The sequence below is a fragment of the Phodopus roborovskii genome, unplaced genomic scaffold (genome assembly GCF_943737965.1).
Source record: "Phodopus roborovskii unplaced genomic scaffold, PHOROB, whole genome shotgun sequence".
In the NCBI taxonomy this organism is placed as follows: Eukaryota; Metazoa; Chordata; class Mammalia; order Rodentia; family Cricetidae; genus Phodopus; species Phodopus roborovskii.
Genome location: NW_026126636.1, coordinates 11,105,556 through 11,173,107, shown reverse-complemented (window position 1 = coordinate 11,173,107; position 67,552 = coordinate 11,105,556). Strand labels below are relative to the sequence as shown.

Here is a 67,552-nt window from a genome sequence, read left to right as displayed (position 1 = left end):
GTAGGGGTTAGGCCTTCGTCCTCTCAGCATCTTCATGGCCTCAGACAGCGGGGTAGGGCTGGGAGTCCACACTACTGAGGGAGAGAGTGAGCTCTCAAGGCTGAGACTCCGACCAGCAGGCACAGCATGCCCTCCACCCTCCACCTTGTAGCCCCTCTACAAGGGTCGTGGGGTAAAAAGGGCTGTGAGTCCAGGCCCCAGAGACAGGCCATAATGGGGACATGCCTGGCTAGTAGAAGGTACAGGTGGGCATGTGATTTTCAGGCGACACCCAAGCAGCTAGGCTGTGAGCTCCACGCGGCCCTCCCTCCCCCTCCCCCTTCCCTTTGGGCTCTTTGCTGCTTCCCCAGGTGGTAGCTTGGGTATTCACTCCAGCCTCAGACTTCCTTCCCCAGCCCCTGCCCCCCCCCCCCGGATGTGGTGACAGCCAGCACTGTACCGACCTCAGCTGCCCCAGCAGCACAGTAAGGGGGGCTCTTGTGGACAAGTGGCTGAAAAAGCTCCAGCTTCCTGATTGTGAAAACTAGCTGGCAGCCACTTGCTGCCTGATTATTAGGGTAGAAGTCAGAATTGCTCCTGACGGAGTTGGGGGTCGATTACACAGGCCTGGCCAGAAGGCTCTCAGTAGATGGCAACTTCTAGATTTCCTGGCACTGCACTATTTTATTTCGGAGAAGGGTGGAGGTCAGAGAACAACCCAGCTGGTTCTCCGACTGTGTGAGAATTGAACTCAGGTCAGGAAGCAAGTGCCTTTACCCACGGAGCCATCTCACTAGCCCAGCCAGAGGCTCCCGAGTGTGGTGCCTCCCCTTTTTTCTGCAAAATTTAAGGGCAGCCACATCAACTCGACTTTAGCTGTGTTCCAGGCACCTTATTCCATCCCCTGAATACAGCCTCATGCCAGAGAAACAAAGGTTCACTGCGGGGAAGCCCCTACCTCAAGTCACACAGCCAGAAAGATGTAGGCACCCGCTCTCATGCTCTCACGGGAGGTCAACGAAGTGGTGTCGCCCTTTGTCACACCTTGTTTGGGGGGGTTCAGGCTCCCGGCTCCGTACTCCTCTCAACTCACTGGAGTGCCACAGACCTCCTGTGCATCCTGAGGCCTCGACTTCCCACCTGTGTGCTGGGTGTGTTGTTGAGCAGAGGACGTGTGGCGGGGAAGATCGGCCTTCGGGTTTGACGCCGATTCCCGACCCTTTCCTTGGGGTGAGCGCCAGATCCGGGGGCCAGTCTGACAGCTCCCCCTTTCAACGCCGAGCGCCTGCCCCTCCCGGCCGCCGCGGTCCACTGCAGCGAAAAGTTAACTTTTCTGGCTGGAGCGTGCGGAGGAAGCGCTGACCCTTCCGCCCTTCTCCCACTCGAGCCACCAGATCCCCCCCTGTCTCGTCTCCCACCCCCACCACCACCCCCAACTCCCTGGTGCGGGGTCCCGCCTTCCCCTTCCGCCCCAGGCCCCTCGATGAAGGCTCCGCCCTGTAACGTCACGGAGCTCCGTGCTGATTGGCCGGCTGCGCCATCGTTCCCGAGACTTCCTTCTGGGCCGCTGCCGCCGACTTAAACTTTGAAGGGGGGGGAAAAAGGAGCCACCGCGCTGTGCGACCCTTCCTTGCCCCCCACCCGCCCCGCCTCCGGTAACGCTCCCCTCTCCGCCGCCCTTGACCCAACTTTCCTCCAACTTTCGCGACTTGTGAGAGTCTCTTCTTTCAGCGCTGGCCTGGGGACCCCTCTCTCCCCATCCCTGAGCCAGTCGGGTCCCTACGATCCCCTACGTCCCTGACCAAAGATTCCTGCTTTCTACCCACAAGGCATCCTCGGGCCCGCTCCGAGTTTGAGGCTGCTGCCGTCAAATCTACTGGACCCTGGGATCCCCCTGCTGCGCTCCGCTCTGCTCCGCTCCCAACCTCCTTTCTCCCAGGGGTCTTTCGATTCCAGGGACCTTGCCCTACCCGATTTTCTTTTCTGATTTCTTCTAATCTCTGGGTACCCTCCTCCAAAGCACTGCTTTTGCTTCTGACCTGTGCTCCCTTGACTCCCAGCGTTGACCCACCAGATTCCTTTTCTCTTACTGCCCAGGATCCCGCCATCCTCCAGTTCCTCAACCTGACAGATCTCTCTCTCTCTCTCTCTCTCTCTCTCTCTCTCTCTCTCTCTCTCTCTCTCTCTCTCTCTCTCTCTCTCTCTCTCTCTCTCTCTCTCTCTCTCTCTCTCTCTCAAATGCCTGCCTTCTTACCACCACCGCACGAGAGCTCTCGGATCTAGGTCCTAGGTTCCTCGGGGAGCTCCGGGCGGCAGGTCCGGGTCTGGCTCCCATGGCCGCCGCCCCCTCCCATCCCGCCGGACTCCCGGGCTCTCCCGGGCCCGGGTCTCCTCCACCCCCCGGTGGCTTGGATCTCCAGTCACCGCCACCTCTGCTGCCTCAGATCCCGACTCCGGCCTCCGGGGTCTCCTTCCACATCCAGATCGGATTGACCCGAGAGTTCGTGCTGTTGCCGGCCGCCTCCGAGTTGGCTCACGTGAAGCAACTAGCCTGTTCTATCGTGGACCAGAAGGTGAGGGCTTTAGGGGCTCTGATCATAAAGAACCGGCTTCAGAGGTGGCCTGGGGCTTGTTGGGAGGGGGGCGGGGGGCGGGTGGTTAGGTAACTGAGCCGAGGAAGGGCACTACTCCCCAGTTGTATCCTTACTCCACCACCGGTTTGAGAGAGGCCTGGGTAGGGGTGGGGTGCCCCAGAGGCCTCCCCAAATTGCGTGTCGCTGCTTGTTGTTTTCTGCAGCGGGCAGAGAGGAAGGGAGGGGCCTGCCAGGTGTGGAGTGGGGAGGAAGAAGGGGCAAACGCGAGCTGCGGATCAGGGGGACCTCTGCTTACGGTCCCACCCTGGGCCTCCGTTCTTTGGAAACAGAAGAAACTGAAGCCATGCTGGCCATGGTGATCGGGTGACATGTGTGGGTGTGGGTGTGTGAACAAGCTGCCAGGGGCAAGCAAGGTCTCTCGCTACCCTTCCCCAGGCCTAAGATGGGGTGTGAAGGAGCAAGCACTCCATGTGTGCCCTCTCCGCACCCCCAAAACTCTGCAGACTCTATCTGCTCTCCTAATCACAGTTCCCCAGAGCTACTCTCAGCCTTAGACATCAAGGTTCCTCCCCTGAGCATCATGGCAAGAGGGAACCATGTAGGACCAGTGCAATTCCTAGGAACGTTAAAAGTTACAGCCAGGCCAGGCGGTGGTGACGCACGCCTTTTACTATCCCAGCATGTCAGGAGGCAGAGGCAGGAGGATCTCTGTGAGTTCCAGGCCAGCCTGGTCTGGAGAATGAGTTCCTGTGTAGCCAGGGCTACACAGAGAAACCCTGCCTCAAAAAACAAACAGCAAACAAAAGTTATGAGCAGGCTGGTAGAGCACTTGTCTACCAAGCGAAAGCCCTGGGTTGTGTTCCTTTTCCACCCTCTCTTGGGGTGTGTGTGGGGGGTGCTGGTTTGTAGTTAAGTGCGTGATTGTGAAACCGTGAGAACTTCTGAGCCCTGAGTAGCTGGATATTGAAATCTTTTCATGCTGAGGCATTCAAATATTAGAATCTTAAGTTTATCGTGTTGCTACATCATAAGAATCCTAGATGACACTGATAATATGACAGTTACAATTGGAATCCAGAATGTTTAATTCTATAATGAGAGCACATCGGGATCCAAAAACATCCAGATTTAGGCTTTTCTCAGGCTCCTGGAAATGAATCCTTTGGGCTTTGAGGAAGCAGGAGGAACAGGGCCTCCCCCCCCCCTTTTTTTTTCCCAGCCGGTGAAACTAGTTTAGAAGAAGCCCTCCCAGGCCTGGCCCTTTCCTAATCCCAGCCCTGGGAAGGCAGAGGCAGGAGGATCAGGAGTTTTAAATCAGGCTAGGGACGGCTCCAGACCCTGTCACAAAGAGGGGGTAAAAAAAGAAAAGAAACAAACTAACTAGACCAAGCCACCATGAGGGGCAAGGTGGTACTGGTGTTCTGTAGGTCGGGGCCCTGTGTCCACCAGCTCCCCAAGTCCAGCCAGCTCTCACTTGGTTTTATAGTAAGCAGGGCTGGGGCTTCCATATATTGTTCCTGGAGTGAAATTCTTGGTGCTGGAGAGTTCCGATCCCCAGCCTCCCCTCCACAGGCCTAGCCCGGTTTGTTTTCTGCTCTTCCTGGGGTACAGGTGCGGTGATTTCGGGCCCCTGCCTGCCTGCCTGCCTGCCCTGTGTTTCACCTGGGCAGTTTCACTTTCTTTCCCCCCCCCCCCGTGTTTCATTTCCGGCCCCTTCCCAAGCCAGGACGGACACCTGGGTCCTCGGAGCATCGGATGAGGGGAGGCCTCCTTACCTCCAGCTATCTTGAGCACCCCCCAAAAAAACTCCTAAGCCCCCCTCCCCCTTCTAGTTCATTCTGCCCCGATGCTGGGCTTAGAGCCAGGTAACAGGGACAATAGATTCAGGAAGGAAACTGGGGTGGAGATGTGGCCCAAAGAGGAGGCGGTGATCACTCAGTGTCCCGCCAGCTCTGGAAAACTCAAAGTGTCCGCTATGCTACCGGAGCCTTCACAGCGGCCCCCTCCCCCGGCCCCCGTTGGCCCCCAGCCCTTCCCCTCCAGCCCCCCCCAGCACACCTGCCCCCCCTTCCTGCTGGCTGGAGCTGGGGTTGGGAGAGGTCAGACAGGAAGCGGTGGACTGTAGGGTCTCGGTTTCCGGGGGAAGCAGCCGGTTCAGCCCCTAGAGAGTTCAAGTAGGCTGTGGCCCGCTGCTGCAGGCTGCTCTGAGCTTTTCTGTCGCCACCCCGCCCCCATCCGTCAGTTCCCAGAGTGTGGCTTCTACGGCCTGTACGACAAGATCCTGCTCTTCAAACATGACCCCACATCTGCCAACCTCCTGCAGCTGGTGCGATCGGCTACGGATATCCAGGAGGGCGACCTGGTGGAGGTGGTTCTCTCGGGTGAGGAGCGGAGGTCGCCCCGGGGGGCGGGGTCTCGGGCACAGGGGCCAAGGCCTCTGGGAGAGGTGGCAGAGGGTGGGCATGGTGGGGCTCACCCGCGATCCCAACATTCCCGAGGCGCAGATAGGAGGAGACGCGCCACAGGTTTAAGACCAGCTTGGGCTTTAGTGAGACATTGAGGCTGGACAGTTGGCTGAGTGGCTAAGGACTCTTGTTCTCTTACAAATATCGTCAGTAACTCCAGTCCCAAGGGATCTGACGCCCTCTTTTGAGCTCCACAGGCACAGGCATATATGCTGGCAAACAACAACAACAAAACAATTGTGCATATAGAAACATCAAGTCAACAAATCGTACAAAGGGGGAGGGGCTCATCAAGGCACGTGCCCCCTAGAAGTGTTGGTGAAACCAATTCGCTAATTTGTGATTGTTGTTTGTTTGAGATAAGGCCTTACTATGTATGTAACTCTGAATGGCCTGGAACTCACAGAGCTCCAGAGTCAGAGGACTCTGGAATACTGAGACTAAAGATGTGTACCATCAGCCCAGCAGCGGTGGTGGCGCACACCTTTAATCCCAGTGCTCGGGGAGGCAGAGACAGGTGGATCTCTGTGAGTTCGAGGCCAGCCTGGTTTGCAGAGTGAGTTAGAGAACAGGTTCCAAAGCCATAGAGAAACCATGGGGGTGGGGGGGAGATGGTAAGGAAAGAAAATGAAAGAAAAAAGAAGAAAAGAAAAAAGAAACCTACCATCGGACCCAGACTGTCCACCCCTTCCTTTGTGGTAGTGGGGATTAAATCTAGAATCTTGCACATTTGAGGCAAGCATACCCCTCAGCCCACCAGAACTGTTTTACATTTAGTCTGTATTCATGGGTGTGTATATGTGTGTGTAGGACAACTTCTGGGAATTGATGCACCAAATAGGGCCCATGTATTGGGACTCAGATCACCAGGATTGGCAGCAAGCACCTTTTAATTGCTGGACTGTCTCGCTGGCTCCAGGATTATTTTAATTCTACTTATTTATTTTGGCTTGCTTTTCAAGACAGGGTCTCATTATGTAGCCCCGGCTGTCCTGGAACTCACTCTGTAGACCAGGCTAGTCTCCAGCTCACAGAGATCCACCTACCTGTCTCTGCGTCCGAGTGAGGGGGTGACAGGCGTGCGCCGCCACCCCCTCACTCGGGACTGTTTTAATATTGCAAAAAATATTAAGTTCTCTGCCCACTAAACTCATTAACTCCCTCCTGTCAGGAGGAATGAGGTGTTTTGCCTAGTAGGGAGCTGGAATTTTTTGTTTTTGTTATTTTGGGTTTTTTTTTTTTTTTTTTTTTTTTTTTTTTTTTGAGATCAAGGTTCTCTGTATAACCCTGGCTGTCCTAGAACTCGCTGTGTAGACTAGGCATCTACCTTCTTGGCTCAAGTGTGTGACCCTCCTACAGCCTCGGCCACCTTCGAGGACTTCCAGATCCGTCCACATGCTCTCACTGTACACTCGTACCGCGCTCCCGCCTTCTGCGACCACTGTGGGGAGATGCTCTTTGGTCTTGTACGCCAGGGCCTCAAGTGTGATGGTGAGGGGCAAAGGGATTGGATCCTGGGGATTGGGAAGGCTGGGGCTGGGGCTGGGCTGTGGTCAAGGGGTGGAGCTTAGAAGGTGGGAGAGGTAAAAGCTCCCTAAGGGAAAATTTGGGAGAGGAATGGGATTAAAAGTCCATGGGTGGAGCCCAGGGTGTGGGGCTGGTAGGCTAGGTTAGGGCTTCAGGGCTAAATTTGGGGAACAGGGAGGGGCCTGGGCCCTGGGTTCTGGAATGCGTGCAGAGCGTAGGAGGTGATCCTTGGTAACTGAAGTTAAGGGTTCCTGGACAAAGCAGGGGAGGAGTCTGAGTTCAAGTCTGGGGATAGGGCATAGGAAAATGGGGCTCCCAGAGTAAGCACTTGGAGATTTAAAAAAAAAAAAAAAAAAAAAAAACTTATTTATTTTTATATCATGTGCATGGGTTTGGGAACTGAACCCGGCCCTCTTCCACAAGAGTAACAAGTGCTCTAACCACTGAGCCATCTCTGAGGAGATGTCGAGATGTGGTGATGGAAAAGCCAGCTCCTGTCAATCAGGGGCCAAGCAAAGAAACAGAACACAAAAGAGAGAAACAGTAACGGTTTATCTGGAGGAATTGGCCTGTAGGACCTCAGGGCCGTCCAGGCAGCTCCACAGTCCTCAGGACGGCCCTGTCTGGGATCGCAGGTGCCACAGGCGGAATTCTATGGGCTGGGAATCTCAACTCCTCATAGCTTTGGGTCTAGTGAGAATCAGGTGCATTCATCAACCAGGCTAGATTGAACAGGATGTGGACTTGAGCACTGAGTCTTGGGGTGCCCCATCCATGTTTGCTGTGGAGGACAGGGCTGTATGTTTAGATGGGAAAGGGTGGGGGCATGCCTAGTCCTGAATACAAGTTTTGGCTCTGACGGTCTTGCGCCCTCTACAGGCTGCGGGCTGAATTACCACAAGCGCTGTGCCTTCAGCATCCCTAACAACTGCAGTGGTGCTCGCAAGCGACGCCTGTCATCCACGTCTCTGGCCAGTGGCCATTCTGTGCGCCTAGGAAGCTCCGAATCCCTACCCTGCACCGCTGAGGAGCTGGTGAGGGGCTGGAGAATGGGGGAGGGTTGGGGGCCGGGTGCTGAAGGGGCCAGGCAGGTGCTAATAAACTCATCCGTTCCTTCCACCCTTGCTGCTGGGTAGAGCCGGAGCACCGCCGACCTCCTTCCTCGCCGACCGCCCTCGTCGTCGTCCTCCTCCTCCTCTTCCTTCTACACAGGCCGTCCCATTGAGCTGGACAAGATACTGATGTCCAAAGTCAAGGTGCCACATACCTTCCTTATACACAGCTACACACGGCCCACCGTTTGCCAGGCCTGCAAGAAGCTGCTCAAGGGTCTATTCCGCCAGGGCCTGCAGTGCAAAGGTCAGTAGGGCCAGCTGGGAAGCCTGTGGGTCTGAAACACACACATACTTACCCTCACCCCCCCATCCAGAGGAGCACAGCATCTCAGATGCCATGTCCTGAATCCAGGCCATCCTGGAGGTCTCTGAAGTCCTAGAACCCTAAACCCTTGGACATCTAGATTCTTAGAACAGGATAGAATTCTAACTATAAAACCCAAGAATCTGAGAGTCAAGGAACCTTAGGAGCAGAGGATTCAAGACTTCTGGAGCCGGGCAGTGGTGGCACATGCCTTTAATCCCAGCACTTTGGAGGCAGAGGCCAGCCAGGGCTGTTACACAAATATATATACAGGTATATATTCAAGACTTCTGGAATCATCTAGAATTATACACCTGCAATCCCATCTAGCACTTGAGATGTTGAGGCAGGAGGGTCAGGACTTCAAGACTACCCCCAGGTACATAGTTTGAGGCCAACCTGAACTACATGAAATGTTGTGAGAAGGCTGGAGATGTAGCTCAGAGTGCCCTCCTAGTATACCAGAAGCCCCCAGTTCCATCCTCGGTAACCCTCCCACACACACCTTTGAGCTAGATGGTGGCGCACAAGCCTGCAATCTGCCTGGAAGTTAAATCACCTCCTGCCTTAGCCAGTTCCTGGCCAAACTGGGCTTCGGGAAATCTTCAAAACAATAATAAAAATATCTAGAAGAATGAGGAGAGATTAAAAAAGCCTGGGTCATTGGGATGGCTCAACAAGTTAAAGGTGCTTGCTGCCAAACATCATGGCCTGAGTTCAATCCCTAGGTTCCGCATAGTAGGAGAGAGCCAACTCCACTAGTTGCCCTCTGTCATCTACGGGAACACTGTGGCATATGCATGCATGGGCTTGTGTGAACACACACACACACACACACACAAATAACTAAATAAATACATCTAATAGAAAAGTTTGACCTGGCCCAGTGGTGGTGCACACCTTTAATCCCAGCACTCGGGAGGCACAGGCAGGTGGATCTCTGTGAGTTTGAGGCCAGCCTGGTCTACAGAGCTAGTTCCAGGATAGCCTAGGCTACACAAGGAAACCCTGTCTTGAGCCCCCCAATAAAAAGTTTGATCTGATGGCCCATGCCTGTAAACCCAGCACTTGGAAGTTGGAGACAAGAGAATCATGCTTGGCTATGTAGCAGGTTGAGGCTAGCCTGAGCTATCTAGAGACCTGTCTCAAAAAAGAAAAAGTCTATGCTGTAGCTCTTACCTGTGGATCCATCTCCTCAGTCTTTAAAGTATAAACCTTGATGCTAGCACTGTTGAGGCTGAGGCAGGAGAATTGCCAGGAACTAAATGCTGGCCAGCCTAGGTTACATAGTGAGACTCTCTCTCTCTCTCTCTCTCTCTCTCTCTCTCTCTCTCTCTCTCTCTCACACACACACACACACACACACACACACACACACTAACTCTGTGCTTTCCTGCCCATCCCTTTATCCTCACCCCCCCCCCCCATTCCCGTCCCCTCAGACTGCAAGTTTAACTGTCACAAGCGATGTGCTGCCCGTGTCCCTAACGACTGTCTGGGGGAGGCGCTCATCAATGGAGGTAAGACCCTTAACATCTGAAAGGGACGGGGTGGGACTGGATGGGTGGGGGCCCTTCTGATGCCCCTGTCCCCACAGATGTGCCCATGGAGGAGGCCGCTGACTATAGTGAGGCGGACAAGAACTCCCTCTCAGATGACTTGGACGACTCTGGTGTCATCCCAGGCTCCCACTCAGAGAATGCTCTCCACGCCAGCGAGGAAGAGGAAGGCGAGGGAGGCAAGGCCCAGAGGTAGCCAGGGCCCCTTCAGGAGGCCCTTCCCCACTACAAGCCTCTGCTTCCCCCGCTCTAAGATGGGCTGATGTTGGTGGGTGCCTGTAAATGTTCTCAATTCTTGAGCCCCGGCTTTTTATCTTTGGGTTCTCTTTCGCCTTTTCTTTGTAGACAGGCGGTGGTGGCGCATACCTTTACTCCCAGCACTCGGGAGGCAGAGGCAGACAGAGTTCTGTGAGTTCGAGGCCAACTTGGTCTATAGAGAGAGTTTCAGGACATCAAAAAGGCATTGAATTTTGGGAGGAAAGGGTTGGGTTTTGGGCGGGAATTTCAAGACAGGGTTTCTCTATGTAGCCCTGGCTGTCCCGGAACTCACTCTGTAGTCCAGGCTGGCCTCGAACTCAGAGGTTCACCTTCAGAGTACTGGGGTTAAAAGCATGTACTGCTATGCCCAACTAAAATAAGTAAGTCATGCCGGGTATTGGTGGCACTCACCTTTAATCCCAGCACTCGGGAGGCAGAGGCAGGAAGATCTCTAGATTTGAGGCCAGCCCGGTCTACAGAGCGAGTTCCAGAACAGGCTCCAAAGCTACAGAGAAACCTGCCTTGGGGGGAAAAATGTATAAATAAATAAAATAAATAAGTCTAAAATTTAATTAAATTAAGAATCAGGTTAGCAAGCCGGTGCAGTGGGTAAAGGTGTTTAATCCCTGCAAGCCACAGTAAGGCAGGAGGAGAAAATTGACTTTACAGAGTTGTCCTTCACCTCTTCCACTTTCCAGCTGTGGAATAGGACCCCCCCCACACACAAACATACAAAATAATGAATAAAAAGAATCCTTGGCTGGGTGCGGGGTGGGGGCGCTGGAGAGTGGCTCGGTGGTTAAGAGTGTTTGTTGCCCTTCCACAGGACTTCGGTTGCGTTCCCAGCACCCACACCAGGAGGCTTACAGTGGCTGTAACTGTAGCTCCTGAAACCCTGACATCCTCCTCTGCCCTCAGGCACACCCACACAGCCTACATTCACACAAACGCTGGAAATAATTGCTTCCTAAATTGAAAAGCGAGAGTCCCCTTGCTATGAAAATCTAAAATCTCAGTAGGGAAAGAAACAGTATTTTCGTATGACTGCTCAGTGATGTCCCTGTGGCTCCAGGCAGGACATGCATGTGACATTTAACATCTGGCCCATTCCCCCCCTCCTCCCCCCCCGCAGCTCACTGGGATATATCCCCCTGATGCGGGTGGTACAGTCTGTGCGCCACACGACCAGGAAATCGAGCACTACCCTGCGGGAGGGCTGGGTGGTCCATTACAGCAACAAGGACACCCTGGTGAGTTGGGGGCTGGTATGGGTGGGGTGGGCACGAGTGGGTGTGGTTAAACTTCTGGGTGGGCTAAAAGAACTTGAGTTGGCAGGTTCCTTGAAGCCTGTATGGGCAGAGACTCTGTGGGCGTGGCCAGAATTGTGGGTGTGTGTGTTGGTGGGCGTGGTCAGAAGTATGAGTCAGCCAGGAGAGTGGGTAGGTGAGGCCCTTGAGTGTGACTAGATTTAAAGGTGTGTTGAAGAAGCTTGAGCAGACAGACCCAGCCAGTACACAGCGGCCTGATGGGTGGGGCCTAGGTGGGCGGGGTTAGAGAGGGGCGGGCTGGGGAAGTTGGGTCTAGGAACTGGGGTTCTGCAAGCAGTGCTGGAATCGTGGGTATGTTAGGGGAAGGGAACCGGGCAGGATGTACAGAGCAAGGGTGGGTGAGGCCAAGTCGAGCCACGGTCCCAACTAGGGGAGGAGCTAGGCGGGGTGCGTGCAAACCACCTGGCTGCCAACCTCACCCTCTCTTGTGTCTTTCTACCAGAGGAAACGCCACTACTGGCGCCTAGACTGCAAATGCATCACCCTCTTCCAGAACAACACGACCAACAGATACTACAAGGTGGGCCTGTGTCCTACCTCTCTCCGCCTCCTTCAGGGGCCACCCCAAGTCCTCACAGCTCCCACCGCCTCCCACCGTCTCCCTGCTTCTGGCTGTGATTCCAGCCTCGGTGCTCTCCAGCTGGGGGAGCAGAGCGGGCTCATTAGCCTCTTGGACCTCCTGTATCTCACCTGTAGAGTTTCAATTACTAGTTCCGCCCCCTCCCCCCCCCGCCCCCCCTGGGCCAGTGTGAGAATTCAAAAATAATGTAAGGAAGACAATGAGATTTGCGCCCCGGCGTGGAAGAGAGACTCCTGAAGGTGGAACTTAGAGATCTGCTTGCATCTGTCTCTCGAGGTCTGGGGTTAAAGGCGGGTGGGTGGGTTGCACCATGCCCAACAAGCCTGCTATTTAAAATTAACTGATGACCCGTAGTTTATCTTCCCCGCAGCCCCCATGTGAGGCGCTGTGTTGCTGTCGCTGCCTACGTGGCTCTTCTCAGTAGTCTCTGTAGTGTGACTTTACCTCTCTGTAGCCAGGGTTGTTTACTAAACCCTCCAGAGGCAGCCGGGCGTGGTGATGGGTCTGTGATCACAGCGTTCTGGGAGGTAGAGTTCAAGGCTAGCCTGGGCTACGTGAGAAGCTGTGGCAAAAGTAAAACACACACATACATAACGTCATCGGTGTCCCAGTGACGCCACTGAGCTTGGATAAAGATTAAGTTCCAGGGCTGCAGAGGTGGCTCGATGGTTAAGAGCACTGGCTGCGCCTCCAGAGGTCCTGAGTTCAATTCCCAGCACCCACATGGTGACTCACAACCATCTATAGTGAACTCTGTCGCCCTCTTCTGGCATAAAGGTGCACATGCAGATAGAGCACTCACATAAAATAAACATCAGGTCCCACATGCCAGGCCTGTTTCTTTCTTACCTTTTCCCAGCTCTGTCTCACCGTTGTTTCATAAGTCTTTTTTTCTTTTTGGTTTTTCTGGACAGGATTTTTCTGTGTAGTCTTGGGTGTCCTGGAGGTCCCTCTATAGCCCAAGCTGACCTCAAACTCACAGAGATCCCCCTGCCCCTGCCTCCCAAGTGCTGGGATTAAAGGTGTGCACCACCACGGATGGCATAAAACACTTTTTCAAACCCAGGATCCTATTTAGGCCTGGTAAGCACTTGACCACTGAGCCACACTCCAGCCCCTCACTGGGGGATTCTAGGCAGGGGCTCCACCACTGAGCCACGCCCCAGCCCCTCACTGGGGGATTCTAGGCAGGGGCTCCACCACTGAGCCACACCCCAGCCCCTCACTGAGGGATTCTAGGCAGGGCCTCTACCACTGAGCCACGCCCCAGCCCCTCACTGGGGGATTCTAGGCAGGGGCTCCACCACTGAGCCATGTCCCATCCCTCTTTCTACTTTTTGTTTTTGAAGCAGGGCCTTAGCCAAGTTGCTTAGGTTAGCCTTGAACTTGTCTTCTCCTGCTTCTGCAGCCTTCCTTCCTTGTGACTGGGATTATAGGCTTGTAGCACTGAGCCTGGCTGTCGCACGGCTTTTTCCTCTCCTCCTCTTTTCTTCCCTTCCTTCCTTTCTCAGTGCTTTCCCTTCCGATGCCTCCTCCTCGTCTACTGTTTTGATTTCATTTTGTCTCATGGACTTTCTGTTCATAGCCATAAACTGCACTTCCTTCTTCCTGACCTTTTTGTGGCTCCCTAGGGCCCTTAGACAAAATCCAGGCTTCTCTGTATGGCCCCTGATGTCACTGTGGGGCCTTATTGTCGTTCATTTATACATCGAACACTTACCAAGTGCCTGCAGTGTACCAGGTACTGTCCCATGTGACAAGCGACATAGCAAGCTTTCTTCAGGACCTTCACACATGCTGTTCTCTGTCTCCCGCTAGCTGAGTGTTCTTAAAGTTAACATGGGTACTGCTGGAAGGCCTGTCCCAGCCTGTCCTTATTGCGTATGGCTTTTATGTGGCTTTCTGAGAGCAAGGGAGCTACAGGGATGGCCCGGTAGGCTTGCCTGTACTGACAGTTCCATTTTTTTTTTTTTTTTTTTTTTTTTTTTTTTGCCAGGAAATCCCACTGTCGGAAATTCTTGCAGTGGAGTCAGCTCAGAACTTCAGCCTGGTACCTCCGGGCACCAACCCACACTGCTTTGAGATCATCACGGCCAATGTCACCTACTTTGTGGGCGAGACGCCTGGCGGGGCCCCAGGAGGGCCGAGTGGGCAGGGGACAGAGGCCGTTCGGGGTTGGGAGACGGCCATCCGCCAGGCATTGATGCCCGTTATCCTCCAAGACGCGCCCACTGCCCTAGGCCACACACCGCACAGTAAGTACCTACCCAGGATGCTGAGAGGTGGCTCTAGAAAGGCCCGTCGGTATCGGGGGAAAGGGACGAGCCTGGAGGACAGCTTCGTGGGCTTGGGCCTGGGTTAGCGGCTCTGTGAAGCCCTTCCCTTCCCCAACCTTGGGCATGTCATCTCTGAGCTAGCCTCGGGAGTTCCCCGGGTACCTCTTTTGTACCAGTCTGTAGGGCAGGACTGAGATGAAGCTGGGAAGCCAGGGGCACATTTCCTGGAGAAAGCAAATCTCTGGCGCAGTGTGGACCAAAGGAAGGAGGCGGGGAGAGCCTTCTGCGCATGAGCCCAGAGGGAAGCCAGTATGTCAGGAACCCTGGAGTGGTCTGTGCCACAGATAGATGATGCCTACATCGGCCTATGTCTGTCGCAGAGAGGCCTGAGCTTCCCACCGCCCCCTCCCCCAGGGTACGGGAGACCTGTGGCAGCGTCCAGTGTAGATGAGTGACAGGGCTGGGTTTATATTTAACGAGGACCCTCTGTGTTTGTGTGGGGAGTAATATAGAAAAGGACAGGACTGAGTCAGGCATACATAGCATAGATACTTTTTTAATTTTTATTTTTGGTTTTCCGAGACAGAGTTTCTCTGTGTAGCTTTGGAGCCTGTCCTGGAACTCCCTCTGTAGACCAGGCTGGCCTCGAACTCACAGAGATCCGCCTGCCTCTGCCTCCCAAGAGCTGGGATTAAAGGTTTGTACTACCATTGACATACCACATGCTCATTCCAGCACTTTCCAGCTGGAGGCAGAAGGATTGCTATGAGTTTGAGATGGGCCTGGGCTGAGCACTGATTTCAAAGCCACACCGGGGTGGGTGTACAGCGAGACTCTGACAGAGGAGAAAGTAGGAGAGGAAGGGACCAGAGAGGTGGCCCAGTGGTTAAGAGAACTCGCTGCTTGGGCAGAGGATGAGTTCAGTTCCCGCCGCCCACGCTGGGTGGCTCACAAACACCTGTAACTCCCAGGGTCCTATGCCCTCCCTTGGCCTCTGCGAACAGTTGTACTACTCACATGTGTGAACACACGAACACACACCCAAAGAGGGGAGGACCAGGTGGTGGTGGCGCACGTCTTTAATCCCAGCACTCGGGAGGCAGAGGCAGGTGGATCTGAGTTCGAGGCCAGCCTGGTCTACAGAGTGAGTTCCAGGACAGCCAGGCTATGCAGAGAAACCCTGTCTCAAATACTTATAAAAAAAAAGGGGGGGGGGTTAGGAATGGGGCAAGATTGACGCGAAGGAGAACGAGGAAGAGATGGGTAGGTTGTAGGTGGCGTAGGTGAACTGCTCTAGGCGGGGCTGTTGGGGGTGGGGAGGGGTGTCGTAAAGAGAAGCATGTGAGTAGCAGAAGTAACAGCTGTGTAGACGCCCCAGTTGGGCTTGTAATGTGATGGGGTAGATTCCATGGGAGTTACTGAAATCCATCTCGACCGTCCTTCCCAGCCTCCGTGTCCTGCTGTTAAGTGGGACCAGCACGCCTCCCTTCCTTGGCGCTGAGGACCCTGGGTAAAATGCTAGGCACAGGTTTGCCAGGCCCCGCTTGGAGTCTGTTGGGACATGTGGTTCGCGGCCCCCACCTCCCCTACCTCCCCCCCCCCAGGACACTTGTATCCCCTTGTATAGATGAGGGCATTAAGGTTCAGAGGTGCCTTGGGAGGTGACAACTGAGGCAGAGCCCCGAGTCCTCTCACTTGTCTGTCCCCTCCCCCTAGGACGAGCTTCTCTGAGTATCTCTGTGTCCAACAGTCAGATCCAAGAGAACGTGGTAAGTCTCCTGACACCTTGGGGCACCTTCCTTCTGCCTTAATTTCACATTAGGTCATTATGGCAAAATACCCTGCTCAAAGCAGCTTGGGGGGCTGGAGAGAGGGCTCAGTAGTTATGCTTGCCCTGAAGAGGGCTTGGGTTTGACACCCGGCACTCACATTGGGTAGTCTGAAACTGCCATCCCAGAAGACCCCGTACCCTTTCCTGGCCTGCTCAGTGACCTGCACTCGTGTACATACATGTTTTGTTTTGCTTTTTTAATTAATTTTATTTTATGGGCATTGGTGTTTTGCCTTCATGTGTGTCTATGTGCGAGTGTTAGACAGTTGTGAGCTGCCATGTGGGTGCTGGGAATTGAACCTGGGTCCTCTGGAAGAGCAGCCAGTGCTCTCAACCTCTGAGCCGTCTCTCCAGCCCACACATATGCATATTTAAAGTAAATTAAAAGTAAAATAAATTTGGGCTGGAGATGGCTCAGAGGTTAAGAGCACTGACTGCTCTTTCAAGGGTCCTGAGTCCAACTCCCAGCAACCACATGGTGGCTCACAACCATCGGAAACGAGATCTGGCGCCCTCTGCTGGTGTGCAGGCATACATGCAGACAGAACACTGTATACATGATAAATCTTTTTAAAAAAATTTGTTTTTCTAAAATTAAAAACTAAGATGTTGATATTGTTCAAATTTAAAATAAAACAAACCTAAATAAAAAATTTCATAGAAAGGGTTTATTTGGGCTCGGAATACAGTCAATCACTGCAGGCAGGTCAGGTGGCCGGGCCGGAGGCAGCTGGCCACATTTGTAGTTAGGGGCAGAGTGGAATGCACGTGTGGCTGCTTGCTGCTCAGCTCACTTCCTCCTCCATTATAGTGTGTTGGACCTAGAGCCGGGGAATGGTAGCACTCACTGCTTGCCTGGGTCTTTCCACATCCATTATAAGACAACCCCCTGCCCCGGCCAGCCACGCCTGGACCATCCTCCAGCTGAAAACTATCAGATCTTTCGGCTCTCATCCGACCTCTAATCTCCCAGTCTCTTGTCTCCTTGACCGTCTTCCATCTCCAATCTGCACCCCTGACCTTGTCTCCACCTCACAGGACATCGCCACCGTCTACCAGATCTTCCCAGATGAAGTGCTGGGCTCTGGGCAGTTTGGAGTGGTCTATGGAGGTAAGGATGCCACAGGCCTGGCCCAGGGGCAGGTGGCACCAGGCCCTCCTTGCTGCCTGTCTCCTGTTTTGTTTGGGTTGGGAAGCTGGACCCCAGGTACAGGGATTTCCGTTTCTCATCAGGGAAACCAGCGGGCTTCTTGACTGTCGTTATAGGAGAGTTGTCTTTGTTGGGGTTTCTGTTGCTGTGAGGAGGAAAGGGCTTATTTGGCTTACACTTCAGCATTGCTGTTCATCACTGAAGGAAGTCAGGACAGGAACTCAAACAGGGCAGGATCCCAGAAGCGGGAGCTGATGCAGAGGCCATGGAGGGGAGATGCTTACTGGCTTGCTTTCCATGGCTTGTTCAACCCACCGTCTTTCAGAAACCCAGGACCAGCAGCCCAGGGACGGCCCCACCCACCATGGGCTGGGCCCTCCTGCACTGATCGCTGAGAAAATGCCTTACAGCTGGGTCTCATGGAGGCATTTCCTCAGCTGAGGCTCCTTCCTCTGATGACTCTGGCTTGTGTAGAACTGACACACAAAACCACCCAGTACAGGAGATGTACATTCTGGCTTCTGATTGGTTATGAGTGTAGTTGCCCGTGTTACACACTGCCCCCAACCCGGGTTTCTCTGTGTAGCCCTGGCTGTCTTGGAACTCGCTTTATAGACCAGGCTGGACTCAAACTCAGAGATCCATCTGCCTCTGCCTCCTGAGTGCTGGGATTAAAGGCGTGTGTCACCACAGCTGGCTTTACAGTGCCATTTTAAAATTACAATTCCAGTTTCCCCCTCCCTCCTCTCCTCCCATCTCCTCAGAAAGGATAAGGTTTCCCCTAAGAAGTCTACTAAGTCTGTCCCATCTGGTTGAGGCAGGACCAAGGCATGTGTGCGCGCGCGCACGCGCACACACACACACACACACACACACACACACACACACACACACACAGAGTGTCTAGGCAAGGTGTCTCTCTTTGTAGAATATACATCGCCTTTCTTGAAGTTTTCTCTGTGGCTACAATTTGCAGCTCAGGGTTGTCTCAAGCTTCTGATACTTTTACCTCAATCTTCCAAATGCTAAGATAACAGGACTGTGCCACCATGCCTAGCTCATTTATCTTTCTTCTTGTTTTTCTTTTTCTAGGGGTGAAACACAGAGCAGCCTGAATGCTAGGCAGGGGCTCTACCACTGAGCCACGCCCCCAGCCCCTCACTGGGGGATTCTAGGCAGGGGCTCTACCACTGAGCCACGCCCCAGCCCCTCACTGGGGGATTCTAGGCAGGGGCTCTACCACTGAGCCACACCCCCAGCCCCTCACTGGGGGATTCTAGGCAGGGGCTCTACCACTGAGCCACACCCCCAGCCCCTCACTGGGGGATTCTAGGCAGGGGCTCCACCACTGAGCCACACCCCAGCCCCTCACTGGGGGACTCTAGGCAGGGGCTCTATCTACCACTGAACCCTGTAGCCCACTTTTACTCACTAGCCCTGCCCTCCCATTCCTCATATTGAGAACTCCTCAGAGAAAGTTGAAGGCTACCACAGAGGGGTGGAAGGGATTGGGAGGTCTCCACCTCTGATCCTTTACCTTTCCCATGCTCCGCCCGCAGGAAAACACAGGAAGACTGGCAGAGACGTTGCAGTAAAGGTCATTGACAAACTGCGCTTCCCCACCAAGCAGGAGAGCCAGCTCAGGAATGAAGTGGCCATTCTACAGGTGACTCACGGGAACTATGACCCAGCCGTGCCCTTGAATGTGAAGAGTCTGTTTTTCCTGCTTGCCTTCCCCACCCTCCGCCTTTGGTTTTTTTTCGAGACAGGGTTTCTCTGTATAGCCCTGGCTGTCCTGGAACTCGCTCTTGTAGACCAGGCTGGCCTCGAGCTCACAGAGATCCTCCTGCCTCTGCCTCCAGAGTGCTGGGATTAAAGGCGAGCGCCGGCAATGCCCGGCTCCTGCTTGCTCTTTTGAAGTACAACCTGAGCCACATTCTAGGGGTGATCAAGTTGGGCTTCCTGTAATATGTGGGAACTGAGGGGTGTCCCGAGCAGATCTGAGGCTCAGCCTGTGCCGGAGACAGGGAACCCTAGAGCCATGGAGAAAATGAGGCCGAGGGGGAGGGTGGAAAGACACTGGCTCTCTTCTAAAGGCACCTAGGGAGACATGACGATCTTTCGGCTAGGGGATTGGCGGTAGAGTGCCTGCAATAGCATGCACGGGAATCAGAAGAAGGAAATCAATCAAACAGAAGCCAAAGCAGCACAGCTTGCTTCACCACGCTTCCTGCTATACCTTCCTGCTGCCCAGGCCTTCCCCCTAAGTTCTCATTCCCCTCAGTCCTGACTCTTCGCTCCCTGTTCCCGGACAGAGTCTGCGGCACCCCGGGATCGTGAACCTCGAATGCATGTTCGAGACCCCTGAAAAGGTTTTCGTGGTGATGGAGAAACTGCACGGGGACATGTTGGAGATGATCCTCTCCAGTGAGAAGGGCCGGCTTCCTGAGCGCCTCACCAAATTCCTCATCACACAGGTAGCGCCATGGCCTCGGGCGCCCCCCGGCAGAAGCCTGCAGAACAGGCTGGTGCCCTGGGAAGTCAAGAGGGTGTTAGAGAAATAGATGGAAATTGTATTAATAACTATAAGAGATAAATTATGGAGGGGCAGAATCTAAGCATGGTGGCGCACGCCTTTAATCACAGCACTTGGGAGGCAGAAACAGGCAGATTTCTGTGAGTTCAAGGCCAGCCTGGTCTACAGAGTGAATGCCAGGACAGTCAGAGCTAAGTTGTGAGACACCATCTAAAAAAAAAAAAAAAAAAAAAAAAAAAAAAAAAAGAGAGAGAGAGAGAGAGAAAGGACAGTAAACCCCATGACATTATTGATCATAGCTAGTCTCCTGTGACAGCCCTGCCCGATGACGGTGACAACACCTACCTTCCAGGGCTGTCTTGGTTATAACTATATCTCCAGTAGTCCTCTGCCTAGCATAAGCATGGAGCAGAATCTAGGGGAGCGTTTGTGGAGGAGCCTAATGGAGGAGCGAAAGATGGTGAGGAAGAGGAGGGGAAGCCAATTTCCCCTTTCATAACAAGACCTGCTATTGACACTGCTTTGATAGGGCTCCTGAGTGCTAGGGTTAAAGGTGTGTGCCACCCCTGCTGGCTTCATTTTAGTTTTTGAGAAAGGATCTTGTGTTGCCCGGGCTAGCCTGGGACTTACTGTGTGGATGAGGATGATGTTAAACTTGGGATCCTGTTCCCTGAGTGGCGGGATAATGGACACACATGTACCAGCATACCCAGTTTGTTTAGGCTCTGTGGGTACCACAGAGAGAATGGAGCCGCATCCCTTGATACTTGCATACATGTATATACATACATATATATACACACACACACATATATACACACATACACACTCATATACACACATGTATATACACATATATACTCACATACATATATACACACACATACACATATATACACATACATACACACATATACACACAAATGTATACACACACACACGCAAATTGTCCAGGCTGGCCCTTGACCTGCTATGCATCCAGACTTTACTGTTTTCTGTGTGAATGAGTGTTTACCTTATTGTATGTATATGCACCTTGTGTGGTGTGTGCAGTGCCCTGAGGAGGCCAGAAGGAGGGCATCAGATCTCCCTTGGACCCTGAGTTATGAGCCACCGAGGATATGCTGGAGATCTAACCCCGATCCTCTGGAAGAACAGACGTAGTGGTCCTAACCATGAACCTTCCCCCAGCCCTTTTGTTTGTGTTCGTTTTTGGCTGGTTTAGAGCCCTCTACTTGCACAAGGCTGGCCTCAGACTTGCAGTAGGGCTTCTGCCAATGCCTCCAAACGACTGGGGTTATGAACGTGGGTCGCTAAGCATGCTTATTGTGTTATAAGTGCTCTCTTTGTATATGATAAGCGTGAAGTCATTGTGCTTTATGCTGTTCAACATTTTATTACATTTACTGGGTAAGCTTGTACATGTGTGTAGGCATGCATGTGCCACAGCTTGAGTGCCATAGCACATATATGGAGATCAGAGTTCAGCTTGCAGGGGCTGATTCTCTCTCTCCACCATGTGGATCCCAGGGATTGAACTCAGGTTATCAGGGCTTGGTGGCCAGTGCCTTTACCACTGAGCCATCTCTCCAAGTCTATTCAGTCCTCTATATCCCAATATTTATTTATAGCTTCTTCCTTCCTCTTTCTTTTTTGTTTTTCTAGACAGGGTTTCTCTGTGTAGCCCTGGCTGCCCTGAAACTCCCTCTGTAGACCAGGCTGGCCTCCAACTCACCTGCCTCTGCTCTCTCTCTCTCTCTTGCTCTCTCTCTCTCTCTCTCTCTTTTGAGACAGCGTTTCTCTAGGACAGCCAAGGCCAAAGCCAGTGGCTTTGGAGCCTGTTCTGGAACTCACTCTGTAGACCAGGCTGGCCTCGAACTCAATAGGGATCCTCATGCCTCTGCCTCCCTAGTGCAGTGGTGATGCACCCCTTTAAGCCCAGCACTCGGGAGGCAGAGACGAGTGGATCTCTCTGAGTTTGAAGCCAGCCTGGTCTACAGAGACACAAACAACCAAGAATGTAAAAATTAAATTTAGAGTATTCACGTGTTCATGTGTGTGAGGGCGGGGAGGGCATACGCCACAGACATGGAGTGAGAGGCAACTTTAGGGGTTGCTTCTTTCCTTCCACCACGAAGGTTCCAGGGATTGAATTCACGTCATCCAGGTTAGTGGCAAGCTCCTTTACCTGCTGAGCCATCTTGCCAACCAAAACAAGGTCTGCTGCTGTTTGTTCTTTTGTTTTTGAGACAGGGTTTTACAGTGCAGCCTTGGCTGTCCTAGAACTCCCTCTGCAGACCAGGCAGGCCTCGAACTCACAGAGATCCGCCTGCCTCTGCCTCCCGAGTGCTGTGATCAAAGGTGTGCGTGCACCCCTCCACATCAGGCCTCAAAATGTGTTTTAAATGTACCACACGAAGGAGGTGTCTTGGGAGTCCCTGATGTTTAAATGGCTGGTTAGAATTCTAAGCTGAGTCTTTCTAGAATTCTATGTCAGACTCTTAACTGTTGGGGATAAATGGTTCTATAATTTCTAGGATTCCTGCCCTAATGACTCCCTCACCCAGAAGCATCCTTAGCGGTGCAGGGGAAGACGTGTGTGTGGCTCAGGCATGTGAACATCAGGGTTGATTCTCTCCCTCCTTCCTCCCTGCCTCTGGCTCCTCCCCCCTCAGATCCTGGTGGCCTTGAGACACCTGCACTTCAAGAATATTGTCCACTGTGACTTGAAACCAGAGAACGTGCTGCTGGCATCAGCCGATCCATTTCCTCAGGTCTGTTATGTCCCCTCCTAGACGGGCCGAGCCCTACCAGCAAAGGGGTGGGTGGTGACTCAGATCACCTAGGTGATGCGGCTTCTTAAGACAGGGGCTTGATCCTACCCTGATGGCATCTGGCCTGGGCATTCTGGGGCTGCAAAGGCATTGGGCATGCTTTTCCTTGCTGTTGTGTTTAAGGCAGCATGGTGGTCCATGGTTTAACTAGAAAAAAGATAAGAGGTACAAGAAATACACGCATCCCCTTTCGTCACTGACATTGGAGGGTCAGTGGCCAATCTCTTCCCATTTGCCTCGCTCACCTTCTACAGGCGGAACCTAGGACCATGCTTATGTGAGGCCTGTGCGTCTACCACTGAGCCACACCCCCAGCCCCTCACTGGGGGATTCTAGGCAGGGGCTCCACCAATGAGCCACGCCCCAGCTCCTCACTGGGGGATTCTAGGCAGGGGCTCTACCACTGAGCAACACCCCAGCCCCTCACTGGGGGATTCTAGGCAGGGGCTCTGCCACTGAGCCACGCCCCAGCCCCTCACTGGGGGATTCTAGGCAGGGGCTCTACCCCTGAGCCATGGTTTCTCTGTGTAGCTCTGACTGTCCTGGAACTAGCTCTGTAAACCAGGCTGAGCTAGAACACACAGAGATTGGCCTGCCTCTGCTTCTGCCCCCTCCCCAAGCGCTGGGATTAAAGACATGTGCCACCACCACCTGGTCATGATAGCCCTTTGGGATGGGTGCTGTTAGGCTCTTCCTTGTGTTAGAGATGCAGAAACTGAGGCACAGACAGGGGCTGTCACTTACCTGAGATCACTCAGCTAGTGAGTGGCAAATCCTGGATCTGGGCTTGGAAGACGGAGGCGGCAGTGGTGTGGACACACGGAGGGGGAGGTGACCTAATCACCCCTCACAACCTTACCCCATCTGTCACCTTCGCAGGTGAAGCTGTGTGACTTCGGCTTTGCCCGCATCATTGGTGAGAAATCCTTCCGGCGCTCAGTGGTGGGCACCCCCGCCTACCTGGCGCCCGAGGTGCTGCTCAACCAGGGTTACAACCGCTCGCTGGACATGTGGTCCGTGGGCGTGATCATGTACGTCAGCCTCAGCGGCACGTTCCCCTTCAATGAGGATGAAGACATCAATGACCAGATCCAGAACGCAGCCTTTATGTACCCAGCCAGTCCCTGGAGCCACATCTCATCTGGAGGTGAGCCTCCCGTAGACAGACTAGGGAGCAGGGAGTGAGGTGGGGAAGGAGCCAGGCCTCAGACTTCATGGGCTGGAAGCGTGGAGTGCAGGAGTGCAGGACCATAAGGCCTCGAGTCCCCAAGAGAGTTGGGGCAAAGCTGGGCCTGGGTGGGCGGGACTAGAAAGCGCTGGGGGTGGACCCAGAGTTGGTGATGCATAGAGCTATGAGCGTGAACCCTGGAGGGGCAGGTGCCTTGTGGGTAGTGTTGTTCTTTTGCTGCGCAGCTAATGCCTAAGAAACACAAACAGGAGACTCAGCGCCCAAGTGCAGTTTATTGAGAGAGGAGAGAGGAAGAGGGGGTAGCTGGTGGCCAACCGAAAGCAGGAGAGAGAGAGAGAGAGAGGGGAAACAGAGAGGGACCAGAGAGAGAAACCAGAGAGGCAGAGAGAGAGAAGCACTTGGCGCGCTTGCTTTAAAAGAGGCTTGCACATGCGTAACTGAGTCCTCTGGCCGCCAGGTAAAGCTGACGTAGGGATGACAAGGCCATGAGCGTCCCGCCCATCGTGGGGGGGGAGCGGGGGTCAGCTGGCTGCTAGTTCCTAACAGGTAGACCCTGGTACCCAGGGGCGTCATGGTGACTTGAGACTCTATGAGAAGTGCAGAGCCAGGGTATGGGGAGCGGGGAGGGGGGGGACTCAGGTTTCTTCTCTTTTGTTATTTTATCTCATGTGTGTGGATATCTCGTGTGTGTGGATATGTCTCATGTATGTATATGCATCATGGGCAAGTCCGGTGCTCCTGAGGGCCGGGTGATGGCTGTCAGATCCCCCGGAACTAGAGTTACAGGTAGTTGTGAGCCTCCATGTGGGTGCTGGGAACCTAACCCGGATCATCTGGAAGAGCAGCCCAGTGCTCTCACCGAGTCATCCCTCCAGCCCCAGCTTGGTCTTCATGTCTTTCTGTTGTTTTTTTTTTGTTTGTTTGTTTGTTTGTTTTTGTTTTTTTTTTGTTTTGTTTTGGAGACAGGCTTTCTCTCACAGACATCCGCCTGCCTCTGCCTCCAGAGTGCTGGGATCGAAGGCGTGCGCCACCAACGCCCAGCTTCTTTTATTTATTTTATGTGTGTGAGTCTTTTCCCTGGGTGTATGCATGTGTGCCTGGTGATGGAGGAGGTCGGAAGAGGGCATCAGATCCCTCTTCCGACTATGTGACTACGGTTGGTGGTTGTGAGCTACCATCTGGGTGCTGGGAACCAAACCCAGGTCCTCTGCGAGAACAGAACGTGCTCTTAGCCATCTCTCCAGCCCAATCAGATGTATGATTTTTCTTTTGCAGCAGTAGGAATTGAACCCAAAGCCTCATGCATGATAGATGTGTGCTCTACGACTACGCCATATCCCCAGCCCCTTTGTTGCATCTTAGTTTTTGATGCAGGGGTCTCACTAAATTGCCCAGGCTGGCCTTGAACTCATTGTGTAGCTCAGGCAGGTAGTGAGCAGTAGCTGGAATGACAGACCTGAGAGCCACGGGGCCTGGGTGGGACTTAGGCTTTGGCCATCATATGTGGTTTGGGACTCCTGAGAGAGACACCTGGAGCCTTGTGGCTGGGATGTAGCTTACCCGTGTAGGATTCTGACAGGAATGGGACCAGAGGAAGCCGGAGTGACCTGCACATAGGTAGATCCTCTCTAGACAGTGGCTGGAGCTGGACTCTGTCTACTGACAAGGCAGCTCAGTCTCGGGGCGTGGCTATGGGACTGCCCAGCAAAGAGGCACTTTCTGAGGGAGCACGGAGAGCCAGGGCCCAGCAATCATTTTGATATTGTTATCAGATGTCCAACAGTGGCTCTGGGTCTCAAGACAAGTCTGTCACCTGGCCACTGGGTCTGGGAGATGAACCCTGAGGTGTGGAGATTTGGAGCCAGGTGTGGCACGGGACATTGACAGGAAAGTCATGGGTGGGCTTGTTTGGTGTGGCTGGCTTTGGACTATGTAGCTGAAGAGGACTTCATTCCCAATCCTCCTGCCTTTACTTCCCAAATACTGGGATTACAGGCTGGTGCTAGAAGAGCCCAGTAAGGCTTTGTTCCCATTGTTCCTGAACAACACAAAACAACAGCTATTTACATAACAATCCAGTGTATTAGTAAAAGAAATCTATGTGAATGCATAGGGCAGTGGTAGAGCCCCTGCCTAGAATCCCCCAGTGAGGGGCTGGGGCATGGCTCAGGGGTAGAGCCCCTGCCTAGAATCCCCCAGTGATGGGCTGGGAGTGTATTGGAGTACAAGTCTAGAAACCATCCTGAGAAGCTGGGGGTGTGGTCAGGTCAGTGGAAGTTCTCTTGCCCACTCCCTGTGAAGTGCTAGGTTCCCTCCAGAGCAACAACAACACCATTGTAAGTTATCTAGAGACGGTTCAGAGCGAGCAAGGAGAGTATGCTGAGGCTGTACTCAAACACTCTGCTGCTTTATATAAAGGACTTGAGCGTCTATGGAGTCTGGTATCCATGGAACCCCTGCAAATATTGCCCCTAGGCTTACATGGGCCCACACAGAGCAGCCTTGTCCTTCAAGATGCACTGCCAATGGCAAAGCTTCAGCGGGGCCTGGCCTTGAACACCTGACCCTCACAAAGTCAGGATGGACCTCTGTCACTGGGCCTTCTGCAGGTGACAGTGGCTTTGGCATGTGGCAGGACTTTCATTTTGTCACCGTGGCATGTTATTGCTAGCTCCCAGTGAGCCCAGTGATGGCAGGACTCCATTGCAAATCAATATATTTCCCCTCAGAAAGTACTCTTTCGGATCTCTGTGAGTTCGAGCTCAGCCTGGTCTACAGAGCGAGTTCCAGGACAGGCTCCAAAGCCACACAGAGAAAACCTGTCTCGAAAAACCAAAACAAAACTTTTAAATACTGTAGCTTTTGGGCTGGAGAGATGGCTCAGCTGTTAAGACCACTGACTCCTCTCCAGAGGTCCTGAGTTCAATTCCAGTACCCACATGGTACCCAACTCACAACCATCTGTAATGAGATCTGGTGCCCTCTTCTGGCCTGCAGGGACACATGCAGGCAGAACACTGTACATTAAAAATAAATAATTTTTATGAAGATGTATTTAAAAAATTGAGAAATACAAAACAAAGCTGGAGCTAGACACATGCCTCAGCAGCTAAGACTGAGTGCAGCCCGTGCAGAGGGCCGGACTTCAGTTCCCAGCATGCATGTCAGATGGCTGACAAACTACCTGTGTAACTCCAGCTCCAGGGGACGCTGATTCTCGCATCTAGCCTAAGAGGGCATTTTCATTCACATGCACAAACAACATACATGTGTATAAATAAGAATTTGGTTTGGTTTGGTTTTGGTTATTCGAGACAAGGTTTCCTTGTGTCGCTTTGGAGCCTGCCCTGGGATTTGCTCTGTAGACCAGGCTGGCCACGAACTCACAGAGATCCACCTGCCTCTGCCTCCTGAGTACTGGGATTAAAGGCGTGAACCACCACAACCAATCCAAAAACAAAATAATGTTAAAACTTTGAGCTGGACATGCTGGCACATACTTACAATCCGAGCAACTGCCGTGTGTAGCTCAGACTCTGGCCTCGAATTCTCGATCTTCCTCCCAAGTGTCCGAATTACCCGTGTGGGCCCGCATGCGTGGCGAGATTTCTAATTTAATGAGAAAAGCAGGGGTGGGTGTCTGGCCGCCTGGGTCAGCTCTGGAGAGATGCCTTTAAGGCAGGCAGGCAGGGTGAGGTGCCCTGCTGGAAAGGGCCACCTGTCACTCCAGCGGATCTTCATCTGTCTTTACCAACCCCCCTCCCCACAGCCATCGACCTCATCAACAACCTGTTGCAGGTGAAGATGCGTAAGCGCTACAGCGTGGACAAGTCTCTCAGCCACCCCTGGTTACAGGTGACGTATGGAGGGGGGCGGCTAGAGTCTTTAATTGGCTGGATAAGCGGGACGTGATTGACCAACCTATTGCTAGGCTGTGGTTGGGGATGGGGCTTTGTCGCTATTGGCTGGGCAGGTTGTGGGACGTGATGCTATAACTGTCATTGGTCCCAGCGGAATCGGGGCTGTTGCTAAGATTACGGTACTCTGTCCAGCGTGAGCGTGTGGTGCCCAACCTAACCCAGTTCTTCCCTGCCCAGGAGTACCAGACGTGGCTTGACCTCCGAGAGCTAGAGGGAAAGATGGGCGAGCGATATATCACACATGAGAGTGATGATGCGCGCTGGGATCAGTTTGTGACAGAGCGCCAGGAGATGCCGGCAGTAGGGGACCTGGGTAGCGCCCTTCTGCCGCAGGACCATGAAATGCAGGGGCTTGCTGAACGGATCAGCATCCTCTGAGGCCAGAGCTCCCCCTCAGAGCTGCTTCCTTTGGAGTCCTGCGCACCACCCCTGAAGCGAACTGTTCTAGGGGAAGCAGCGTCCACCACAGACTGGATGGGGGAATGTGCAGGGACACTGGGGAATGGGGTATCCTTCCAGACACTGAAATTGACTCTTCCTGGGGCCAGGTCCTCGAGTCATTAGGCTGTTGCCCACAAGGGCTGTATGAAAAGGCGACTCCAAGGCTGGAGGGATGACTCTGTGGGTAAAGGCGCTTGCCACCAAGCCTGACAACTTGAGTTTGATTCCTGGGACACACCTGTTTGAAGGATAGAATCAACAACTCCTGCCAGTTGTCCTCTGACCTACACAAATGCGCCACACACACACACACACACACACACACACACACACACACTAAATAAATAAATGTGCTTTTTTAAAAAAAATGAGGCTCGGGCCATGGTGATGTGTGTCTATAATCCCAGCACTTGGAGAGCTGAGGGAGGAGGGCTACAGAGTGCAACTTAGTCTCAGAAAAGTCACTCTTGGTGCAGTGGCCTGTGATTCTGTGCTTGGTAGGTGGAATTAGAAGTCCAGGCCAGTCTGGGCTGTTAAGATCCTGTCTCAGGGACTAGAGCGATGGCTCACTAGTTAAAGAGTATTGGCTGCCCTTCCAGAGGACCTGGGTTCAGTTCCCAGCACCCACATGGCGGCTCACAGCTGTCTGTAACTCCAGTTCCAGGGACTCTAGCATCCTCACACAGACACACAGGCAAACCATAAATGCAAATAAAATAAAAGTTTAAACACACACACAAACACACACAAGAGGGACATCACATGTGCCAGAAAAGGGGGGAAGTGTGTCTCTTAGAGAAGGAAGAGTTCAGGTACAAAGCTAAAAATGGCAGCTCACAACCAACCGGGTCAGGCATGGTGGTGCACACCCTTAATCCCAGCAGTCTCTGTGAGTGCAAGGCCAGCCTGGGCTACATAATGAGACCCTGCCTCAAGAAGAGGAGGAGGAGGCACATGACAGGTGAGTGGACGCAATCCTCAGTAATGAGACACCTTCTTAAGTCATAAGCGCATCTAAGGGTCAGCTGACAGCTCTGGCTAGAACGCACCAGTGAGAAACTGGGGGCCTGCCTTAGCTGCAAAAACGTTTGACCAGGATGTGGCAAGGCCAGTGTCCCACAATCTAGCATCCAGAGAAGGAAAGCAAACCAGGTGTTGTGGTACACCTGCAATCCTAACACTGCAGGTGTAGAAGCAGAGGGATTAGAGCATCGAGATTCACGGGCGAATGAGAGCCCAGGGAGTAAATGTCCTCAAAGTGTTGAGACTGCTCAGTGAGTAAATGTGCTTGCAGAGTGTTGAGTCCAAGCCTCACCCAGCCACCTAAAGGTAGGATGAGAACTGACTCTGAGAAGTTGTCCTCTGGCACCTTCAGTGTAGCACATAGCAGCCACCCCTTTAACATCCCCCATACACGTGTGTGTGCGCGTAGGTGCACACACACACAGGCGCCAATGCACACGGAATGGCAAAAATTAAGTTCAGTATCATCTTTGCCCATATATGTATTTGGGACCTGGGATACATGAGCCCTTCTCTCAATACAAAAGAAAGGTGACATGACTCAAAGTGGGAGCCACCAAGCCTGACAACATAGATTCTATCCTCAGAACCCACGCTGCAAGGGGGAAATGGCTCCCAAAGCAGACCTCCACATGTGCTCATGGCCCGTTCTTTCATCGCTGAGCCATCTCTCCAGCCCCTTTAGGTAGGATGTCTTTTGAGTCCAAGGCTCCCTGTTAGGCTACTATATCTAGCCAGCTGACTCCAGGGGTCCTCCGTGTGCCGGAGTTACGTGCAGGCTGCCATTTGCATTTAGCGTTTGCATGGGTTCTGGGAATCCCAACACCAGTCCTGCGTTTATGCAGCAAGATCTCTAACCACTGGACAACCCCTCCAGGCAACTTTTGCAGTATTTGCATCGTGATGATGTCAAGACCTCCCTCTTTCCTTTCCTTCCCTTTGAGGACCTGGAGGTAGAGCCCTAGCCTTTACAAACACCAGGCAAGCATTGCACCGCCAAGTGGCAGCTAGTGCAGTCTGTGCGCATGTGCGGTGTGTAGCATGCGCGTGTGGAGACAGACTCTGTATCACGTGTGTTCTTCTATCACCCTCTACCTTTTTTTTATGATATGGTAATTTGGGCGGGGGCGTGCCCTAGTGTGCCTGCAGAGATCAGTTCCCTCCTTCTACCATGTGGGGACCAGGAACAGAGCTCAGGCTCCCCAGGAACTTCTCCCCACTAAGAGCCAGCCATCTCGCCAGCAAGTTGCTTAGCGTTTTGAGACAGGTCTCTTGCTGAATGAACCTCAGGCTCACTAACTGGCTGGCCGTCAAGCTTCGGCAATCCTCCTGTGTCCACTCCCCAGCACTGGAGCAAGTGTGGAACCATTGCTCTTGGCCCTTTGCATGGGTCCTGGGAATCTGAACCCAGCTCTGTGTGTTTTCATGGCATTTGCCCACTGAACCGCCTTTCTATTTTCTATCACAATGACTTCTTGACACACTACAAGTAGTCCTTCACTCTTGTGCGTTTTTTTTGTCACTGCGAGCCACGCCCCCAGCCCCTCACTGGTGGATTCTAGACACACCCCTCTGCCACTGAGCCTCATGCAGTGTCTTTGTCTTGTTTGGTCTTGCTATGTAGCCCAGGCTAGACTGGACCTGCAGATCTTCCTGCCTCATCCTTTAGAACACTGGCATTAAAGGCTTAAGCCACCACACTTGGAACCACGAAAAATTTTTTGGTTTGTTTTTAAAGATTTATTATGTACATGATGTTCTGCCTGCAAATATGCCTGTATGTCAGAAGGGGGCACCAGATCTCATTACAGATGGTTGTGAGCCATCTTGTGGATGCTGGGAATCAAACTCAGAACTTCTGGAGGAGCAGACAGTGCTCTTAACCTCTGAGCCATCTCTCCAGCCATTTATTTATTTATTTATTTATTGTGTTTTGAGATAGGGTTTCTCTGTGTAGCTCTGGCTGTTCTGGAACTTACTATGTAGACTAGGCTGGCTTTGAACCCATAGAGATTGAAGGCTTGTATCACTCCTACCTGGTGATTTTTTTTAAGATCAATTTTTTAAATGTATGGTATCTTATATAAGATCTAATTAAATATGTGTATGCATGTGTGTCTGTGTGCTAGAGTGCAGTTTTCTGAGGTGACCAGAAGAGGGCACTAGATCCACTGGTGCTTGAGTTACAGTGGGTTGTGACCCTTTTTTTCCACGTATGTGCCAGGAACTGAACCTGGTCTTCTGGAAGACCAGCAAATATTCTTAAGCCAGTCCCAGTGCTGGGATTACAGGCACGAACCACTATGCCCAATTCTTTATGAGTGGTAGAAGCCAATGCTCCAAAAACTATTAATAAACGGGCCCATACCTTTAATGTAAGCACTGGGGGGGGGGGGGCTGAGGTAGGCTGATCTTTGTAAGTTCAAGGCCAGCCTGGTCTACATAGTGAGTTCCAGGCCGGCAGGGCTACTTAGTGAGACTCTCGCAACGCAAAACAACAACAACAAACCTAACAATGTCATTTAGCACTCAGAATAACTCTCCTGGGATATAGATGAAGAAAGGGAGACTTGGTGAAACTGTGTACGTTTCCTGGCACTATTCAGTTTTAAAGCGGTAATGCCGAGACTCACATTTCACACTACGTTTTTCTTTTCCTGACTGACTCGCATAGATAGCCCAGACTCACAGTTAGATAGCTTCTAACTTGCAGTGGTTCTCCTGCCCAAGCCTTCCTCACAGATCTCCTGAGTTTTGTTTCAGTTTGTTTGGGGGTTTGGAGTTTTGGTTGTTCAAGACAGGGTTGCTCCGTGTAGCCTTGGCTGTCCTGGAACTCACTCTGTAGACCAGGCTGGCTTCGAACTCAAGAGATCCACCTGCCTCTGCCTCCCGAGTGCTGAGATTAAAGGCGTGCACCGCCACTGCCTGTCTTTCCAGCTTTTAAAGAGCAAGGTCCGTCTGAAAAATGGGTTTTTGACGAAAGTTGTAGACACACTGGGTGTAGTGACACAGGCTGGCCGCGTGAGGGGGCGATGGCGCCGCTTGTCCAGCGAAGGGAGGCGGGAGGCAGCCTTGGAAAGGAAAGCAGAGCGGCGCAGCCTCAGGACCACAGAACGTTGAGAACAGAGCATCTCAGAAGACTGAGAACAAAGCCTTTCAGAACCGGGAACAAAAGCCCCTGCCATCTCAGACTGTGGAACTCACAGCCCCACAGCACCTGGGAGACAAAGGGCCTCGGATCCTTTCCTGGTTAAATCACAGACTATTTCATCCCGGGTCTTGTAATTCCAGAAGAGTGTTGTTTTAATGAGCTAGAAAACCCGCTGTGTAATGCGGGCTAGTTTCTCGCAGTGTAATCAGGCTAGCTTGAAATTCACCATGTAGCTCAGGCTGGCCTCGAACTCTCGGTCCTCCTTCTGCCTTAGCCTCCCCCGTGATGGAGCCACGGAGCCGGTTTGAGCCGGTCTGGCTTAAAAGCATAATCGTATCGTAAGATTACTTCTTCTGAGTGTCTGGGAAAGCTTCTTGGGAGAAGAGGCGTTAAGCCGGATTCCATCTCCGCTGATGTTTCTCCTCCTCCTGCGCAGACTCAGAAGCTGAGCGTGCGGGAGGGGCGGCAGGAGCAGCTGCGGGGCTGTCACGTGGATGCAGTCTCTATTTATAGACACCCTTCCCCTCCGCGGGGACAGTCCAATAGTAGCGAGAGCTCTCCCGCAGGAGGGCGGGGCCAACTCCTGAATCCGAGCGGCTGGCACCAATGGACTCGGAGCAAGGGCGGGCTTGTTTCATTGTGACGTGCGAAGGGCGTGGGCACAGAGCCCTTGTCAGCTCGCGAAGGGGCGTGGCAAGTCCGAGCCCGTAGATAGTCGCGAGCATGCGTTGTGGGGGCGGGGCGGGGCGGGGCGGGGCGGCCGCGTCACGGGAGGCACCAGCCAATGGACGGGCGTTGTTGTGACTCTTTGGGCGTGGTCCATGCAGATGAGGCGCGGGTGGGCGGCCCAATGGGCGGGCGCCTATGCAGATGAGACGGTGACAGCCCGGCCAGCGGGCGGGCGGGCTGCAGGGGCGGGGAGGTGGGACCGGCGAGAGGGGCGGCCGTGGGGCCCGGCCGGGCTGGGGCGGGGGGCCGCAGCCATGATCCGGGCCTTCTCGTTCCCGGTAAGCCCGGAGCGGGGCCGGCTGCGGGGATGGTTGGAAGGCAGCCTGGCCGGGCTCTGCGAGTTGCATTGGCTCCGAGAGAGGCAGGAGTACCGCGTGCAGCAGGCGCTGCGGCTGGCCCAGCCCGGGATGGGGGGCGCCGAGGCCGAGGACGAGGAGGACGCCGAGGAGGACGAGGATGCGGCAGCGGCGCGCAGGGCCGCAGCGGCCCTGGAGGAGCAGCTGGTGAGGGGTCGCCTGTCCGTCCGTGCGTCCGTCCGTGCATCCCTCCCTCCCCCATCCGTTCCCACACCTCCCTGTCCGTGTGTCGGTCTGTCCGCCTCGGTAGTGTTACGCTCGGGACACCGGTGTCCTAGGGTGGGGGAGCAGGCGAGGGGAAAAGAACGAGAGATAGGACTGGAGACCTGGCCTCCCCCACCCCCAGATGGAGCTGATGGGGAGGATGCACGGCCTCCACTGGACCCTCCGCATGGAGCCTGTTAACCATCCTGGACGCCTAGTGTGTGTCAACCCGAACGCTTGGCTTCTTAAGAGTCTTCCCATCTCATGAGGGGTTGAGAGTCCCCATTTCTCAGAGAAAGAAACTGAGGCTTAGAGACAGGAAGAGACTCACCCAAGGTCACACAGCCGGCATTCAAACATAACCTCCCTCTGGGCCCGGCTACCCGGGCTCCATCTTTCCTTAAGTCCCCGGGGTGCGTGGAGATCCCTGGAGGGGGCGGGGTGGGGGAAGGGGAATCTTCGGGCCTCTGGGGGGGGGGCCCACTGCTCACAGTCCCTGAGAGCCCCGGGGGCGCTGACCAATTCGATGACACCTCTCTTCTATGTGGTCCATGCCTCAGTAACATCAGAAGAGTGAAAGTGGCCGGCCGGGCGGGGGGCGGGGGGCTGTGCCTGACTCCCGGCGGCTTTGCCTCCCTCCCGGCACCACTGCTGGAGCCTGCAGACCCTTTCCGGTGTCCCTCCCACCTTCCCACGCCACAGCATCTCCGTTTCCTTTCCTTAACTCTGCCCCTGTCTCTATGGTCTTCCCAGACCTGCTTAGCTTCCAAAATCAGCAGACATCAGACCGGGGTGGATGGGGCCGTGGTCTGGCCCTGGGCTCTTCAGTACTTTCCCTCCCCACTGACTCCATCTCTCTTCCCCCCCCCCAGCCCACTCCCCTGGCCCATCCCCGTCTTAGTCCTAAGCCTCTGTGTGTGTGTGTGTACATGTGTGTGGTCAGAGTTTCCCGTTTAGGGAAACCTGAGCCGAGGCTGTGGGGGTGGGGAGGGGGTTCTGGCTGTTGCTGACCTCGGCTGCCCCCTCCCCAGATGGGAAGTGGGGGAAGGGGGCCGAGGCCAGACGCCCAGCCCCACCCCCACCGGCCAGACCGTGCAGGAGTGGGACCTGACATTCTTCTCGAAGCAGAAACAGCTGTGGGAGGCCCCGCCCCCTCCCAAAGTTACAGACGTGGGGGGGCTTCAGCCCCTCCCGCCCCAAGCTGCCTGGGCTTTGCCAGACCCCACCATCCCACTAGGAGAGGGAGGGAGAAGGAGGCACCCCGGGCACAGCAGTAGTGGCCTGGCCTCTCTCCCTCCTCACTCTGCCCCTCACCTTCTGGGTCGGTTTGCCTTTCTGCCCGGCTTCTTACTGCTCACTCCTCCCTGCTGGCGTGAGGTGGTGATGGAAGAGAGGATTGTCCCCTCACACGCCACCCCTCTACCCTTTTCCCACTGTGAGCAGTCAAGGCTCGACCCAGCCTCAAAGAGGAGGCGGTGGCGGAGCGGGACAGGAGCCTGGCTGATGGAGGGAGTAGAAAAGCGCTAAATATAAACACCTCTGGTGCTGAGGGTCCCTGGGTCCTTCTGAAGAGGGAACAGGGCCACCTCTGATCCCAGAACCCCTGTCTTGTGAGACAACCTACATCTCCATCCACCTCTCAGAAACACAGTCCCTTTGAAGCAAGAAAAACTGAAGTTAGACTGGGTGACTCTGCTACACATGATCTGCTCATGTCAAATGAGAGTAGAGGCATTTCAGCAAAAAGAGGCATGGCTAGTGTGTGTAGACGGGTCCTGTTTGCTCCTAGGAAGGAAAAGGATCCCTTCCAGCAAGGAGGACTTAAGTTAGACTTGCAGAAGAACTTCTTAACATAGACGAAAGGGCATTGGAAGGTAAGGAGAGGAGAAAAGGATATGGGGAAGTTTGGGTGAAGGAGTCTCCCAAGACATCAGGCCACTTAAAGATGAAGGAACTCGGGCTGTCTGTTTCCCCAACTCTTGACACTTCCTTCCCTCTACTGGGAAAAAACAGTAAAGGTAGTTGTGGAATTTACCCCCTCCCCAAGAAATCAATCATTTTACATGTATGTTTAGTTATGCAAGTGGTATTTGGAATTATTCCCGGTGAGATATTCGCTCTTTTAATCCATGTTAGCCCTTCCATCGAGGTTAAGGAAGGCCCAAGTTTCAGATGAGATAAGTGAAGCCCAGAGAGGCCAAGACACGTACTTAGGGTCTTACTGCTGGGCCGGGGGAAGAGATGCGTTTGACTCTTGGCCATTGGGTACCGCCTCACACCTTACATATTTCATTGGCTGGTACAGTGCCGCCCCCCCACCCCCGTTTGATTCCCTATGTTAAGGCCACTATCATTCAACCTTGGCTTTGAGTTCATTCTGACAGTTTCTATACCAGGAAAGAAATGGAGAGCACTGGGCAGAGCTTTACTTTTTCATTTACCAGCACAGGGGCTGGGGCTAAGGGTTAGGAGCAAGCTAGGCAGGGGCTCTACCACTGAGCCACGCCCCAGCCCCTCACTAGGGGATTCTAGGCAAGGGCTCCACCACTGAGCCACACCCCAGCCCCTCACTGGGGGATTCTAGGCAGGGGCTCCACCACTGAGCCACACCCCAGCCCCTCACTGGGTGATTCTAGGCAGGGGCTCTACCACTGAGCCACGCCCCCAGCCCTTTTGTTTGTTTGCTTTAGTTTAGTTTTGGTTTGGTTCAGATTTTGAGAAAAGGTCTCACTATGTGGCCCTGGTTGACCCAGAACTCAGAGATCCACCTGCTTCTGCTACCACATCTACTCCTAAGCCCTCTTCCTGAGACTGGATTTCTCTGTGATTCTCAGACAGGCTTCAAACCCCACCCCTGGCCTGCCTCAAAGGTTTTGCTGTTTTATAAAATTCCAGTTTCTTGGGTGAGGTACCAAGGAAAGGCTGGTGGGCCTTCAAAATGTGGCCAATCGGAGTAGACGTAAGGTGTGGAAGTTGTTAGACATGCAAATTTGGGGGTTCCAATCCAGGTATATTCAGAAGCTCTCAAGCTGGGACTCGGTACCTGGTTTTTGCAGACCCTCCAGATCTGCTCTGGCTCAATACCCTTACCAACTCCCACCAGCAGAGACATGCCTATAGGATGGTGGCCCCGGAAAGGCTGTGTCGCCACTGGGTGTGGTGGTACACGCCTCTCATCTGAGCATTTGAGAGCACTTGGCAGGTGATAGCAGGAAGACTGGGAGTTCAAAGTCACCCTTGGCTACAAAGGGAGTCCAAGGTCAGCCTGGGCTACCTGACATGGTCTCCAAGCCCACAAAGGACGCTGCCTGGTGGCACCGTGTGCCACGATGAAGTCACGAGACGGTGCATTTCTCAGAATGTGTCCCTGTGATTTCTGACCTCCTCCTCCCCCTGCACGATCCTGTCCTGTTCAGCACCGTGCCTTAGAAAACTCTGCCTCCACCCATCTTAACAGCCGTGTAGCATTCCATCACAAACATAGGTGTTCATTCCTTCATCAGGAATGTCCTACGCGCTAAGCCCAAGGGGGAAGAAAAGCTGCTGTCAACAAAACAGTCAGAGATCTCTCTCCTAGTGAGAAAGACAATAGATAAACAACTGACAGGCTGGAATTTGTTTTAAAGTCAGGAGGAGCCAGAGTGACAGAGTGCAGGATCACATCAGAAAATACCGGCCATTAGGATGAGGCCGAAGCACAGAGCTTATGTTCCCAGTGGTAACCAGGGCCAGGCAGCCGACTGGTCTGGTCCGCTCGGGACATACACAGGCCATTGATGATGGCAGCAGCCTTTGGCTCCCCCCCCCATACCCCTCCCACACACTTACAAATACTGTGTTATGTGTTTCTTTTTTAGTTTTTGCTTAAAGTTGACTGATTGAGCCATGGGCATCTGCACATATCCAGAGTAGGAGCCTCTAACTAGAGGCGTTTGTTGACACAGAGCCACTTGGGGGCTTCTGTTCAGGGAGGAGAAGAGGGCAGGCCTGGAGGAGTCAAGGGCGGAGGAGGGGCTGTGGGGGGCTGTGGCTGCTGCCCAGAGCCAGGCCAGTCTTTCTGCCCTAAATAGGCAGGGCTGGGTGCTGGTCCCGCCCTTCCATCGGCGGCCAGACAAGCCGCTTTTGTCTGAGGGTCAACCGTCTGCCCCTGGCAGCAGCTACCTCTGGTCTCACTCAGTCTCCTGTGAGACATTCCCTGGCCCTGCCGAGTTGCCTTCCAAAATAAGATAAAATCCTGGATTTTTAATTTTTAAACTGTAGAGACAGGGTCTTGTTGCCCAGGCTGCCCTCAGACTCACTAAGCAGCCAAAGTTGGCTGTAAACTCCTTATCCTCCAACTTCTAATCAATACAGGAACTAAGGTCTGTGCCACCACCCCGATTTAATGCAAGACTAGGGACTAGTTTCCTGCTAGGCAATCACTCTTCCAACTCAGCTTCATCCCCCACCCCAGTCCTGGGGCTTTTGGTTTCTGATCACTGCTATAGTCACCAGTAAGCAGTAAGGCTAGACTTGTGGAAGGACTTCCAGGAGGCGCAAAGGGAGGGGGAGGAGCAATGAAGTTATGAATTGTGCTGTATACTTTTTGTTTCGTGTAGCCTTAGCTGTCCTAGGACTAGCTCTGCAGATCAGGCTGGCCCTAGTGCAGGGATTAAGGGCATATGCCACCACTGCCTAGCCACGTTGTATGTCTTTTCTGCTAAGTAGCCAGTCTGCAGCAAGAAGCACTAAGAGGAGACTCCCATAAGAACTTCCCTTTGGTGATAAAAGACCATTCGAGGGAGAGGCAAGGACCTAAGAAAGGAGGGTCAACCCTGAGGAGGAGGCACCCCATGGCCACCCTAGGATCTGCAACCCCCTTTTAGCATTGAACTTTCTCACAACAAGAAGACCTATCCTAAAAATTTACAGCCCAAGTTGCCACCAGCAACGCCCTACTCAGAAGATGCAGGTGGGAAAGTCATGAGTTCAAGTTCATGCTTTTCTGCATGGCAAGCTTGAGGTCAGCCTGACATGTGAGAATGAGGAGGGGTAAGGCCAGCCTGGGCTATGTGAGAGTGAGGGGCAGCTGGGAAGATATCTGTTAGGTTCCTGACACTTGGGCATGAAGACCTGAGTTTGACTCCCCCCAGGTACCCGCATAAGAAGCCAGGTGAAAGGCTTGGGGAAGCTAAGATTTGTGGCAATGGGAAGGAAGAGTCAGGAAGATTGTGGACTCATGAGAGCCAGCTTGGCCTAAGCAGGTGATCAACCTTGCCTCGAAAAATAAGCTGGAGAAGTCAGGTTATCCCAGCGCTCGAAAGGCAGAGGCAGGAGGATCTCTGTGAGTTTGAGCCTGGTCTAGAGGGAGTGCCGTGACAGCCAGGGCCACACAGAGAAACCTTGTCTTGAAAAACCAGATAGGAAGATAGGTAGGTAGGTATGTAGGAAGGTAGATAGTTGATAGATGGATAGAAGGAAAGATAGATAGATAGGTAGATAGATAGATAGATAGATAGATGTGGAGGGGCTAGAGAGATGGTTCTGTGGAGAAGAGCCCTTGCTGAACAATCCTGATGACTAGAGTTCGAATCCCACTGCCACATTGTGAGCATAGTGTCTCATACATGCCTCTAATCGTAGCTCTGAAGAGAGCAGAGATAGGAAAGTCACTGGGGATTGAACCTCGGGTTCAGGGGAGATACCGCTGCAAAGGAACAGGCAAAGGGTGGTAGAGTACTGTTGATGCCCCTCCTCTGCCCTCCACTCTCAAGTACGGGCACAGACACTCAAGCACCTACATACGTAGATACGTAAATAAGGTGGGAATGGACAGTGGTGGCATACATATATACATATATTTTTTTTATTCGTTTTTCGAGACAGGGTCTCTGTATAACTTTGGAGGCTGTCTTGGAACTCGCTTTGTAGACCAGGCTATCCTCAGACTCACAGAGATCCACCTGCCTCTGCCTCCCCAGTGCTGGGATTAAAGGTGTGTGGCATCACCAGCTGGCTGGTGACGTACAAATTTAATACCCCAGCACTCTGAGTTTGAGGTCTGCCTGATCTACATAGTGAGTTCCAGGACAGCCTGTGCTACACACATAAAGAGACCCTATCTCAAAACACCAAAGTAATAATAACATTAATAAAGACACCCACACAGGGACGCCTTTAATCCCAGCACTGGGGTGGAGGGGAGGCAGAGGCAGGGAGATCTCTGTGAGTTCAAGGCCAGGCAAGTCTACACAGTGAATTCCAGGACAGCTAGGACTGCATAGGAAGATTCTGTCTCAAAACACAGAAAGGTAAAAACGAGGATGTGAATGGAAGAGGAACGCATGGGTGTTTGACCCATTTGTCTGAGTGGGGTAATCAGATCCACTAGAACTGGAGTTGGAGGCAGCATGAGCTGCCGGAAATTAAACCCAGGTCCCCCGAATGAGCAGTCAGTGCTCTTGACCACTGAGCCATCTCTCCAGCCCCAGAAGAGGAATCTTCTAATAGGGGTTAGGGAGCTGTGGTCCCAGATGGGGACATAGCTAGCAAAGAATGGAGAAGAGGTGGGTCTTGAGTTTCAACACACATCGATGGATGGAGCTACAGCATGAAGGCTGAAAAGTTAGACAGAAGGACTTCCTCACAGGGACGAGGGACAGAGAGCTGACATTTCCAAGTGGACCTCTGCCAGGAACTCGTGAGCAGCAGGCTGGTGGGCTCTGGAGCCTTCTGACCACTCTGTTCTTGTGCTGCAGGAGGCCCTACCTGGGCTCATCTGGGACCTGGGCCAGCAGCTGGGAGACCTGAGTCTGGAGTCTGGGGGTCTGGACCAGGAGAGTGGGCGCAGCTCGGGTGAGTGTGGGGGCAGGGTGGAGTCTCTCCGGGACACCCCAGTCTTTTTCCCCAAGTGTCCCCAAGCATCCCTGTGTCCCCCAGACCCACCTCTCCCCTTCCCCACCCCAGCTCCCTAACTAATTCATCCTCTCCCTGGAATCCAGGCTTCTATGAAGACCCCAGCTCTACCGGAGGCCCGGATTCACCACCCTCCACCTTTTGTGGGGACAGTGGCTTCTCCGGATCTGGCTCCTATGGACGCCTGGGTCCCTCGGACCCCCGGGGTATCTATGCCAGCGAGAGACCCAAGTCCCTAGGTAAGGTGGCTGGGCTGGGGCCCTGTGACAATCGGAAAATGGCTTTGAGCATAAAATTGATTCCACTTTAGATTCCCAGTTCTGGCTGGGACCAGTCTTGGTGTAGTTTTAGCATCTCTCTCCCTTCAGGCTTCTGTTTAGCTAATATGGGCCTAAGACTGTCTACACCAGCCATGCATTTTGGAACATGCCTTTAATCCTAGCACTTGGGAGGCAGAGGCAGATGATGGATCTCTGACTCTGAGGCCAGCCTGGTCTACATATTGAGTTTCAGGCCAGTGAGTGTCCCTTAAATTTATTCCTTCCTTCCTTCCTTTCTCTTTTCTCTTCTCCTCTCTCTCTCTCTCTCTCTCTCTCTCTCTCTCTCTCTCTCTCTGTCTCTGAGACAGGGTTTCTCTGTGTAGCTCTGGCTGTGCTGGGAACTCACTCTGTAGACCAGGCTGGCCTCAAACTCACAGAGATCCACCTGCCTCTGCCTCCCCAGTGCTGGGATTAATGGCGTTCGCTAACCACCAAGCCTGGCCTCAAGAGGCAGTCGGTTTTAGAAAATGTGGATGGAAAAGAGGACCCTAAGAGAGACATACTAGGATCTGCCTAGGGGGAAAAAGGCAAGATCTCCTGAGCAAATTGGGAGTGTGGGGGTATAGAGGAGGGTGGAAGGGGGGAGGGGAATCGGAAAAATATATAGCTCAATAAAAACAAGTTCAAAAACAAAAGAAAGCAAAGAAAGAGAATACGGACAGCAAAAGCCTTACTGAGACCCTGACATTTGAGAGAATGAGAGCAACAGGCCAAGCTGATATCCTAGAGAACAGGCCAGGGAGCAGAAGTCACAAGCGCAGAGGCCCCCGAGGCCACATGGTGGCGGTTCCCAGCATCTAGGAGGTCAGTGTGTCTGCAGGTGTAAGAATATGAATGTGGCTGGTGGTGTTGGTGTTGATGCACGCCTGCCTTTAATCCCAGCACTCGGGAGGTGGAGGCAGGAGGATCGCTGTGAGTTCCAGGACAGCCAGGGCTGCACCCCATTTCGAAACCCCATTTCGAAAAAGGAAACATGCATGCAGATGGTTAGCAGTGGCTGGAGGGGGTTCAGAGTAAGATGAGTGGTGGAGTCTTGAGGGAATTTTGTCATGAACCATGTAGGAGGGGATGCGCGAGGCAGAGGAGGAGAGAGATAGCTTGCCTTATCCAGGCTGGGTGAGAAAAGCGTTGATTTTATTCGGATTTGATGGCACAGGGTCTTCTTGCTGTGTAGCCCTGGCTGGCCTCAAACTTAAACAATTCTCCTGCCTCGGTCTCCCCGGCGTTGGAATTACAGATGTGGGCCACCGTACCCAATTTAATTATTATTGTTGTTTGAGGCAGTCTCTCAGGTAGCCCAGGCTGAGAGCAACTTTAAACTCTTGATCCTTCTACTTGCATCTGTCCAGGACTGAGGAATACAAACTTGCAACCTCTGAACACCTTGGGGTTGATTTTCTTTGGGGCGGGGGTGGTGGTGGTGGCGGCGGCGGCGGGGGTGGTTGAGGTAGGGTCTCATGCAGCTCAGGCTGGCCTCCAAGTGTCAAGTAGCTGAGAGCGACCTCCTCCTCCGTTGGATGGATCCCAGAGGTGTACCACCAAGCCCATTATTTATTTATCTATTTATTTTACACTGTTACTTTTCCACACAGCTCAGGCTGGCTGGGAACTGCAGGCGATCCTCCCGCCTGGGCCGCTTCAGTTCTAGTCTAAGGCAGGCCTTAGAGTGCCCCCCCCCCTCTCCCTTCCTCTGCCTCTTTCCCCGCAGGTGACGCCAGTCCCAGTGCGCCAGAGTCGGTGGGCACCCGGGCTGCGGTGCCTCGCTCCTTCTCGGCTCCCTACCCGACGGCAGCGGGCCCCGAGGCCTGTTCGTCGGCGGAGCGGCGTGCGCGCACGGGGCCCTTCCTGACGCCCAGCCCGCTGCACGCGGTGGCACTGCGCAGCCCACGGCCGAGCGGACGGGCGCCCTGCGGCTCCCCGGACGCCGGGGCGGCCGGCCGGCCCCTGGACGGCTACATCTCGGCGCTCCTGCGCAGGCGCCGCCGCCGAGGGGCGGGCCAACCGCGTACGAGTCCCGGGGGCGCGGACGGGGGCGCGCGGCGCCAAAACGGCGCGCGCCCGCGGCCGCCCGAAGCGTCCCCGCCCCCCGGGGGCGCGCGACCCGCGCGGGAGCCGTCGACGGAGCGCGCCTGGGCCACGGCGTGGGAGGCGGAGGCTGCACCCGAACCTGCGCCTCCGGCCGCCGCATCGCCGCCCTCCAGCCCGGCTGAGGGTCGCCTCGTGAAGGCGCAGTACATCCCGGGCGCGCCTGCAGCCTCCAGGGGCCTTCCTGGCCGCGCCGCGCGCCGCCGGGCTCCGCCGCTCACGCGAGGCCGCAGCGTGGAGCAGTCCCCGCCCAGGGAGCGGCCACGCGCTGCGGGCCGTCGGGGCCGCCTGGCCGAGCCGTCGGGGCGTCGGGGCTCCCCGAGGGCGCGGAAAGCGGCGCGCTCGCAGTCCGAGACCAGCCTGCTGGGCCGCGCGCACGCCGCCCCGCCGCCCAAGTACCCCACGGCCGAGCGCGACGAGCCCCGGCCGCAGCGGCCCCGGCGCGGTCCCGCCGCGCCCGCGCCCGCCGTCCAGGCCTGCCGTCGCTGGCGCTCCACCGCGGAGATCGATGCGCCCGACAGCCGCCGCGCCCGGGCCCCGCGCGTGCCCGCGCCGCGCGGCCCCGCGCCCTCGCCGTCCGCGCCCTCGCGCCGGCTCCTGTACGGCTGCGCCGGCAGCGACTCCGAGTGCTCGGCCGCCGGGCGGCCGGTGCCGCTGGGCCGTCGGGTGCCGTCGGGGTGCGGCCCCGGGGGTTATGGCGAGAGCGAGTCGAGCGCCAGCGAGGGCGAGTCGCCCGCCTTCAGCTCCGCCTCCAGCGACTCGGATGGCAGCGGAGGCCTCGTGTGGCCTCAGCAGCTGGTGGCGGCGGCCGGGGCCTCGCCGTCGGGGCCCGGGGGTGCGGCAGGCGTTGCGACCCCCGCGGGCCCCGCCAAGGTCTTCGTGAAGATCAAGGCATCGCATGCGCTGAAGAAAAAGATCCTGCGTTTCAGGTCCGGCTCTCTGAAGGTCATGACAACTGTGTGAGTTGGGGGGGGCACGGGCTTGGGAATCCACCCCCACGGCCTCTGCGCCCCCACACTGCTCATCCTCGCCCCCCTCCACGCCCACCTTCCAAAGACCACCGGTTTTCTCTGCTTCCAAAGACCCTCCTCACTCGCTGCCCCGCCCCGCCCCACCGTCCATAGCCGATGCCCCTCTCCCCCCCCCCCACTGAGAGGCGCCCAGATTGTCCCAGTACCAGAAAGTGCCCCTCCGCGGGCCTCGCTCTCCCCATCTGTACAATGGATGTCCATGTTTGCAAAAGCAGTGATTCCGTTCAGGTCCCCCATCCTGCTCCCTTTGGGTATAGAAGCTTAGTCTGCTCCCTCTCCATTTCTCTCATAATAGCTTTCTCACTCCTCCTTTCCTGGCCCAGATAGGGCTCCCTTCTCATTCACAAAGTGCCCCCTCCATGTCCCTGGACCCTTAGGATATCCCCTGGGGCCTCTGGGTCAGAGACTCTGTCTGACTCAGGTTATGCTCGCAGACTGCCCTGGGAAAAGTGGCACCGTCTTAGGGGCTTTGAGGGTCAAGTAGGAGTTGCCAACACCTGGAAAGGACTCTTTCTGCTCCATCCCTGGACAATTATGGAGGACTGGGAGGTTAGAGAGAGGAAGGAAGATGGTTTCAATCTGGTGCCTCTCCCCGCGGGGAGTGCGGGAAGCTGAATGACCCTCAGCTGTTCCAATCCAGTGGGTTTTTTTTTTTTTTTTATTTGTTTGTTTTTTTTTTTTTTTTGATTTAAAAAGAAATTACTGTATTTATTATGACAATGGTGACTCCCTGGTGCGTGGGGGCCAGATTCTGTGTGTTTCTCTAACCTCTTTGTAAATAAATGCACAATGTTACATATTCCCTGGATTCTGGTTCTCTGTTAAAATGAGAAGCGTTCTCTCTGCTGTGGAACCGGCGATTCGCAAAGCCAGGTGGCAGGTCCCAGGGGGAATTTGAGCATCACTTCATGACCGCTTGTGCCTTTAGTGACTGACTTTGAGTTATGTGTGGACACCCTTACGTTTTTGTAAAAGTAACAGGTCATCATCAAGAGCAGGGCTTGGGCTATGGCCCAGTGGATAAAGTGCTTGCTGTGTAGGCGCGAGGGACCTGAGTTCGAATCCTCAGAAACCTTGGAAAGCCCCACCCTATAGAGTGGATATGTGACCCCCAGTGGTCTTACTGAGCAGTGAGAAGCTGAGACAGGAGACTCCCTGGGAACCCAAAGGCCAGCCACACCAGTGTGTGCAGCGGCAAACAACAGATCAGCAAGGCCTGGCATGCTCAGTTGTCTTCCGGTCTCCTACGTGTAGCATGGCTGGTGCATACTTCACACACTAAAATAATTATAAAGATGTCATCAAGAGTGTGCCTTTAATCTCAGCAGTCGGGAGGCAGAGGCAGGCGGATCTCTGTGAGTTCTAGGCCAGCCTGGTCTAAAGAGAGTTCCAGGGCAATCCCCAAAGCAATACAGAGAAACCCTGTCTCGAAAAACAAACAAACAAACAAACAAACAAACAAACAAAAAAGACCCAGGACTGGGGAGTTGGCTGCTGTGGGAGCATGAGGTCCTGAATTTGGATCACTAACACTCATGCAAAAGCCAGGTATGTGGGGAAGCTATAGGGAGGTAGAGGTGGGCAGAGCTTTGTGAGCTGCAGGCCAGCCTGGGCTACATTGGCCTGTCTCAAAATAACATTTAATAATAATAAAACAACTGCTGTTTTATTGAGACAGGGTCGTCCCTGGGCAGCCCAAGCTGGCTATGAATTTGTTATATACTCCACATTGGCCTGAAGCTGGAAATCCTCCTGCCTCAGCCTCTGGAATTTGGAACCACACCACATTGCGCAGTCATCTTCATTTTCAAAATCTCATGGGGGTAGGAGTAGGGGTGTTGTGTTAATTAGCATGTCTGACAATCCGCTTTTAATTTTCTACTTTTGTTGTTGTTGTGAGACAGGGTTTCTCCGTGTAGCCCTGACTGTCCTGGAATTCCCTCTGCAGACCAGGCTGGCCTCGAACTCAGAAATGTGCCTGCCTCTGCCTCCCTAAGGTGAAGTGACACCACCACCCTGCTATTTTTACATTTTATTCTTACGTATATTTGTGTTTTGCCTGCATGTATGCCTGGTGCCCGCAGAGGCCAGAAGTCATCAGATCCCTTGGAATTTGAACGCAGGTCCTCTGGAAGAGCAGCCAGTGCTCTTAACCTCTGAGCCTTCTCTTTTGCTCCTATTTCTCTTCTTTGGCACAGCTTTCTGTGCAGAATTTGAGCTTCGTGTTTCCTGCTCATAGCCTTTACACATTTTTCTACTGGATAAGCCCATTTTATGGACGCCCATTTTATGAATGGGTAAATAGATACCTGGAAAGGCCATTACTAGCCCTGGTCACAAGGCTTAGGACAATTGGGGTTCAGAACCAGTCCCCACCTGCTTCCAGGATATGTATGTCTGTCTGGGTGGGCCTCTTGGTCCCTTATAGCACTGAGAGAAAAGATCGCAGAGTCTCTGCCCCACTGTAGAGGGGACAGAGGAGACAAGTAGTAGGAAATGATGGTCTGGGGTTGGGCTCAGTGGGTTGGCTCTTGGGCTCCAGCTGAACACCCAGAAACCGGGCAAGGCTGAGCACATCTGTAATCGCAGCACTTAGGAGGTTGGAGGCAAGATGATCTGAAGTGTAAGGTCATCCTCAGTTTCCTAGTGAGTTTGAAGCTAGCCTGGGCTACGTGAGACTCATAGATAGGTAAGCAGATGGCTGGGTGGATGTGTAGGGGCTGGGAGCTGGAGGTAGGGCTCGGAGATAGATAGACACAGGCCATGAGTTTGATCCTCGGCACTGGGGACCAGGAATGCTGTTATTTTCAAGATGTTGCTTATAAGGCCCCAGGGGATATTTTTTCCGCCCAACAGGCACCTGCGGTCAGACGGGGGAAGGGACTTGGCCAGGGTTTCACAGGTCCTTAGTGATGTCCAAATAAATAGAAATAGTTATCCCACTCCCAGCCCCACTGAACATCTTTTTGGTGGTGTTTTTGCTTTTTCAAGACAAGGTTTCTCAGTGTAGCTCTGGCTGTCCTGGAACTCCCTCTGTAGACCAGGCTGGCCTCAAACTCATATCGACATGCCTCTGCCTCCGGAGTGCCCACTGACCTTTCTCTGTACTGGAGATGGCCTTGAACTCCTTGATCTTTGTGTCTCCCTCTCTGGGGTGGTGGGATCTGGGATTGAAGGTGTCTACCACTAAGTGTATGTTCTCCATCTCTCTCTCTGTATTTATGTGTTTGAATTGGGGTCTCACTCACTCTGAAGACAGGCTGGCCTCAGACAGGCAATGCCCCTGCTTCAGCCTTCCGAGGCATTACAGCTGGGTGCCCATTCCATGCCTGGCTGATGGCCATGTTCTTGATTCAGCCTTCCTCAACAACATGTCTGCTATACTCACCTCTTCCTTGGCCACAGGAAGTGGTCTTTGGGCAGAGGTGGGGGTGACTTAAAAGTTGATAAGGGACAGGGGAAGGGGGAGGGGACAGCAGGTCATGGTGGCGTGTGCCTGTTACTGCAGCACTCAGAAGCAGAGGCGGAATCATTTTGGATTTGAGACCGGGTCGGACTATGTGGTGAGTTGGGGCCAGCCTGGGCTACACAGGGAGACCCTGTCTCCATATTCCATCCCCTCAAAAGGAGCAGCTGTCTAGGGGAGTCAGGCTCTGGATACGGCCGGACAGGAAGAGCCTGTGTAGAGGCCTGAGGCGAGACTGCACCTGGCAGATTAAACAGCACTAAGGTTGGAACATGAGAGGTAAAGGCGTGGAGAGTAAAAGAGACGCTGGCCGTGTGGGGCCATAGATGCGCTTTAAGTATGGAAGGCACTGGAGGAACCTGTCAGATTTTGTTTTGTTTTGTTTTGTTTCATGGGGGAGTTGAAATGTAATTTGCACACCATAGAATCCCATATGAAGTACACACTTGAGGCCAAGTGTGATAGTGCCCATTCCAGTGCACGGGCGGGAGGGACAGGAGGCTCTCTCAGTTTGTGGCCAGCCTGGTCTACATAGTTCCAGGGTAGCCCCTTCACCAGCTCCCTACCCCCCCCCACACACACCTTTTCTTGTTCTGATCCTCTTAAGCTTGCTATGGGAGCTGGAGAGATGGCTCTGTGGTTAAGAGCTTTTGTTCTTGCAGGGGACTCGGGTTCAGTTCCCAGCCCCCACATGGCAGCTCACAACTGTCCACAACTTCAGTTCCAGGGGTTCTGACACCGTCTTGTGACCTCCATGGTCATCTTTGGGGGCAGGAGAGATGGCTCAGCAGTTATGAGCACTTTCTGTTCTTGCACAGGACCTGGGTTCAGTTCCCAGCTTCCACATGGTGGTTCACAACTACTCATGGGCACCAGCATGGTGCACATCCATGCATATAAAAGAAATCTTTAAGAAAACGAGAAGAGGGGCTGAAGAGATGGCTCACAGGTTAAGAGCACTGACTGCTCTTCCAGATGTCCTGAGTTCAAGTCCCAGCAACCACATGGTGGCTCATAACCATCTATAATGAGATCTAGTGACCTCTTGTGGTGGGCAGGGATACATGCCAGCAGAACACTGCATAATAAATAAACATTTAAAAAAGAAAAGAATTAAAAATTGCTATGTAGCTCAGGCTAGCCCCACGCTGAATGCTGGTATTGCAGGTATGTGTCATACATGGTTCCCTGCATGCCAGGAAGCATTCTACCAGCTAACACAATCCCCTCTCCCACCCCTTTCTAGGCAGAGTCTCACTGTCTAACACCAGCTAAGATGGAACTCACTTTGTAGTCCAGGCTGTCCTGGAATTTCCGGTCTTCTGGGCTCATCTTCCTCAATGCTGGGATTATTGGTACCCTGAGACTTGTGTTTAAGACAATGGCCTTGTGACTTCTCTACAAGGAGCAGGCTGACGGGGTCAGAGGCAAAAGGCCTGATGTGGAAGCCAAGAAGGGAGTGAAGCTGGAGGGAGTTGGTGGGAGGAAGCTGGATTTTGGACGTGTTTTAAGATGCTTAATACCTAAGGACTTAGAAATGGCTCAGCCAGTTGAAGGTGTTTGCCACCAGCCTGAGGACCTGAGTTCCACCCTGGGACCCACACGATGGGAGGGAGAGAACCGAGGTTCACAAGGTGTCCTCTGACTTCCATACCAAGCCTGTGTGTGGCACAGGAACACATCTCCCCGTACACACAATAAATAAAATGTAAATATATATTTAATGTAAGTATATATCATTTAAATATGTATTTAAATAACGGAGAGGCTGCTGGGGTCTGTAGATTAGGAGGGAGCTGGAGGTTATCCATTCCGTGTCCATCTGTCCTCCCTCCTCCTCCCTCTAGCCTTTGGTCAGGAGACAGGGTCATCACCCTGTCTTTCCAGCATTAAATAAGCTGGGTTTCCTCCTCAGGGGCACCCTAGGCCAGATCTGGGGATGAAAACCAGCTGCGGGAGGCGCCGGGCTCGGCGCAAGCCCAGGCCCCTCCTCGGCGCCGGCAGACACCACTCGGCTTGTGGGGCGAGCTCCTTGGCTCCCCTCCTCCCCCTCCTCCTGCAGCCCCGGCCCGGGGCCCTGGCACGTCCGGCGCGCCTGATGCTTTCCAGATGTGGGCCATTTTCTCCTTCCAACCTGGCCCTATGAACCCACGAGAGAGGGGGCAGGGAGCCAGAGTCCCATACTCCCAGTTCCAAAAAGTTATCAGCGTGGCTCAGGCCTGTCATCCCCAGCTCCCTAGGGATGGCCGAGGCAGGAGAGTCGCCAAGTTCAAAGCCTGGGCCACAGAATGAGTTCAAGATCAGTCTAGCTCAGCTGAAGGAGACTGTCTCAAGATCAAAAAGTCAAAAGAGGGCGGTGGATGTAGAGCTCTTGCTTAGCACGTATGAGACTTTTGGTTCAAGTCCCAGGACTGGGGAGGGGGTGGCGGAAGCTATCAGAAGCTGTTATCTTTCCCTGTCCAGTCTGGCTTCCCCGTGCAGGCGGTGAAAACCGAACTGGGGTTGAGCTGTCTGCGACTGAGACGCCTCTCCCGACTCCGCCTCTTCCCGGTGTTGCAGTAACCCTGCGAGCCAGAATGGGAAGGAGCGTCAGGCCCCGCCTTCACCCTCTAAGGCCCCGCCCCCAACACCCCAAAGCCCCGCCTTGACCACACCCACACCACTCCCCCTCTACAGCTCCGCCCCGCCGTGTGGTCAGGCCGGGAAAGGCGTTCTCTGAATCTCTTGTCACTTGGCCGGCCTGGCTCGGACTCTGAGTGTCTGTCTTCAAGGCTCAGTCTGTGTGTCTGTCTCCTGTGACCTCTCCCTGTACCTCCCGTCTGTCCTGCTTCTGTCTCTTTCCGTGCTTAGTTTCCTGTCTCTTTCTGCCCCTCTCACCTCTCTCTGAAGTTCTGTGTCCTCTCCCTCTGATCCCTCATCTTTTTCACCTTCGTAGGAACCCACTTCCCCTGTCATCCTTCTCGGGGAGGCCCCCAGATCTCCGGTTTCTACCTTCTGCAAGGCCGGCCTCGTCTTCGCGGCTTCTGCGCGCGCTCCTCCAGTGACTTTGGCTCAAGGGCGCCCCCGTGTGGCCATCAGTGCGGCCTTGAGGGCGGCGTGGGTGATGCTGTGGTGTCCCACCCCGACATCCCGAGGTGGTGCGACCCACGCCAGTGTGACCCACGCCTCCGAGGTGGTGTGGGACACCAGGAGACGAGGTGTGATTCTGTGACCCAGTGAGATTAGGAATGACCAGGGGGACTGAGTGTGGGGCTGTCGGAGAGTATCAGTGGGCCACCGTGTGTGGCATTGGCTCTGAGAGAGAAACTTCCTGGAGACTCCATGATGCCAGCTGTATGTAAGGGAGTTCACGTGTGTTACAGGAGCAGAGTGAGTCAAGCAAGTGATGGTATGAGGCAAAAGGGAGGCACATAGACATAGGGGGCCTGGTGTATGTAGCCAACCGTGGGAATGTGCCTGCCACAACTCTGCTGAGTCAAGAGAAGCTGGGTGATGACATGTGACGCTGAGAGGTTGGCCCGTGTCTGTGGTTGCCTGTGCAAAGGCGTGTGATTGTTTGGGGACTAAAGGTAAGCCTGGGAGAGTGCTGAATGAGGAAGAGAGACAGTGCTGGCATGGCAAGCATTTGTAACACGACTGTGAGGCCCAGCAAAAGAGTATGTACGTGACAGCGTGTGTGTGTGTGTGTGTGTGTGTGTGTGTGTGTGTATGATTGCATGTCAACAATGTACGCCACCAAAAGACAGTGTGTGTGTGTGTGTGTGTGTGTGTGTGTGTGTGTGTGAGACCGGGATTACATGTGATTCTGTGGGGGGAGTGGGGGACAACTACGTGCCATGTGTATCGGGAAACTGACCGAGAGTAAATGTGGCCACACACAGGCACCCCTGGAAAGGAAACCATGTGGTCCCGTGCCACGCTAAGCAATGGAGCAGAGAGACTAAACCAGAATCTCACATCACCACACCATGTGAGATTCGGAGAAAAGTGTGAACGAGGACTTTAAGGGAGGCTAACTGAAACAGCGCTTGTGGATGACAGTGTGTGCATTTGACACTCTAAGACGGGTACCTGGCTGTCCAGTGGTACAAGCTGCCGCTGTCGATGGCATGCTGTGCTGAGTGACAGCGGTGGGCTTTGGCATTGACTGTTGTGTTGAGCACTGTGGCCGAGCAAGGCAGTCGGCACCCTGTGTCAGTGACTTGCGTCTGTGTGCTGCTGAGGGTGTCGCAGTGACCGGGTGATGCGGAGGTGACTGGTCTGTGTGTGTAGGAGTGAGAGGCCGCGTGGGACACACGGGAGGGACCTCCGTGCATAAATATACGCACCTAGAGGGTCCATCCTTTCCCGCCAGCGTGAAAGAGGGACTCCAGAGAAAGACACGCTGGAAACAGGAGTAAATAAAAGAGAGAGAGGGAGAAGATACTCAGCAAGGAGAGGACCCACAGAGACACACCTGGGCGTGGACACAGGTGGTGCCTAGGAGGAGGCGGTCCTGAAGGGCTGCACCCCAGGGGAGGGGGCGGGGCTGGGAAGGGGACCGGACGCTGCCTCTCTCAGCCTGCCCCCTCGCCAGTCATCTCAGCCCTGAGCTGCAACAGGTAGGAGGCTCCTCTCCCGGCACTAGTAGCTGGTTGGTGGCCACCATCTGTCTGTCTGGGATTGAATGAGTGAATGGGTGAATGAAGGAATAAATGGCTATAGTTCCACGTGTCCCCATCATCCTCTCTGTCCTTCTGTCCGTCTGTTTATCCCTCACCCTCTCCTCCTCCCTTTTCCCTTTCTCTTCTAACTCTGCCATGTCCCTCTTTGTCTGGGTCCCTCCTCTCCTGTCTCCCCAGCTCCTCCGTTCCCTTTCCCTTCCCTATACCCTCCCCTTTCCTCCCTCTCCCTATCGTCTTCCTCTCCCCCAATATCTGTCTCCGTCTTCAGTCTATTTCCCTTCTCCACGCCCGCCTCTCCTTCCCCTCTGTTCCCCCCTCCGCATGGCTTTTTCTCTCGTCCCCCTCTCTATCCCCCTTGCCCCTCTGCAGGGCTGGCTGGGTTGCCTTGCCCCAACCCTCTCTCTCCCCTGCCTGCTAATGAGCAGAGCCTTTGAGGTCGCCAAGGCTGGGGCGGGAGTGGGTCCCTGAGGGGCGCAGAGGGGGCAGCTGCTGCTGAGGCCCTAATGAGACCCCCTCTGCGCCCCTCCCGCCGAGATCTTAATTCTCAGTTCTCCCTGGAGTCGCTGCTAATTGGCCTGAGGAGGGGCCCCCCTTCCTGGCTCAAGCTCTGTCCCCAGGGGGTGAGGGCACCTGGATCAGTAGATCCTGATCAAACACCTGTGGCCCTGTCCTTCTGGCCCTGCCTTCTCCACCTGCCTCTCAGCCTCCCCTCCGTGTCTCCCTCCCTCCTTCCTGCCTTCCCTGGCCCCTCTGCTCTTCCTCCAGCGGCCTCTTGGTAGGTAGGTACTCCCATCCAGCATCCCTCCATCCTCCTCCTTCCTCTACCTGTCTCTGGGACCCCATTCGCTCGTAGTCCCAACCTCTTCTCCTGTTCCTGGGTCGCATCACTGCTTCTCACTACTCCCCGGGAGATCCAGACGTGTTCCAGCCCCCCAGCCCCCACTCCTCCTGCCAGGCGCTTAACTCCTTTCCTGCTGCAGCCATGTCCAACAACATGGCCAAGATCGCCGAGGCCCGCAAGACTGTGGAACAGCTGAAGCTGGAAGTGAACATCGATCGCATGAAGGTACACAGACCCGCGGGGAAACCGTTTAGGGGGTGGGGGTCTACGCCAGGCTCTGTTGGGGGAGGAGCCTGGAGCTCAGGCGGGGTGAGAGGGTGGGGCTCCGCGTGGGGGCGTGGCCGGTCGAGGCGTGGTCAGGACACGGGGCGGGGATTTGGGCGCTCGCCCAGGGACCAAACCATTAGGGAGGGTCAACTGCGTTTCTACACCTCGCCTGCAGGTGTCGCAGGCGGCAGCCGAGCTTTTGGCTTTCTGCGAGACGCACGCTAAGGATGACCCACTGGTGACTCCCGTCCCCGCCGCCGAGAATCCCTTCCGCGACAAGAGACTCTTTTGCACCCTGCTCTGAGCCCTCAAGACAGCCTTATCCTCCCCCCGCTTAAGTATGAATCCAATAAACTTGGTGACTTGGTGGTGCCTGCAATTTAGGGGAAGCCGAGCAAGAACAGAAGAGCGTGGGGGCCGCCTTTGAGGGACCCTGCGTCCGCCCCTTCTCTTTCTTTCTGAGTGTGTGCCGAGTGAGTGTCAGCTGTGTGGATGGCGAAACACTGCAACCCCGCAGGAAGTGAGTCCTTAGCCCTGCTCCTTTTCGTTTTCCCATCAGCTTGAGAATAGGCGGCTTATCTGCAGCATTTCACAGCTGAAGGAACGGAGTCAGGAGTCACACAGCTGCGAAGTCTGAGGCACCAACTTCAGGTTCCCTGTAGCCTAGCTGCCTCATCTCCTGCACTCCCTCCTGGCGGGGACTTAGGGGGTCTCTGCTCATCCCCTGAATAATCCATCCAGGGTTCACATCTCGTTGATCCTACCACTGGCTTACTTAAAAAAATACAATTATATATATATATATATATATATATATATATATATATATATATATATATATATATAATTATGTTCTGCCTGCACACCTGAAGAGGGACCAGATCTCATTATAGATGGCTGTGAGCCACCATGTGGTTGCTGGGAATTCAGAACCTTTGGAAGAGGAAGAGCAGCCAGTGCTCTTAACCCCTGAGCCATCTCTGTGTGTGGGTGTGTGCCCATGAAGGCTGGTGTCAGGGAAGCCAGAAAAGAGGGTGTCAGATCCTCTGGAACTGCAGTTAGGGGGATTGGAAGCTGTTCTATGTGGGTGCTGGGAATCGAACTCTGATCCTCTGGAAGAGCAGTATTTGCTCTTAAGCATTGAGAAAATTCTCCAGACCCCCCCCCCGTTTTTTTTAAATATTATTTCATAGCCCTGGCTGGCCTGGAACTCTCTCTGTAGACCAGGAAGACCTCGAACTTACAGAGATCTGCCTACCTCTGCCTCTTGAGTGCTGGGATTAAAGGAGTGCACCAATATGCCCAGCCTCCCCCACTTTTTAAGTACTGGGGATTTGAACCCTCAGCAAACACACCATTTACCACTGAGCCACGCCCAACCCTTGGTTGGGGGATTTTAGGCAAATGTTTTCTGTTAAGCAATTTCACCAGGCCTCATTATATTCTTTCTTTTCAAAATTTTCATTTTGTTTTGTTTTGAGACAGGGTCTCTCTGTGTAGCCCTGGAGGCCCCGGAACAGGTAGACCAGGTGGGCTTCAGACTCAGAGTAGCAGGGGTTGCAGGCCTGTATCCTCTAATTTACCCCTGACCTTGTCCTTAATCCATCCACTCACCCACCCATTCACTCTTCCAAACCATCCCTGGATTCCTGCTCTGTGAACAGTCCTGTCACAGGCAAAGCTGGGGATGTATGTGACTGGCAGAGAGAGCCCTGGCTCTGGGGAATCCAGATGCTGGTCTCCACTGGGCAGAGCTGAGGTGAGAGACTTCAGAGAGAGAGAGAGAGAGAGAGAGAGAGAGAGAGTGCGCTCCTGGCTCAGGTAAGGGGAGGGTCATAGAAGACTTCGTTGTGGACAGGAATATCTTGGCTGGGGTGCAGAATGGATAGAATTTGGGGAACCTGGATAAGCAAGAAGGAAAAAATGAAGACTGTTAGTCACGCATGAGTCCCCCTCTGCCCCCTCCTGCAGGGGGTCCTGTGGGCCCTAACTCAGCTATTTTTTCCTTAACTGTGAGGACAGAGGACCCCTGATCTGTTCAACAGTGCATGCTTGGAAGCAGTGTGTATGTGGCCTGCACTTGTGGTTTTGAGGCTATTCTTAGCCTAGATGATGCTTAAATATGTTTTTGATTTGGTTGTGACACAAATGATTTCTCATGAAAGTCCTTACTTCCGGCTTCCCTGAGGATAATTTGCCCCCAGGACCGGGTTTCTCTGAGTAGTCCTGGCTGTCCTGGAACTCGCTCTGTAGACCAGGCCGGCCTGGAACTCAGGGATCTACCTGCCTCTGCCTCCCAAGTGCTGGGATTAAAGGCATGCATCACCACCACTGCTGGGCTCCCCCCCCCCCCTCCTCCTCCGGTTCTATCTTAGGGTTTTGCTATGCAGCCCAAACTGGCTTCAGACTCACTATCCTCTTGCCTCGGCCTCTGAATGTTAGGATTACTGCTGTGTGTTTACGTGCCTGGCCTTCCCTGGGATTGTATAAGGCTTCTGGGCTTTGAGGCTGGACAAAGTCCCCACCATGCCCCATTGTGTCCCAGCTGTGTGACTCTTCCCTGGGTGGCACCCGTGGACAAATATCTGTTTTATTAGTAACAGACAAAAGAAATGATTCCACCTGACTCTAGCATGGGGAACCAATGATTTTATTGAGGTCGCTTACGGGAACATTGGTGACTCAAAGGCAGCCATGCCACTAAAAACCCACCGTGCGGGGCATGGGTGATGAGTCAGGAAAGCTGCACCCCTACAGCTCCCATTCCGTGTGTGGGCAGCTCCACCCAAGGAGGGTCTGCTTCCCCCAGCAACTGTTTACTGCTTATGTGGCTGTAGAGGGGCCTTGTGGATTTAGTGACTTTGAGTTTCCTGCACTCGGAAGTTTCCTTTTCTCAAGAGCCTCTCTCCCTCTCAGGAGGAGAATGGCTTTGGCTGGAGGAATAGCTATAAAACAGTAGGCTAAGGAATCTGAGTTGCCACTCCCCGTGGGGGCTGCTTAAGGACTGATAGTGGAAAGAAAAAGGAAATGTTTCCATCGGAACTATCAAGGGGCCAGGAGGTGGTAGTGCATGTCTTTAATTCTAGCACTCAAAAGGCAGAGGCAGGCGGATCTCTGTGAGTTTGAGGCCAGCCTGGTCTACAGAGTGAGTTCCAGGATAGTTAGGGCTACACAGAGAAACCCTGTCTCAAAAAAAAAAAAAAAAAAAAAAAAAAAAGAAAGAAAGAAAGAAAGGAAAGAAAAAAAATCTAATGAGGGGTCTAGGGTGATGGCTCAGAAATTAAGGGCTCTGGCTGCTCTTCCAGAGGACCTGGGTTCAATTCCCAGCAACCACATGGTGGCTCACAACTGTCTATAAATGAGATCTTAGTGCCCTCTGCTGGTATTCAGGCAGAACACAGAACACTGTATACATAATCAATAAGTAAATCTTAGGAGGAAGAAAAGGCAGGGAATGGTACAACACAGTTGTGATCCCAGGCAGAGACAGAGAGGTTGCTGAGAATCACTGGCCAGGCAGGCACTCTAGCTAAACTGGCAAGTAAGTCCTGGGTTCCAGGGAGAGACCCTGCCTCAAAAAAAGGGGGGCGTGGCGTGGCGATGTACACCTTTGATCGAGACTAATGAGTCTCTGAGTTCAAAGCCAGCCTGCTCTACAGAGGGAGTTCCAGGATAGCCAGGGCTGCACAGAGAAACCCTGTCTCAAAACAAACAAACAGAAAGCAAAACCGAAAAGGAAACAATATCTGAGGTTGCCCTCTGACCCCCATATGCACATATAATATGTACATGTACACCTGCACCCAAACATTTGCTGAGCACACAAGGACATGCTTGCACACCTTTGCACACACGCGAGCAAACATGTACCCATGCACACATAAACATGCACACACACAACTTTGCATGCATGTGTGTGTGGGGGGGCACACACTCAGACACACACACACACAACCAGAGGAGAAGCAGACTTTACTTATCTAGTTGGCCATATTCCCTCCTCAGACTCCCTAAGACCCCACCCCATCCCGGGGTCCGTCCTTCCGGTTGATGGAGACCGGACTCTCTCGGTCTCCTGGAGTGGCTCACTAGGCTTTCCTCCCCAGAAGGTCTTGTGTGAGCCTGGCAAGTGCTATCGGATTAGGGTCCCCTGGGCCCCCACTCCGAGCTTCCTGTAGAAAGGAGGCAGAAGCAGCTGTAATTACATCTCGCTCTTGCTCCCACCTCTCGGCCCGCTCCAGCCTGCTTACATCATGTCTGTGGGAGCCACAAGGGAAAAGGGGGACAGAGAGAGCCAAGGATGAGCTGGGGGTGGGGAAGGGTGCCTAGCCGGCAGGGCCCAGGCTGCAAGGCTTCTGGGTCACCATAAACCCGGCCCTTCACAGCTTAGAACCTGAAGGGATCTGGGTTCCCAGGACCGCCGAGCCCCAAATTTATTTCAGTTTCTTTCTTTTTGCATTTTAATTTGTGACCTGTGTGTGTGTGTGTGTTGTATATAGGTCAGAGGACAACTTGTGAGAACCATGTGGGTCCTGGGGATTGAAACTCAAGTAATTAATTAGGGTTGGTGACAAGGCGTCTTCCCCTACTAGCCCTCCTCTCTCTCTCTCTCTCTCTCTCCCCCTTCCTTCTTTCCTGCTTTCTTTCTTTCTTGCAGTTCCATGTCATTAGCCTTCTCCCTCCCTCCCTCCCTCCCTTCCTTCTTTCCTCCCTTGCTTCTTTTGACAAGGTCTTACTTTACAACATGGCCCTTGCTGGTCTGAGCTTGCTCTGTTCCAAGCTGACATGACAAACCATATGGATCCTTTTGCGTCTGCCCCCAGAGTGCTGGGATTACAGATGGGAGGAAGAACTTTTCCCCTGAGGAAGGATCTGGCTTGTTGGCTTGCCTCCTGGACTTCTCTGATGCTGAGATTGCATATAAACACCATTATACCTTGTCTTTTCTTTTTCTTTTTTATTTTGGTTTTCCAAGACCAGATGGATCTCTCTGGGTGTCCTGGAACTCCCTTTGTAGACCAGGCTGTCCTTGAACTCAGAGATCTGCCTGCCTCTGCCTCCTGAGTGCTGGGATTAAAGGTGGGCGCCACTGCTGCTCAGTTATTATTATTATTATTATTTTAACAGTTCCTCATGGTGTAGCCCAAGTTGGCCTTGAACTCAGAGCAATCCTTCTGCCTCCTCAGCCTCACAAAAGCTGGGATTAGAGTTGTAAAGGCCACCAGGCCCTCACATTCCAGAGTCAGTTTTCCAGCCCTGTGAGGAAGGAAGCCTAGATCAGTGGTTCTTAACCTGTGGGGGCCATTGGAAAATACAGCTATTTAGGTTACAATTAATAATGGTAGCAACAAGTAGAAACACAAGTAATTGTATGTTTGGGGGGTCCACCACAACATGAACTGTATTGAAGGGTGCAGCATTGGGAAGGTTGAGGACCACTGCTCTAGACTATTGGGATATAGGGCCCTTCCCGACCGGAACAAATGTGTGTGGTCTGAACCTTCCCCCCACATGTTGCTGTTGAGAAAGCTCTGGGGGCTGGTCAGCAGGAGGGAAGCCAGGAGACTGCAGGGCGTGTGTGTGTGTGTGTGTGTGTGTGTGTGTGTGTGTGTGTGTGATGACGGACACTGGGAGGAGCCAGAAACCTGAGTGGGGGCAGGGAGACAAGGCTGGTCCCAGAGTCACCAGACACCAGAAGCACAGGATTAATTAATCTCATTAGCTTTACATCTCCTAAGGGTACTGTCTCTGGTCACCCCTGCCCTTTCCTGCCACGCTCAGCTGTGAGGTCAGCTTTGGGGCTCAAGATCTAGCAGGGGTCAGAAACGGGGTAAGAGGTGTGTGGGGGTGGGGTGGGGTGGGGTGGGGTGGGTGGGGTGGGGTGGGTGGGGTGGGGTGGGGGGGTGGGGTGGGGGGGACGCCTGAGGAAGTGCTGGCTTCCTATCTGTCCCTCCCAGTTGCCCATCCTTGGGCTCTCCTTGTCCTTTCTCATTAGACCTTGGCACTCCCCACGCGTGTTCTGAGCAGTGCTGGGTTGGCTCAGGAGACCGGAGTGTGAGCGAGAAAAGAGGCCTAAAGCCAGGCTGAGCCAGGCAGGACAGCCTGGAAGAGTCCAGCAGCTTCTTGAAGCAAGGCAAAGGCAGGGTTGAACAAGACAGACCTAACAGCAGGCATAGGCAGCTGGCGGTGCATACACATATATGGAATGCATAGGTCGAGTCGAGCACAAATACGCTCCCAGGGCCTGGACCAGGAAGAGAGGGACCAAGGAGTTAGGACAGGTGGGCCCAGGATAAACGGGGTCTGCAGCAGGAACTGATAACTCAGCCAACGGGACCTGCCTACCCAGGCCCTACACACCACATGGCCGTGCACACCCTTATTGTGTGGCGTCTCCTGAGCTCTCTATGTCCCCTCCGGCCTTTGGTACACAGTGATTGTTAGGTCTGTTGAGTGAATAATAGCTCCAGCAGCTATCTGTAAAGCAGGCAGGATTAAGGTTCATATTTTACACGATTCCCCATGGCTGGGATGTTTGTTGAACAGGGGAAGCCTTTTCCTAAGATCACACAATGAGTGGTGAGTGATAGGGCCTGGTGAGATGGCTCACTTTGGAAAGGTACCTGCCGCCAAGCCTGAGGACCTGAGTTCAGTTCCAAGGACTCACACGATGGAATGAAAGAACCAGCCTACAAACTGTCGCCGGACTTCAGTATGCCTTGGTACGCGAGCAAGAATATACATACACTCAGTAAATAAGATATAGAAATTAACCTGTAATCCCAGCACTCCGGAGACAGAGGCAGGTGGATCTCTGTGAGTTCGAGGCCAGTCTGGTCTACGGGGTGAATTCCAGGGAAGCAGGCATACACAGAGAAACCCTGTCTCAAAAAACCAAACAAACCAAAAACAACAACAGACACTGTGATCTCAGACGTGTTGATACATGGCTGCAGATATACCTATGAACTGGCGGTACCCACATCCTCACACATTGCAGAAACACTTGCCTATCCATGCACGGTACACAGAAGCAAAAATATATCCATGGAGCTTGAGAGAGAGCTCCTTGAATAAGAGCACTCTACGAGAACCTGGGGGTTTAATTCCCAGCACCCACATGGTGGCTCAAACTGTCCATAACTCTATTTCCAAGAGATCCAACATTTGCTTCTGACCTCACTGGGCGCTGGGTGCATAGACATACGTGTGAGCAAATAGTCATTCACATAAAATGAATACACTTATTTCTAGGGGGCAAATTATATCTCTGTACACCTGGCCATTCCTATGTACACCCGTCTGTCCATATCTATGCACACCCCCACCTGTGAGCCCTATGGGCCTGCTCTACACCCACCTCACAGAAAGTAGGCAGCTAAGGACCTGGCCACTGAGGAGCTAGAGAAGACACCCATGAAAGCTGTACAGTGTTACACACATCACACACACACACCTTAATCTGCAATGTCACATGCCAAGCTCCCAGCTCCCATCCTCCTCTCTCTGACCCCCATTTCCCTCACCTCTGGGAACCGTCTCTGAGTCAGTCCCCATCCTCTGTGGTGTCTGGCCTGTCCTTCCTCTTCTGAAGAGCCTTGGGGTCCCTTGGGGAGGTTGAGTCCTCCTGCCTGTGGTGGGTTGAAAGCAATCTGCTGAGTCACTCTCTCTCCCAGGGCAGCTCCCACCACCGACTGTGCTCAGGAACCGTGTGAGGGTACAGATGGCCCACCCCTCACACTAGGCGGTGAGGTACACAGAACCATGGGTAACCTTGCATAGATCCCAGGGTCCCCTGGTCAGGAGAGAGCGGTGGTCACTGCTAAGCCCTACCTGCTTCTTTTTGTTCTCTGACCTTTTGAGACAGGGTCTTGTGTAGCCCAGGCTGCCTTGGGATGCTCTGTATTTGCTGGTAGAGATGACCTTGAACTTTTCTGATCCTTGTTCCCATACTTAGGATCTCCGGGGCACAAGCACCACGCCCCGAGCAGGGCAGCAACACCTAGAGCAGTGGTTGGCATCCACAGGGGTTTGGCTCCTAGAAGTGTATGATGGCCTAGGAGGGTGCAGGGGATTGTCCCAGGTCCCTGAGCGTAGCAGCCAGGGGACTTCCCAAACGCTAAGTGGTGGTGATGGGGACAGGAAATCAGCAGATGATCAGAGCTCCAGGAAATGGAGGTCCCACCTCCTCCTAGAAACACCCCTGATGCCAAGACAGGGCGCCAAGCCTGCCAGGCACCATCCCTCATTAATAAGATATGACTTCCTGACTTCCCTCTGGTCTTCCTGGGAACCAGAGGCTGTGACAGGGACCACATGGCCTCAGGCTTGCCTGTCCCCCTCAGGCTCTCCACTCCGCCTTCCCCCTCCACAAGAGCAGAGCTGGGTGGTCCTTTGGGGATCCCCAGAGCGGCTGGAACTGGGGACCCATCCTGTCGGAAACTAGGGATGCCAGCTGGGTGGCAGCTGGCCATGGGTGATAGGAAGATGCGGTCATGGGGGTGGGAACACAGGGCTGCCTGGAGTCCAGCCTGGTGTCAGGAACACTCTTGCCCTGAACATGCAACATTTCTGAACAGGCCTTTTCCCTGCTGCAAGGCAGGCCTGGGTGTGTGTGGGGGGGGGGGGGACTGACCACACTCAGCCACATGCCTGAAGGAGGAGACTGGAGTAAACCTGCCTTCAGCCCTTGCCCGACACCATCATGCATCAGGAGGCAGGTGCTCACATTGGTACAGAAATGAAAGTCAAATGGATGTAAAAAACCTCTTCACTGAAACTGTCTCCGTGAAAAGTAAGGGCGTCACACCGGGTGGGCGGGGCACAGGATTTTAATGCTAGCATCCTCTGGACTGAGGCAAGAGAATCTTTCGAGTTTGAGGCCATCCTGGGCTACACAGAGAGAACTTGCCTCCCATAAAGGAACAAGGACAAAAAAATAAAAAACAAAAAAGACAAATCTGGGCTTGCTGTTCAGCAGAAGACCTGAGTTTGATCCCCAGGACCCACAAGGCAGAGAGAGAAAACAGTCCTGCACGCTATCCTCTGACTTCTACATGTGCCCTGTGTGTGGCAGGGGTGCACCCACACATAAACACACACACACACACACACACACACACACACACACACACACAGACACATACATGCATCTTTAAAAAAATTAAGATTTCTTTTGTCACATAGAAAATTAGAGGCCAGACTAAGCCACATGAGATCCTGTCTCAAAAATAGAGCAGAACAGCATCAAGAACAGATTAAAAAAAAAAAAAAAAAAAAAGCCACAGAGTGCCAGGTGGTGGTGGTGCACGCCTTTAATCCTAGCACTCTGGAGGCAGAGGCAAGCGGAAATCTGTGAGTTTGAGGCCAGCCTGGTCTACAAATCAAGTTCCAGGACAGTCAAAGCTACATAGAGAAATCCCGTTTCAAAAAAAAAAAAAGCCACAAAGGGTGACTGGGGGTCTCCGAGGTCCCCTCTGGCCCTCCTCAGCAGTGAGATAACAGGAATTGTAGTCAGTGCGAAGGTCGAATGACCACTGTTCTGACAGCTGCGCTGACACACTGGCCTGAGGGAGATGCCATCCGGGCTATACTGAGGGAGGGTGAGCGGCAGCCTCGTGTGTGTGTGTGTGTGTGTGTGTGTGTGTGTGTGTGTGTGTGTGTCGGGGGGGGGCAGTGCTGGAGCCTGGGATGGCCATTCATCAGCCTTGGCCTGGGGCCTGAAAGTGCTGTGTTGAGAAGCAAGAGGTCACTCTTTAATGCTGGGTCACCAAATGGTGGGTCTCCTGTAAGCCGGAGACTGCGAACGGACTCCGGACTCAGGGAGCCTAAGCTAGGGGCCCAGGTGGCCTCCTTCCTTAACTCCTGGAAGGAGTGAATTGCGTCCAGGGACCAGGGCTCTCTGTGATGTCTGGAAAACACTGCATCATGGAGGAATTTCCTGATCATTTCTCAATCCCAGGGCCGGGCTCTAACCCCAGGGCCTGAAGCCCAGAATAGCTCTCACGGGCTACTCACAGACAGCTCAGGCTGTGTGAAGTAGAGCTTGCCTGGCGGCCGTGGGGGCTCTCAACCTGGGCGACACGAACAGGGACTTGGGTACACACAGAGAGGGACACACGGAAATGTGTGTGTGTGTGTGTGTGTGTGTGTAGAGAGAGAGAGAGAGAGAAAGGGAGGCTAGAGATGCTGAGGGTGTGAAAAACAGCAGACGCTGAGTGTGTGTGTGGGGGGGGGGGTAGCAGCAGGTGACTGTGCCGGGGACTGTGTGAGGAGGGGACGGAGGGGGAGAGGCAGAGGCGAGGAGGCGAGGGTTGGGTGTTCAAAGCAGGGGATGGGGTACAAGCCAGGGAAAGCAGGCAGGGAGCCCAGGGGGCCTCTGGAGACCAGCACAGGGGGAGGAGGGTGGGGCGCAGAGGAAATGAAAAAAGCTGGGGCAGCAGGCAAGATGAGGAGGAGGGCGGGCACTAGGAGGGAGAAGCTGACAGAGATCGACACAGACCCGCAGACAGGAGCCTGAGGGACAGGAGCGACAGGGAGAAGGCAGAGGTGCCCGAGGGTCCAGGAAGCAGAAATGTGAAGAAGTGGGCCAAGAAAATGTAGAGGGGCGGGGGGGACCGGGGATAGTGGACAAGCGACAAGCGAAGGGACAGCCAGAAGCAAGGACAGACAGCCAGAAGGGAAGACAGAGGAGAGTGGCCGACAACTAGAGAAGACGGAAACCGAAGGCCCGAAAAGCCCCTGGGAAACTGGGGGGTCGACTGGCAGACGCTGGCTGCTGTGACGGCTGTGGCCGGCAGTAGCCACCCTGGTGCCAGCCCTGCTCCTGCCACCCCTGGGAGCCCTGTCACTGCAGGTGTCGGACAGTGGCGGGGCATGGCAGATTCTTGCCGGAACCTCACCTACGTGCGAGACTCGGTGGGACCTGCCACCAGCACCCTGATGTTCGTGGCCGGTGTGGTGGGCAACGGGCTGGCGCTGGGCATCCTGGGTGCGAGAAGGAAGTCACACCCATCGGCCTTTGCAGTGCTGGTCACTGGGCTGGCAGCAACAGACCTTCTGGGCACGTGCTTCTTGAGCCCTGCGGTGTTCGTGGCCTATGCGCGCAACAGCTCCCTGCTGGGCCTGGCCCACGGAGGCTCAGCCCTGTGCGATACTTTCGCCTTTGCCATGACTTTCTTCGGCCTGGCCTCCACGCTCATCCTCTTTGCCATGGCCGTGGAGCGATGCCTGGCACTCAGTCACCCCTACCTGTACGCCCAGCTGGACGCACCGCGCTGCGCCCGCGTGGCCCTGCCTGCCATCTATGCCTTCTGCTGTCTCTTCTGCTCGCTGCCCCTGATGGGCCTGGGGGGACACCAGCAGTACTGCCCTGGGAGCTGGTGCTTCATCCGCATGCGCTGCACACAGCCTGGTGGCTGCGCCTTCTCCCTGGCCTACGCCAGCCTTGTGGCCCTCCTGGTGACGTCCATCTTCTTCTGCAACGGCTCTGTCACGCTCAGCCTCTGCCGCATGTACCGCCAACAGAGACGCCACCATGGCTCACTGGTACCGACCTCTCGGGCACGGGAGGACGAGGTCGACCATCTGATTCTGCTGGCCCTCATGACGAGCGTCATGGCTGTGTGCTCCCTGCCGCTCACGGTGAGTGTCTCTTGGAACTGAGGTGCTGCCGAGGTGGGGGAGGAGGAGACCAGGGCAACGCCCAGCTCTGCTCTTCATCTATCATGCCCATTTGGCAGATGTGGAAACTGAGGCTCCAGAAGGGTGAGATGGTGACTTTTGTGTACCATCCAATAACTCCTGGCTACCCAAGAAGTCTCTCCATTTTCTTTTGCTCCACTGACCTCCCCCCACCCCAGCCTTTAGGTTTCCAGTCATTGTGGTGATAACAGGATCCACACAATCCATGAACACTTGACTTGCTTTCTGCCGACACAACCCTTCTTAACGGCTTCCAAATGCCTCTTCAGACAAATTTCAAATTGACCTTACACAATTATTTCAGAAGCATCGGGCAGGAAATGGCACCAAGGTCCTGTGCTGTCATCGTCTTTTACAAGAGGATGATAGTGCGTGGCCCACGGTCGCTCAAACCGTATCTCTATATAATCACACAGCTCTCTCATATAATCACACAGCCACGGGGGGCCACTCCCTGAGCCCAGACCCCACCCTTTCAGCCTCCGGCTCGGCTCTCACTGCGCCCCACAGGGACCTTGTACTATCCCTCCCACTACAGTAGCCGGCTGCGCCCGATCGGGATCAGGATGGACTGGGGGTGTTGAAACCTTTTGAGGGTTAACAGTGACTGCTGAACCCATCCCCACAGGTGGCTTTGCATGAGGTTTTGGGAGCCCTGCGGGGCTTAGGCATCTGTGGGGGTTGGGGGAGGTCCGCCTCAGCTGAAAAGGGCGGGTCTGGTAGATGGGCACCCTTTGCCCCAGCCCCGTCTTCCTTCTGCCGGCTGTTACCTGCTTCCTGGGGGTTTTTGTGTCCCCTGATCTCCGGATGCATGCACATGTTAGCAACTCAGGCTACATCTTTCTTCATCTTATCTCATTTCCTTCCCCTCCAACATGCCACAACTCCTCATCCCTGTGGGCAAGAAGTGGGAGGTGGGTTACAGGGATGGGGGAGGACAAACCCATGATGCATCTCCCTGCCCCTCAGATCCGAGGCTTCACCCAGGCCATTGCCCCGGACAGCAGTGAGATGGGAGACCTCCTTGCCTTCCGCTTCAACGCCTTCAACCCCATCCTGGACCCCTGGGTCTTCATCCTTTTCCGAAAGGCTGTCTTCCAACGCCTCAAGCTCTGGCTGTGTTGTTTGTGTACCCGTTCTGTGCACGGGGACTTACAGACGCCCCTTTCCCAGCCTGCATCCGGGAGAAGAGAGCCGTTGGCCCCCACGGCTCTCCAGGCTAAGGAAGGGAACTGGGTGCCCCTGGCATCCTGGGGCACTGGGCAGGTGGCACCATTGACTGCTGTGCCATCCAAAAGAGAGGCCATGGCTGCTTGCTCCCTCTGCTGACATCTAAGCGGGTCCTGCATGCCATCCTGGGTCCGGTGTCACAGGACCAGAAGCCAGAAGATCAGGGACTCAACAGATGATGGTGGGAGCCACGTATTTGAACCCTAAAGTCTGGGAATGTCTGCTGCTGTTTTCCTCCTTGGGGACAGTGGCTACAGACTCTGGGAAGAGGGTGAAGGATGCAGGGGACATGTTCTGTGGCTCTTGAGAGGGATTCTCTCAAAATAACCAGGGCCTGGCCAGGCTGCTCTGGCCCTGAGATCCCCATTTATCTCACTGTCTAAATATTTAGGGAGCAGAAAAATGTCCAGTGGCTTCTGTGGACTCCAGTCTGCTGGGTTTGACTGCTCTCCACTTCCACTAAGCACTAAGGGGGTCCCTGGATGTCCACCCCGGGTCCCAAGGGGGCACACAGCCATGCCCTCTCCCAAGCTATTCCAGCAACCTCTCTCAGAAATGTTCCTTCCCTCTGCCATTTCCCATCCCCTATGTGACTTGGGGGTCCTGAACCTCAAAAGGAAGTGGGAAGAAGGGAAGGCCATTGTACTGTAGGTGACATTCCTAGACGCGTATCTGGCACAGAAATAGAAACACCACAACTTGGAAGAAATGTGCTATGTGAACTTTGGGGGAGGGTGCGGGGGACAAGCCAGAGATGGTCCACGTCCCAAGCCTGCCTCCTGCCATCCTGGAACAAACAAGTGTCTCCTCTTAGAACTGGACCCCAACTCATCGTCTTCAGACCGTCCACAAAGATCTCACTCATTCATCCAACAAACTCCTAGGGGACCCTGAAGTCAGCAAGCAAGAGCTGACTCTCCCGGGCCTCCAAGCAAAGACGCCAGGGTGCTTGGGAATGAGTTGACTGATATGAAGGGAAGTGAGTCAGCTGGAGGGCTGGGCTAGGGGAGGGAGGGCAAACAGAAATGCTCCTCGTTGCTGCCCTGGTTCCCATTTCTCTCTCAGCTACCCTGGTCGCTCATTCACCCTCCCACTCCATCTGCTTGGCAGCCTATTAATGGAGCCATTCCAGAGGGGATGGGAATAAGGCCCAGAGAGGCCAATTCCCCAGCCCAGGTCACACAGCGACAATGTGGAGTAGTCTGTATCTATTGTCTTCTCATGGCCTCTCTGAACTTTGGTTTCCTTTCCACTATTAACTGACAGGGGTTCTACAAAGATTGCATGACCCCCCTCCCCCAAAAAACAAAAAACAAAAAACAAAAAACAAAAAAAAAAAAAACAAGAGCACAGGACCTGGAAGGAAGTTGCTGCCAATATATTTCAGATCACATTCAGGAAGAGCAAGGAGTGTCAGGAGAGGCAAAAACAGGCTCAGGTAAGCTGGGCACAGAGGTGCACGCCTGCAACCTCAGCATGCTTGTACTCAGGCAGAATGGTCCAGTTCAAGGTCATCGTCAGGTACTACATAGATTGTTCAAGGTCAGCCTCGGGTATTTGAGACTCAGTCTCCAAAACCAAATAACAGCAGATAAAATCATAAAACAAGTCAGGCAGTGGTGGTGCTCACCTTTAACCCTGGCACTTGGGAGGCAGGAGGACCTATATGAGTTCGAGGCCAGCCTGGTCTACAGAGTTGAGT

General features: G+C 53.9%; 3 protein-coding genes across 3 annotated transcripts; all 3 read left to right on the top strand.

Moving 5' to 3' along the window:
• The first annotated feature begins 2,210 nt into the window (after window positions 1–2,210).
• On the top strand, window positions 2,211–28,207 carry Prkd2 (protein kinase D2). The gene is made up of 18 exons (XM_051207828.1): window positions 2,211–2,552; window positions 4,816–4,954; window positions 6,398–6,529; window positions 7,445–7,599; window positions 7,702–7,924; window positions 9,427–9,504; window positions 9,582–9,735; window positions 10,934–11,051; window positions 11,572–11,649; window positions 13,706–13,964; window positions 15,702–15,754; window positions 16,855–16,927; window positions 18,526–18,632; window positions 19,282–19,443; window positions 22,178–22,276; window positions 23,216–23,483; window positions 27,295–27,380; window positions 27,623–28,207. The coding sequence occupies exons 1-18, from the start codon at window positions 2,313–2,315 to the stop codon at window positions 27,821–27,823; spliced, it is 2,625 nt and encodes an 874-aa protein (XP_051063785.1). The 5' UTR covers window positions 2,211–2,312; the 3' UTR covers window positions 27,824–28,207.
• A 4,739-nt stretch (window positions 28,208–32,946) lies between these two features.
• Window positions 32,947–43,638, top strand: Dact3 (dishevelled binding antagonist of beta catenin 3). Its single transcript, XM_051207829.1, has 4 exons — window positions 32,947–33,292; window positions 40,087–40,183; window positions 40,330–40,482; window positions 42,272–43,638. Exons 1-4 carry the CDS (start codon window positions 33,044–33,046, stop codon window positions 43,609–43,611), a joined length of 1,839 nt encoding a protein of 612 aa, XP_051063786.1. The 5' UTR covers window positions 32,947–33,043; the 3' UTR covers window positions 43,612–43,638.
• Window positions 43,639–63,547: 19,909 nt separating this feature from the next.
• Window positions 63,548–66,838, top strand: Ptgir (prostaglandin I2 receptor). Its single transcript, XM_051207537.1, has 2 exons — window positions 63,548–64,560; window positions 65,590–66,838. The coding sequence occupies exons 1-2, from the start codon at window positions 63,793–63,795 to the stop codon at window positions 65,947–65,949; spliced, it is 1,128 nt and encodes a 375-aa protein (XP_051063494.1). The 5' UTR covers window positions 63,548–63,792; the 3' UTR covers window positions 65,950–66,838.
• The last annotated feature ends 714 nt before the right edge of the window (window positions 66,839–67,552 follow it).

What these genes read in the sequence shown, in the direction of transcription:
- Prkd2 (XM_051207828.1), top strand. Translation starts at nt 2,313, where the DNA reads ATGGCCGCCGCCCCCTCCCATCCCGCCGGACTCCCGGGCTCTCCCGGG. An exon ending in GGAGGCGCTCATCAATGGAG is followed by an intron (nt 9,505 to 9,581) that starts GTAAGACCCTTA and finishes CTGTCCCCACAG; the next exon opens with ATGTGCCCATGGAGGAGGCC. An exon ending in CCTAGGCCACACACCGCACA is followed by an intron (nt 13,965 to 15,701) that starts GTAAGTACCTAC and finishes CCCTCCCCCTAG; the next exon opens with GACGAGCTTCTCTGAGTATC.
- Dact3 (XM_051207829.1), top strand. Translation starts at nt 33,044, where the DNA reads ATGATCCGGGCCTTCTCGTTCCCGGTAAGCCCGGAGCGGGGCCGGCTG. An exon ending in GGAGAGTGGGCGCAGCTCGG is followed by an intron (nt 40,184 to 40,329) that starts GTGAGTGTGGGG and finishes CCTGGAATCCAG; the next exon opens with GCTTCTATGAAGACCCCAGC. An exon ending in CGAGAGACCCAAGTCCCTAG is followed by an intron (nt 40,483 to 42,271) that starts GTAAGGTGGCTG and finishes CTTTCCCCGCAG; the next exon opens with GTGACGCCAGTCCCAGTGCG.
- Ptgir (XM_051207537.1), top strand. Translation starts at nt 63,793, where the DNA reads ATGGCAGATTCTTGCCGGAACCTCACCTACGTGCGAGACTCGGTGGGA. An exon ending in TGTGCTCCCTGCCGCTCACG is followed by an intron (nt 64,561 to 65,589) that starts GTGAGTGTCTCT and finishes CCTGCCCCTCAG; the next exon opens with ATCCGAGGCTTCACCCAGGC.